Raw genomic sequence first — 71,581 nt, forward strand, 5'->3', positions numbered from 1 at the left:
CTATATGCTATAGTAATCGGATCTCAACAATATATATGCAAGTTGTAGGACTGTCTTTGAAAATAAACTGTGCCAAGTTTCGTCAAGATATCTGGTTAAACAAAAAAGTTTTCCATACAAAGACTTGATTTTGATCGGTCAGTTTATATGGCAGCTATATGCTATAGTGGTAGGATTTATAAGCTTTTTTAGGATTTTGTAGCACCGCCTCAGTTAGTAATTCCTGCGAAGTTTTGTAATGATATTTTGATAAATGAAAAAGTTATTCATACACAAACTTGAGTTGGATCGTTCAGTTTGTATGACAGCTATTTGCTATATTGAACTGATAATGCCGATTCCGATAAATGAGCAGCCTTTTTGGGAGAAAAGGATGTGTGCAAAATTTCAACTCGATATCTCAAAAACTGAGATACTAGTTCACCGACTTTCTGACCGATAGACATGGCTAAATCTACTCAGCTTGTCATGCTGATTTCTTATATATGTATACACCTTATAGGGTCTCCGATGTTGCTTCTAAGTGTTACAAACTTCATCACAAACGTAAACTTCATACCCTGAAAATTAGAGATTAAGAGAGTAGAGTCATTCGAATACTAAGTAGGCATGAAACTAAAATCTAGAAATGGTTCGGACGCTCAACTGGCAAGAAAACAATCAAACTGAGACAGACACCGCTAACGCGGTTTTAGCTGAGGTTACGGTAGCGCGAAAATCGTTCTACCATTTCGCTGTTTGACGCCAATTGGAGATTCCAAGTGTACCCAGGTCCTTCTCCACCTGGTCTCTCCAACGCAGTGGAGATCTCCCTCTTCCTCGGCATCCCCTGGCGAGTACTGTGTCGAAAACTCTCAGATCTACAGTGTTTTCATCTATCCCTAATGTCTTACTCTTCACATTTTCTTGCTCTGACATTTTCTTCTCGATCTATCAGCACCATTCTGAAGGCTCGTGCCACCACGAGACTGTGACTCTTCGAATAGTCGTACGAATTGTCTCAACTGGCAAGAAAACAATCAAATTGGTGTTATCTATAAACATCAAGCTCAGTTAAAATGCGCACTACTAACTAAAACTGTGTTTTATACTAGGCTCAAAAAAGTGTTCCGTATTCTCATATCAGTCTTTTCTTATGAAGTCTTATTTCGAATAAATCCGAAACTATATAAATCCTCGGTTTAGCTTATTCATCGCTGATCTATTGGTGTAAGTTTTCACTGAAGATATTGCTCCAAAGCGTCACATTGATCAAGAAAGGAAATCAGTTAAACACTGAGAAACTCGGAGGTTTAATCCGGTTTATTCGCATGAGTCTACGTAACTGAAATGCTTGCTGATTTACATATATCTGTCCGCTGGCTAGGTCATGTTGTCCGAATGGACGAAAACACTCCAGCTCTGAAAGTATTCGACGCAGTACCCGCCGGGGGAAGCAGAGTAAGAGGAAGACCTCCACTCCGTTGGAAGGACCAGGTGGAGAAAGACCTGGCTTCGCTTGGAATATCCAATTGGCGCCACGTAGCGAAAAGAAGAAACGACTGGCGCGCTGTTGTTAACTCGGCTATAATGCGTAAGCGGTGTCTACGCCAATTAAGAAGAAGAAGAAGATATTGCTTAAAAAATCCATTACTGAACTGTCGGGTGTTTTCTTACTTCGGGTGATTTCTTACTGCAAAGATACAAGGTTTGTCCGGAAAAGGATAGGACTGATTTTCTTCTGCCGCGGCTGTACTTCGAAGCGTGCGCGCACCAACTGAATTCGGTAGAGTGCGTTCCTAGCTAACGAATAAGCTGGTTAATTGTATTCGAGCACCTGGAGAGTCAGGACAAACATTTTCGCGCGACGTGTTTCTGTGAGTGGTGCAAGCCGAAAATGCAGCGTTCGCTAGAGCAGAGGTACACGATTAATTTCAGTGTGAAACTCGGTAAATCTGTGGCAGAGACATTTGAATAACGTAATCACAGGTGACGAGTCATGGATCTGTGAATATGATCCCGAGACAATGAGGCAATCTTCCACGCCGGCGTCTCTCGCCCAAAAAAAGGAGGAATGAGCAAATCCACAGTGAAAAAAACGCTCATTGTTTTTTTTTTTGGCATCAAAGGCATCGTCCACCATGAATTTGTTTCTCCTGCATGCCAAGTTTTGCGTGGAAGTCCTCAAGAGTCTCCAACGAAGGGTCAATCGGGTCCGACAAGACATTGCAGCCGATTGGAAGTTGTACCACGACAACGCCCCGTCTCACACCGCCTTTCTGCCAGTTACCTAACCAAGGCCGGCATTCCAACGCTTCCGCAGCCGCCCTACAGCCCAGATGTGGGCACCCCTCGGCCTTTTTTGTTTTTTTCTCTGAAAAGGCCGATGAAAGGCAAGCATTTTGAGACGTCAAAGGAGATGCAAGCAGCATGTACCTCGGCTCTCAAGGCTGCTTTGCTGTTGTTTTTAAGCACCTACTTGGCTGCCACATAGACATTTATAGAGTAAGTTGCGGGCGTTGCTAGCCAAGGTCATCTTTCGTCCCTTCTACATACATTCATGCACGTATGTACATATGTACATATGTACATACTATTTGGATATCTTTTACTTATTAGTTGATGATTGATATTTTTGCAAGCACCGGCCGCCAATGCAGTTTTAGCCAAAATTAACAAAGTGAAAAAAACGGAAAATTGCCGTAATTGAATTTTACAGAGTTGCCACATGTGTGCGCACACACAAAGTATGCACACATTCACTTTGCTGTTTCTTACGAAATTTTAATATTAAAAAATAGTAATAATACCAAAAAAATTCCAAAAAAAAATAATAATAGCAAAAAACAACAATAATAAATACCAATGAACGATCTCTCATAACTGTAATCATGCAATCTATTATTTCCGTGAGTTTGGAATTTGATCGAAAATTATTTTATGAAAAGGAAAAAATCACACGTTTATCAAACAAGTGTTTTTAAGTTTCCTTATTATATGTACATATGTATGTATGTATGTAAGAGCATTGCGCATCTGCGTGCCGATTCGTGCTGCGATCGCCATCTGCTGATTAATACTCATATCGCAAGCGTTCGTGGCGAATTAGTTTATTTGATCGCTTGTAAATTTGCGCACATTAACAGCCAATTTAGGAGAGGGACGAGGCGCAGGCCCGGCATTCAACCCACATACGTTACATATGAACCTTAGATATATGCAGACATACATGTATAGTCATGTTTATGCTCTGTAGTAATTTGTTAAATTGCCCATCAATTCATTTGGGTTCGAGTACGAGTAAACTTTTAACACGTGAAGCGATAAAAATGCAGCGATGGTGAATGTTCGAAGAAGACGTGCACGCCAAATTAGCAACAAAAAAGCGAATAAGGGAGGCCTAATCACATATTGGATTCGAGGTTCGGTTGTGTAGGTTAGTCTGATAGACTAATGAGCCGCGCTTGGACGAGTTTTGGTCCTTCGAGGTACCAGATGGGGTTCCATAACCAAGTCCGGAAGGAGTAGTTATCTCTAAGGATGCCTGCGCTTGACGCGAATTCAATAGACTCTGAGGCCGCACTATCGATACTTATTCCAGTGTCTCATATCATTGGGCCGACAAATGCTTAAAATGTAGCCTTACCAATATGGCGCAAGTGCACAAGCGTTGCTCCATTGTTTCCCTGATGCCTTCTTCTTCTTTTCTGTCGTAGACATCGCTTACGCGGTTTTAGCCGAGGTTACAGTAGCGCGACAATCGTTCTACCTTTTCACTATTTGGCGCCAATTGGCGATTCCAAGTGTAGACAGGTCCTGCTCCACCTGATCTCCCCAACGGAGTGGAGAGCTCCCTCTGCCTCTGCATCCCCCGGCGAGCATTGTGTCGAAAACTCTCAGATCTACAGTGTTTTCAGCCATCCCTAATGTCTTACTCTTCACATTTTCTTGCGCTGACATTTTCTTCTCGATCTATCAGCACCATTCTGCAGGCTCGTGCCACCACAAGACTGTGACTCTTCGAATAGTCGGACGAAATTGTCAAAGTTTTAAGGAACAAGGTGTGGTGGAAAGATTCAGACATTTTCTCCCTCAAAACTGAGGCTAAAACATTTCTGTAATGATATCTTCGGCGAACCAGGAGATAAAGCCAAAACTGCCATCGGCCGGCTCAACAAATTTGTGATGGTCTGTCATTCTTTGAGGACCTATCATAAAGACCCTTTTTTTATAGGAATATCACAACGGACGGCGCTATATACTGTCCAAGTGAGATCCCTATTAGGATCGACCATTTAACCCATCCTAACCAAAGATACTGTGTCCGTTTTGTCTGTGGTGTTGATCAGATGTCCATGCATTTTGATACATAGCGTACTGATCTACCAATAGCAATTTATTCTCAAAATAAGTGTCTAGACGACTCCGGAATCCTCGTGGACTTAGAATTCATTCCACATTACTCGGATCATTGAGCTAACTTTAATTTTCTTTTCTAGCTTTTAGCTGTAAGGGTGGTATGAACGGCAATGATCCACTGAAGAAGAGAAGCAGTGATTTTTTATGAATAAGCCAAAGCTTGCCAGGGTTTGTGGGTAACTCTGTTATCAGGCTGCTAGCCATTAAACAAGATTTTAGTTTTCTGACAATTGTTTTTAAGGAAGACGTAGTTGTCATTACGATAGCAATATATCAACTGCTCCAAAGCTTCAGATAAGAGACTATTCACTTGAACTGCAATACTAGTTATGCGGTCGAGATTAGTTAATAAAGCCCAGCGTCAGACTCGGTGTTACCAGGAGCATCGTATCATACTCGACCTTGTTAATGAACTCGGGCTGAATTGGCAATGCGACTGATAAAGGTAGATCCATTTGAAAGAATGGGCTAATAGTTCTGTGGTCAATAGTTCCAACAGTGGAATCTACATATGTTCCGACGACCCAAGGATCAAATAGGAACAGGAACGGTCTTCTGTAGCAGCTTCTGAGTACCCGGTCATATGGGAATAGAAGAGAATGAAAAAGCAGACGAGCTGGCCTACTGGGGGCAGTGGGAGACATAATTCCCCTAATCTATCTCATACCATTCAGCTTCTTCAAGAGTTGTTTGAACAATGGACTCTTGCGGAACATCTCAGGTCAACACAGGGCACCTGCCCTTAAGATCCCATCTTCACAAAACTCAAAATGTGCGTTCGGCGAAGTGCAGACCATGCGCGGAGGATGTTGAGACACTGGATCATTATCTATGCGAAAGTCTAGTCTTCAGATGGATGTGGCGGGACATGTTCCACGGCTGCTAAAGATCCAATATAAGAGACATTGGGCAGCTGTAGTGGAAAGGAATCGGGTTTTTTACCAAATCCACTAAGTTGCTGGATTCATTTCTTTACTACCCGGGGACATAATAGGTCTAAAGATGAGTTATGTGCGAAGGCCTGTGGTCTGGAGTTCACGGGCCTCCCTCTACAACGAACCATCCAAGCCCTGCGTCACTATTAAAACTTTCATAAAATGTATGTAAAGCTGAGTAGCTTGAAAGAAAAGACTTTTCCTTATCGATCGAGTGAAAAAGGCTCCGCGGCCGTTTTGGGTTTTACTACTTTATGGATAGGTTTTAGGTCAGCTTTGCGAGTGCTTGTCACTACTAGTCTTTGCGTAGTTGCCAGATCCCTCATGACCTTGATAAATAGCAACAGTTGTTGGAATTTCATTTAGTCCAGCTGGTCGGGTTAAAGATCAGACCAGCCGCTGGTTATATCAGGTGCTTGGAAGAAGATGTTATAGATAGATAGCATATACGTATACATATAATTGAGGAATGCACCGGGACCTTAGGTCTATTGTGACTCACTTAGCCCCAGCACATTGATAAAGTCCAATATGCTGCTGGGTACTAGTGAGGCGATCTGATCCCTATCCGGAAACATGGATCCAAGGGCCTTCAACCTGCGTCCACAGACTGCTGTACAGTCGATTAGCAGGTGCTCCGGGGTTTCAGGCTCCCTGTCACAAAACCGGCAGTTAGCGCAAGAGGATAGGCCCATGTTGTATAAATGTCTATTCAACTTGCAGTGGCCGGTGTTAAATGCGACCAGTAGCCTGAGTATCATTTCAACAATGTTAATGTCTTAAACGACCTTAGTGGCGCTTGGGTATAAAATACGATGTGCGCAAGCGCATGAACTCTGTCTGCATATGTGAAGACATGCATATGTGCCGTTATGTGCAAAAAAAACGAATGAACAAAATTTGTATTGTCTTTTCTTGCCTCAAGGTGAATTTGAATATTGTTGGCATATTTAGACGCTTGTCGAACTGTCATTATCACACTCGAATGGTTGAGAAATACTACATTTCTGAGGGCAAATAAAAAGGTTTCTGCAACAAAGTCTCAATTCCATTGTTTTCATAGGTACAAGCCAACCCCGCTTTTATCACAACGCGCATAAACCCATTTATAGCAGATTCGTTCAACTGCTTGCGGCGCATGCGCACATTTACGGCAGCGCTGAAAAGTGTTTTGCGCCACTCAAATTGCAACTAAATCGTAACAAAACAATTAATCATGCGCCAATCGAACTGCGGCCGTGTGGAACGACGAGGCATTTTAGCTTGGGTGTTAAAATAACCATTTTCCACACACACACACCTATGTATGCACTAGTGTAGGCGTATGTCTGCGCATAAAAGTAAGTAGTCACATATAAATCTAACTTTTAGTGCGCCGTTAACCATGTTGGCGATTACGTCATGCAGCCGTGCTGCATCTTCTTTGATTGGCGCATTTGTCACAGTGCGCAGCGGCGGCGGAGCGGGAGTAAGGTAAGCGGGCAGGCTGACAAGCGATGGGCTGATAGGCGGCGGGATGTTAGGCCGCGAGCTTACAGGCGGCGGGCGGCAACTCAGTTGGCAAAATAGAGCGCGTTTGTCAGTCAGTGTGTTACTGCAACATGATTTTCATGGCAGCGACTTTATAGCCGCATTGCCGCGCATTCGAAAGCAAATCGGCTACTTTTTCGAAAGCAGATCACCACTGTAACACACTCACACAGGCGCATAGACATGATTTGACATGAAGATATGTAAAATTACGTCTAATTCATTTTAATTGTGTTGCGCTCTTTAATTTTGTTCACAATTAAATTTGCTTAGGCGCACGAAAAATGCAATTACAGAGATGCAGGCATAAGTATTACATATGCACATACATATAAATATACAAACACTCATATACACACTTGTTTTTGCCTATTAAATTCGTGATGTAATAAATTAGGAGGCATTTTGGTTCATTATGGCGCAACAAATCGGCGACAATCACATTTCAGCCAGCAACTTTGACTCAAATATGCCACAAAATATTGCATCCTTGTAAATGCTAACTGTTATAACATGTTTCATGCATGAATTAATCCAATAAGATATCATTTAAATGGCCTTCACGACTTTCTCAGCAAGAACGAATTCAGTGTACCCAATTTTCGCGTAATTTTTCCACTAAGTCCAGTCGTATGTCATGTATAGCACGTTCAATATTGACTTCTAAAGCTCGAAGAATGCCTTGTTCATTGCTAAAAACCAATTACTTCGAATAACACCACAAGAAGTAGTCTAATGAAGTTAAATCATAACCTGTTGGAGGCCATTCAATGTCACAATTTCTTGAAATAATCGAATCTCCAAACTTTTATCGCAAAAATTCGGACGCTTGGACGTGCTGTGCGGAAAGTAGCCCCGTCTTGTTGGAGCCAGTTGTTGTCAAGATCAACTTCTTCCAATTGTTGCCATAAAAAGTTGGTTATCATCGACATATACCGCACCTAGTGACAGTAACGGTGTCACCAGCTTCATTTCGAAAAAAGTACGGACCGATGATTCCACCAGACCAAAAACCACACCAAACCGTCATTTTAGGTGAATGTAATTGTTGTTCAAAAATAATTTGTGGATTTTCTTTGCACCAGAATCGACAGTTTTGCTTATTTAGCGCACCATTAAGATGAGTGAGCCTCATTGGAAAAGATGATTTTCTTAAAAAAAATCGTTATCGTTTTCAAGTTGTTCCACGGTAAAATCAGCAAATTCGTGACGTTCACTGTCCAATGGCTTCTCAAAATGTAGTTGGAGACAGTCCCAATTCTTCAGAACGTCTTTGATCGAACGAAGATGTGCAGGGGTCACTCTCGACTCTCGCGGAAGCTCGAGCTTGTCGTCAGCAATTGCGGTATTCAGCTACACTTGTCTGAACGGCAGCAATATTGTCACTAAAAAATCACAGATCATGACATATTAAAATTGACCGAAACGATATTTAGAAATCATATTATCCCTATTTGTAAGCCCGGTACATAAGTTTTGTTACAAGTGCAAGCCACACAGTTTATATTGCCATTGACGACGCTGCTCGAACCAAAAGCATTTTCAGACTCTCAAAATTTCTGTAGTTTAATGGCAGGCCATGTTCTCCAACTCTGATTCAATTTGGACCTGCAGACGACCAATCATCTGCAGTTATGAAACCAAGAATGTTGCTTTTAAAGGGTTTCATGAGTTTCACGACTTCAGAAAAGTCTTAATTACTAAATGTTCAAGTTGATCCGAGTAATAGTTTCGAAGATACAGCCTTAAAAACATGCGCGTTCGAGGTCAGCTGGTATTCTACTCTATAAGTTTGAAATTTCTTCCAGTTTGAATCCATTTTTCACAGAAGTGACGAAGTGTAACGCCTTTTCAAGAGACTTCTCAACAAACCATTACAGTAACTGAATGGTGACCACATTCAAACCTTGAAATAACATGTTTTATATTTTTTGAAAGTTTTTTTGTAGACTTCGTCGATTTCCTTATTAAAAACTTCTGCAACAATGAACAATTTTTCATCGAAAAACAGGATACTTTCATGATTGTCGACCCTGTGCCACTGAAAAAGCCGCTGGTAGCTGTTGAGCCTGATTTGCAATAAGCGAGTTGTCAACAGATGAACTGATGGTAGGCTTTTATGTGGGGATCATTTCGAATAAATCTTGACATTGATCTGGTCAATATATCAATTTCAGTAGACATAATTTTCCGTTTTTATGGGATTTCTGTGAATGCGTTCGCTGACAATTTTTATGGCAGAATTGGTTCGAACCACCACGCCGGTCGATTGGACAGTCTTCTCCTTCTTTCGAACGGGTAAGAGCATGAAGTTCACTGTTTCGATTGTTGCTTGGCTTCTGGTGTGTGTTCTAGTGCATCCATGTTTCGCCAACGGCACGAAACAATGAATAATATCTTAAGGATTGCTTTTAAACAGTGTTCAATACGGTTTTGAAGGGGTATCTCTTGATTACATTTATTGTTTGAAGTTCAGCACGCTTCACGCTTACAGAAACCCAAACTTGAGAACCAAAGATGAGGAAGCACCAACACCCAAATGTTTTTAGAGAACGTTACCGAATAACAGTACTCACCGGTAATAATACGAGATCCATTCTGTGAAACTATTCGAGTTTAGAGAAACGTAAGAATGGAGAACATAAAACATCCCTTGGAATATTCCGATTTCAATCTTAAGTTTTATACCGTTTGGAAGGGGTCTCCGCAGCAATCGCTCAAATCACAACGATAATTTGAGAAATGTTTTGAAAAAAGGACTGCCAAATTTAAATACTTTAATTTATTCCTCTTTTCAATACACAAATGCGGCACTTATCCCGCTGCCAAATAAGAAAACTATCCAATTTTTATGCAGTATATGGCTTACTTGATATATTACAACTTATTAATCTAATTTGACAACCAATCGCTTAATAATTTCATTACGCGATTTCTCTTCCAAAAATAAAAATCAAATCAGCGACTGATATTGCTATTTTTCCATTTTGTCTTAAGTCAGTATACACCCCAGCTTCCACAGGCGTTCCCAACAAAATTACCAATTTGATTTGCCTGGAAATTTGACAGTTGCCGTCTAGGAGAATTTGCTACGCTACCAAATTTCGTTTGCCATGGTGGCGCCAACGGCCGGTGCGACTAAATATTTATTCAATCAGGTTCTTATAAATCTTATTTGTTGTTGACTTTATGGCAGCCAGGTTGTAGTGAACTCAAGACATTTTATACCAATTTTATTTAATAAAAACTGAATACATACATACATATGTTTTGAAAATATTTCAAATTCCTAGATCCGAACTATAACGTAGTTGCATAATAAACCGAATTAACAACGGTGAAAGAAATGCGTATCAACACCGCGTATACCCAGAACTTCCAAGCCGTTGGTGTGGAACTATAGTCGAGTATTATATCTGTAAACAGAAGATCAAAGGTTGACATCTACAACCGCATAAGGAAGGCCAAATAAGCTTCCGAAGCCTTCAACGCTGTCTGGAACTCTGGAACACCTAGATCATTACGCGGCGTACCAAAATAAATAAGCTTCCGAAGCCTTCAACGCTGTCTGGAACTCTGGAACACCTAGATCATTACGCGGCGTACCAAAATAAATACATTGAACTCCACTATTAAGTTTAGACTTCTATACGGTTAGGAAGCACGGATTCTCCTATGGTCGCGCACAAATAAGCATCACTATGAGCAGAAAATCTTAAAAAAAATGGATACAATCCCGAAAGCTGTCGACTGGATTTCACAAGACAGCTGACTTCTGACCTAAACTTTAGAACATTTATATATAAACATATCTCAAGCATAATCCAACCGTCAGTCAACCTTGAAAGTCAGCCTCGTGACCGTTACTGTTTGTGCTCGCAGCTTTAACTGGGTCTATTTGTAACATACTTCACATACATGCCGTTACATTTAACTAGACACATGTCTTGACACAAATCTACGGATTCTTTCCTGTTCTCATAGCTCATTCTTCACAGCTACTGCCTACAACCAACCTCTTTATCTACTCATTTATTGCACTGCAATAACATGCGCGCAGATTTGTTGTGTCTTTAATTACATGTATTTAAATTTATTAACTTAGAAAGTTAACTTAAATGTGGCAATCATAGCCGCTATGCCAAAGTAACGGCCAGCCGTTAGCAGTTGTTATGAAGGCTACAGTTTCAACGCGAGCAATGCAACGCCACAAGCGTGTATATGTTGCAGCCACGGCGGCAGGCAGCCACGTGCAATATGCGGATCTGCATTGCTGCGGGGTTAGAGCGTAGCGTTTTGCCTTAATGCTGTTTGTTTTAGTCAAAATTTAATTTTCATGCTATTTCCAGCGATTTTGCTGCCTCAGGTTTGGCGTTTGTCTGAATTTTTATACCCTGAACAGGGGTACGTTTGCCAGGACGTTGGTAACAGCCAAATGGAATCGTTCTAGGAGGATGGAGTCATGTGTAAAAGTTCACACAAGTGAGAAAGTTCTCTGATCGCCATTCAGTTGAGAGTATCCAGAAGTGATTCTTTTACATATGGTTAAGCAGCTCACACTTCCGGTCTTTGACCAAGTATCCTCTGTGTAGCCAAAGAACATCCGTTTGAAGGCGTGCCATCCCTACTCAGAGTTGTGCGCTGGGTTTAGGACCACGAAAAAAACGACTCCAATGAAAGCTATTCAACTGCCTCGTACGAGAGCCCCTTTTAATGACGGCTATAATCGCGTAAATAGTTTCTACGCCAGTAATGAATATAGAATTATAGCCGAGCTAACAACAGCGCGCCAATCGTTTTCTTCTTTCCGCTATTTGGCGCCAATTCGAGATACCAAGTACAGCCAGGTCCTTCCCCACCTGATCTCTCTAATAAAGTGGAAGTCTTCCTCTTTCTCTGCTCCCACCGGCAGGTACTGAATTAAAGGCGTGGGCCTGACTCTTCTCTTCTGTCAGGACAACATGATTTATACTTGGCGCAGCCGCTGTCTCTTTATTGCTCTTGTCTCGTACAGCTCATCGTTCCATCGACTGCGGGCTGCGCCGTTACCAATGCGTAAAAGACCATAAATATTTCGCAAAACCTTTCTCTTCAACACTTCTAAGGCCGGCTCATCAGATGATGTCATTGATCATGCCTCCTCACCATATAGCAGGACGGAAATGATGAAGCACTTGGAGAGTTTGGTCTTTGTTCGTTGAGAAAGGACTTTATTTTTCAATTGTCTACTCAGTCCAAAGTAGCACCTGTTGGCAAAGCGATTCTGCATTGGTTTTCAAAGTTGAAATATGGTATTGGTTGTTCGTCTGTCTGTATTAACTGGAACTAGTCTCTCAGTTTTTGAGATATTAGTCTAAAATTTTGCGCACGTCCTTTTATCATCAAGAAGCTGTTCATTTGTCGTAACTGCCGCTACCGGACCACTATAGCATGTAGCTGTCATACAAACTGAACGATCGGTATCAAGTGCTTGTATGGAATTTTTTATGATTTTTCGAGATATCTTCACCAAATTTGGCAATGACTATTTTCCATGCCATCGTTATAATCTCTAGACATTTTTTTTCAGATCGGTTCACTATATCATAAAGCTATCATACAAACTGAACGATCAAAATTAAGCTCTTGTAAAGAAACTTTTTTATTCGTGAAGGGTATTCTAGTTTCGGTTCAGCTAAAGCTGAAGTTTTTTTCTTGTATTTTGTTTTTAGCTTCTAGCGAGATCTCGAGCATTTTCCGTTTCTGCACGCGTCATGATTTATTTTGCATTTACTTTGAGGCGGCACGTTCTCGACTAGGATGTACACATACATACAGACATATTATATTTTTGTGGCAAGTACTGCATAACGGCATTATACAATTGTATGTAACTAAATGCATATTTTTGACTACCCAACTGTCTGTCCGTCCATTTGCTGCATGAAGAATTGCCCAACGTCATGTGGCAATAGTTTGAAATAATTAAGTTATACGACTGCCAGCCGTTACACTGGCTCCTAGCTGCTCTTCTACCGCTTTGCCGTTGACTATTTTAAGTTGTGCTGACTTTGCGCCGGCGTCGCGTTGCTTGCGGATTCATCACTTTGCGCGTCACGCGTTTTATCATGGTCGCAACAGTCACTCACTAAACAAATATTGTAACAACAAAAACAAACTGGAGTGATGATTTATTATTTGAAATGAACTTATGTTTACGCGGTTAAGGTTCCATACCGTTAGGTGTTCTTGCTGCAGTAACCATACAAAAGAAACAGAACTTCAACATTGAGAGGGAGAGAGAGAGAGAGAGAGTTTAAGGCCGACTCCGGAGAAAGCCATTATATTGAACTATTTTTTTTAGGGCAAGATAAGACTTCGTTCTAAAAAACTTCTTAGAAGGCTGGGTAATTCTTGAGCCAGTATTGCTCGAGCACGTGTCAAAGTTGGCCACAGGCATAGAGAATTACTTCGTAGCTTTTCTTCGATTTCTGCGAATTGCTGCTGAATCGCAGTACAATTACAAATGGTTACAGCGTTAAATTGAGTAATCGAACCAGTTCGAGTATAATCAGAATCTCTGGAAAATCTTCGAAAACCTACTTCACCGCAAAAAATATATTTCATATATATGTACATATGTACAAATGTATATCCATGTACTTATTTAACCAACGCACCCTGTATGTCATGGTCTCTTGTACTCAACGCAAACCTTATTTGCATAAATTTCTTTCTTCCACCTGTTGCTTGCCGCTTCTAGCTGTCAAAACAACTAAACATCAACTTCTTAATAAACAAAATCAACGGCAGAAGCGGAGTTAACGTGGAAAAGGACCGATTATTTAGGCGCATGCGCCTCAGAGTGCCCAGCTAAACGGTAAATTTTTAAAGTAGCATTATTGCTCTAAGCAAACAGCGGAGAGTCCGTAAGTTACACGCTGGGCACTCTCGCAACTTCACGCTCTCTCTCTACCCTAGCGCGTCGAAGGGCCAAAGTTCGCCTACAATCATAATCATTTGCGATAATTTGCAAAGAAATTTCATTTGCGACAGTCCGCAGCGCTCTCAAATGCTTCGCAAACGCTGAGGAACGCGGTTGAGAAACGCTAAATAAAACGTAAAAGTATTAAGTAATAGTTTGTTTGTGAAATTAAACGCCGGTTCATAAATTTTTTAATAAATACAATGAGTAAATCACTTTTGCGTTTTCGTGGTTGGTGTCTTGTGGGTCTGCTGTTGTCCGTCTACGCCACATATGTGGAGCTGAGAGCGGAAAAGGATGCTGACTACGTGGCGATGTGCGATTTGAGTCCCAAAATCAGTTGCACCGCAGTCTTTACATCAAGGTAAGTTAGAGTAGTTAATATTTTCTCCTTTTTAATATCGAAATTTACTTTACTCATCAGCTACGGCAAAGGATTTGGTCTCACACAACACTTTACCAGCTGGAATCCACCGAATGGTGTGCTCGGCATTGGCTTCTATATATTGCTGCTGTTAATGGGTAAGCTTACAATTGGAGGCACAAATCATGTAGCAAAATTCGTTCCATAAAATTATATTAAACATTTCTTTTCTGCTCTGCCACGCAGCGCCGCCACGACACCGACCTCTCGCCTGGCTGCAGCTAATACTTTGTTTGGCTTCCAATTTACTCTCTGTTTACTTGGCGTATTTGTTGTATTTCGTGCTGGAAGATTTATGTGTGGTTTGTGTGTCGATTTATGTCGTCAACTTCTTCTGCTTGTGGGAGTCGTGGCAAAGCTACAAGCTACTTTGGCGAAGCGACGCGAAAGTGTTTTCGAAAGCGCAAAATGGCTTTGATAAAAATAAATAAAATAATATTGAATTGCATTAGATTACAATATTTAAATATTGCTGTTCATTAATTTAGATTGCTTACGCTGACAGTTATGTTAGAAAATATATAGTTTTTAATAACTCATCTATAAATTTCACTTAAAAGAAAGGGTTTCCAGTTAAAGTGCTCTGTTTTTGTCTAAAAAAATATATTGAATACATTAAATTACATCAACGATTTTGTTGTTGGAGTGGAAGAAACAATACCCAAAATATTTTTAATGAATGCTGTCGAGTTGATAACTGACAAACATTTAAGCTTACAGTTCCACTCTCATTACATTGACCAGAATGTCTAAAAAATTGTCTAGGCAAGCTTGGACAGGCATGCTCATGTGGAACCTCAGGTTTTGGAACACTAGCAACACAGAGCATACCACAAAAGGGCTGGGTATAAAAAAACAAGAGATTAGATGCTGTATAGTCGAACCTCAGGGGAAAATATGCAGTACTAGTAGCACCAGACCTTTATCTCTTAAAATGTACATACATTTATATTGTAAGCCAACTAACAGAATTGTGAAAACTTTCGTCGATAATGAGAGTGGTTGATTTATATTTAGGAATATTTTTGGTATCAAAAAGGAACAATTTTGAATTATCCAAGTTTTAAACGCGATGATCGGCCCCAAACAATAACCTAATATACATATCTAAGATATGTGATCGATGCTTGACAGACCCTCTTCTCTCCTTTAACGAGCGTATCTTGCAGTTAACTGACAATGGAAGGACTTAAGAGTCTGAAGTTGATTTCGAAAGACTTTCTGATTTTAAAAGAATTTTCATGTCGTAATTACGAACTTATCATAACCTTTCTTACATTAGTCGAAAAATGGTTTCGACCACAGCTCTTCCTTGGTTCGTAGGTAAATAGTTTTCCCTACAGCGATCCCTCACCAGAAGCCCTCAAAAGCTCTTTTTCTTGTTTACTAGCATAGACAATATAACAGCACGCCAGTCGTTTGTTCTTTTTGCCATTTGGCGCCTATTCGAGATACCAAGTGCCGCCAGGTATTTCTCCACCTCATCTTTCCAACGGCGTGAAGCTCTTCCACTTCCTGTGCTTTTACCGGCCGATACTGAATCGAATACATTCAGAGCTTGAGTGTTCTCTTCCATCTAGACAACATGACTTAACCAGTGTAGCCACTGTCTTACTGAACTATGTCCATGGCGTCGTGTATATCCTATAGCCAAAGTTCCATCGACTGCGGTATTAGACGTCACCAATGCCAAAGGACCATAAATCTTCCGCAGAACCTTTTTCTCGAACATTGCTAAAGCCGACTGATCAGATGTTGTCATTGTCTATGCCTCCGCACCATATAGCAGGGATGAAGAATTTGTAGAGTTCTTCGTCTCTTCAATTGCCTACTCAGTCCAAAGTAGCACTTGTTGACAGAGTCAAAAGTGTCTGCGTTTGGGCTCTTGAAAAGTTCGAGACCCGACGTTTTCGAGCCAAATTTTGTTTAGCAATGAGGTCCATTTCTGGCTCAATGGGTATGTAAGCAAGCAAAATTGCCGCATTTGGGACGAAATGCAACCTGAAGAGAGTCAAGAGCTGCCATTCCATCCAGAAAAAAATAACTGTTTGGTGTGGTTTGTGGGCCGGTGGAATCATCGGTATATATTTCTTCCAAGGTTATGCTGATGAAAACGCAACCGTTTGTGAGAGCAAAATATCACGCATGTCATTCGCCAGTTACCAGTCGAAATCTTCGAACGAATCAACGAAAATTGGTCTAAACGGATCGATCATCTGAGACGTAGCCGCTGCCAAGGTTTGAAAAAGCTAATCTTCAAAACTTAAATGCCAAAAAATGTTCTTTTGAATGGTAATAAATATTATCGAAATTTGAAAGTTCTGAAATTTGAAGTTTCTGCTTTTTTTCTTTAAAAAAGTCGGGAATCTCGAAATGGATCACCTTATATTTGATTCGGCGAGCAATTGCATTAGTAACGCGAACATGAGAATTTATTACGAAATGCGTTTGGTATTTATTGTATTTACTCAATTATCAAATGGTCCATCTTTTCTGGCCCGTCACATCCGTTAACCCACTGACCGCCATTACTTGTCAAATCGCAAAATAATAGAAAGTAACGGCACTAAGCCTAACACCTTCGGCGCAACATGCGATATCTTGCAATTGCCATAAAAACTGATATCTTCCGCGCTCTAATATATACATATATATATATGTATATATATAAAGGTATATATTTATGTATGTCGGTTGAGACTTCGATATATTTGCTCGCGCGTACAAACAATAAACTCCGTTTAAGTGAAACATATTAACTTCCATTGTGCACATGACGTTAATCCCTGGTGCTAGCGGTGGGTCAAAATGGCAAAGCCACCGACGAGCGAGTCGATACGCTGCCACCTACCACAATGTGCGGCGAACAGCCGAACGCAAGCGCTCTCCTTACATGCCCACACTTGACTATACACATACACACACTTGCATGGTAAGAGTGTTGACAAATTAACGAAATCGCTAGCGACCCTTTGGCCCCGCGCAAACAATCACTAAAACGCCATTAAAACAAAAAAATAAGTAAATAAATTAAATTACTCGAAGAAAAACCATAATACGCGCATACACACACACAGTCAAATTTATATCCGTTTAAGTGCGGTGACGAGTGCAACTCGTACATACACCGCTACGAGCGTACCTATGGTACGGCGAACTGAATTTCGAATCCGCAATCACGCATTCCGGGTACTTACACGCTGGTACCTGGGCACCTATGTACACCCCACTCGGCGGCGTACACGTACACAGCTGTAAATTGCATGAAAAATATTATGCAATTAATTTTATAGCACGTTTCGGTTTTTTTTCTTCGCCTGCGCTAAGCATTTGCGCAGACGCGCGGCCGCGGCTGCAGCAGCATGACGGCGGAGGAGGATCTGACGCTGTGTTCGCCTGGTACTCGAGTTGGTCGTCGTGCGTGCAACAATTTTCATTGTTTATTTTGCGTTTGTCGTTGTTGTTTTTGTCGTTGTTTTTGTTGTTGTGGTTGATGTCGTCAACGCCAAGCACGTGTGTGGTTCTACTATTGCTGTCATTTTTGTTGTTGTAACTATGTTTTCCAGTTCACTTACCATTCTTGTGCGTTGATATTTTAATCACGCTTCAGCCGAATTGTAAATCTTTTTCGTTATTTGCCGTTCTACGGTAAAGTTAGCCGGCACTTTGCGGGGCGGCAGCGAACGGTTGCACTAAAAATTAATTGTTTTTATAGTTGTGGAAATTTTGCATGCCCAAGCAGATAAATTTAGCGCTCGAATCGCGGAACTCTTGGACTTATGGCGGAAAACTTAAACTGTGTTGGTCTTATAGCCGAGATATAGACAAGATAGTACCAAGAAAACTAAACAGTAAACTAACAGAGTAAGAAGTTCGACATAATGGCTTCGAATAAGTTCAAGTCAAAACAAAGTAGGTATATAGAGCGCTGCACTCATAGGCTCTGTTAGCGCTGGTTGCGCCATTTTCAAGCAGTTCCGTCGGACCTTAGAATCTTGCCATCTCGTTTCATCATTGAGCCCAAACCATTTGGTGCTCTCAATGACACCACTTATTTCCAGATTTGGTGCCTAATGGGTTCCAAGTACTTGGTGTCGGGCTTCTGTTAGAGCTGGACATTCACAGAGACAATGACAGTTTCCGTCTTCTCTTCTATGGTATTAATTCGCCTCGGATTCATCTAAAGATGAACCCAGCTTTGCTAACTCATTTGATGCCTGATGGCTTCCAAGTATTTTCTGTCGGGTTCATGTTAGAGCTGGACATTCACAGAGAAAGTGAAAGACAGTTTCCGTATTATCTTCTAGCTTGCAGCTGCGCCAAATATTGTTATAAGGCAGACCTACATATTTTAAACGCATGCTCTCCAAAAGACCGGTGCCGCGTTATAGGTCTGGTGCCTGTAGGTCTGTATATACTATTTTCGAACTTATGACTTAAGTCCTTGTTTCTATTCTTGTCATACCTTGAACCTCTTTTGATCGTTCCCAGCGCGCATGGTATTAACTTCGTCTTGGATTCGTCTAAAGAGAAAACCAGCTTTGCTAACTCGTCTACCCTTTTGTTGCCGAAAATGTTTCTATGACCGGAAACCCTAATTGTGGTCTGCCTGTGAGCTCAAACCCTTCCTGCAATTGCTTACTACACTGGAATTAATCCTTGTCATTGACAAGGTAGGCAATGCCGCCTGGCTATATATACTATATATGGTTAGTTTCTGTATCTTCCCGCAGTTATTCACTAGGACCCTCTTAACCTGGTACTTCCGCTTCGAAGATGCTGGCTTAGACGGAAAGAGAAAAAAATGTCAAGATCAGTGGAGTATACCCTTGGAGTATACTCCACAGTCTATTTCGAACCTTCGGAAAGTGATGAAGATGCCAAGATCAGTGGAGTCTACCCTTGCCCCTACTGCGCAGTCCATTTTGTACCCTCGAAAAGAGAAGGAGATGTCAAGATCAGTGAAGTATACCCTTGCCTCTACTTCGCAGTCCATTTTGGACCCTCGGAAAGAGAAGGGAATGTCAAGATCAGTGGAGTATACACTTGCCCCCACTTCGTAGTCCATTTTGGACCCTCGGAAACAGAACGCGATATCAAGATATGTAGACCCAGGATCCTCGGTATAGAGGCACTAAATAATGTAAGGTTTCAATATTCCTTGGGCGCCAGTATAATACTAAAATATTCTTTTCAAGAAACAAGGGATATTTTCTACGATACGTGGCAAGACGATCGCTATAACGACCACGAATATGTTCAAGTGAAAACAATGTTAGATCCATATTTCATAAGCGTCAATATAATACTATTATAATCGTTCTTGCTTAATGTTTTCAACAAGCGAGGGCTTCATGGATTTGTGGACTCCTTTTCAAATGCGCTACTATAATGGTACTGCCTTACATCTCTGGGTTCCCAGAGACGTATGCGAAATTGTGTCTACTCGGCAACATGAATGAACACAGTAATGACCAAGCAACCACGATTACTTCCTGTTCATAAATATTTCAGTAACTTTTTAAAGTATTCCTCAAAAGTCTTCAAGAATACTACTTTAAATTCCGCTAATCACCAAAATCACCATGGAGAATCACTCAGTTAGTAATTGACTTTCACTCTGGGCTGCCTAGAGGTAAATCTCTTGCCGAAAAGACGTCAAACTTACTTAAAGAATTATTTCAAAAGATCTGCTGAGTCGATGAGACCCACCTCTACTGTTGTTATTATATACATACATTCTGCCATCCACTAGGTCTTATAATATCACAGATAAGTCTGAGACGATTTTCCTTAACACTGTCTATATGTGTTGAAGGGTTTTCTGAGTTACTTTTCTGCGGTAAAAATTCACTCACGGGCTTGCCTTTCTAAAAGAAATCACTTACATATAGAATTGACGAAATTGGGAAAGAGTTGATACTAATTTTCATTTGAAAGCACGGAAGTCATGTAAATATGACAAGCAACTATGCCTTGCCATAGCGGTCGGTATTCACTTACTGAATGTCAGTTATAGAATGGACGCCGAACCAAGCGCACCCATGCCGTCATTTAATGGAGCAGGATGGCTTAGCAAAATCAATATCTTGAAATCCAACTACGACCCGACGCTAATATATTTAAGTGAAGCGGTCAGAACGCGTCTCTTGTGCAGTTGTCCCGCGTTGGCAAGACTACGCTGTATGCATCGGGGTTTCCCACGGTATGATGTACTGAAGGAGGTATTGATAGTAAGGCCACAAAATCTGTTAAAATTCGCGTCAAGCGCAGGCATCCCAAAGGATGACTACTTCTCTTAGACTTAGCCAAGACTAAACTGGTCTATGCGTGGCTTATTGCCTTACCAGTTTAACCTAACTTTCTCTTGATTGCCGCGCCTTGGGAGATCAAGGCTAAGACATCTTTGATCTCACAGCTACTGAAGTAGATTTGCTTTGTATGCAAGCCGCTTTGTCGGGACATGAGAACCAGTCCTCTGGTATTCCAAAATACGGTCCTGTAGACCAAGTATATTCTCTGTATTGGGAATTAGCTTTAGAACTAAGACTGTCCAGTTCAAAAGTATCGATAAATTCTATCTAGTTTTACTAAAGGAACCCTCAATTTATATACATACATATGTTAATAACACAAGGTCGATTGCTAGTCACTCATTTTTCCGACAATTTCCTGTGAACCTTAGCATTGCACGATTTTTGCTGCCTCCGCCTGAGAATAATGCGATTAGCGTTTGCATTTATGCCAACTTATGACTGGCTAACTTGGAAGTTGACAAAAGTATGGAATACACACACACACAAGCACAAGCACGTGCCGTTCGTACTTCTAACATGCATACGTGAAACCGTCGTCAACGGAGCGAAGCGTACAAGAAGTCACCGCACATTGTTCACACATCACAATCACCTACAAGCAGATAATGATGCGGCCGATGATGATCACAAGTTGGACCGCTTGCAGTTTGGCAACACGAGCAGCAGTCCATATGGGCGCTAACAATTGCCGTTGGCATTGGTGTAGGACGTCGCAGCAGAAGCTGTCTGTTGTCAAGAAGAAGAAGAGCCAGAAGAAAAAGCGCTTAGAAGCGCGCACGCGCTATCAATCCATTCACTAGACGCGCATGCGCTTTGTTTTTGGCACCCACATGAGCCAAATAGCATCAATTTATAGATTTCTCAAGAGTTTTGTTGCTCTTCGCCTGCGTTAGTTACTGGCTGAAGCACAGTTACTTACTGTATTAATATTTTATAAAGTAAAAATATATTTTTTCGCGACGCGGCGGCGCAGTTTTGTCGCCTTTGCGCCACATTTTGCACTTATTATGCCACTAGGGGGCGAACAGCGTGCGCTGGTCGCTTACTTTTGATTTCGTTTACTCATCCAAACAAACGATTGGCGCTTGCGCCGCTTTGTAGAGAATCTTAGCGGCTGGCTGTCTTGCGAAGCGAGTGACACGAACGCGAGCCCACAGCAGCTGCTGCAGGAGAACGAAATGAAGATGAACGGCGGTGTCTGCGATTGCCGATCGCGACTAGTACTTGCAACGTTTGTAGGTGAATGACGAGTGGCAGCAACGTCAACGGCTATACACAACTAAAGCAGTCTTAGAGGCAGCCTTTGCAGCATCTCACATCAATTGAAAACAAAAACAATCAGTGCAACCAAATCATAACTTGGCAGCGCTGTGGAAATCCTCTCGCTTTTCGAATGGCTGGCTCTTCTGCTTTATTATATTTATTTATATGTATATATGAATGTCGGTATATGCATATTTTTGGGGTTTCACTGCGGCCGCCTTCAAAAAGAAGTCTTTGCTTTTTGGCATATAAATATGGCAACATTTGGTGCTTGGAAATCAGTCAGAATTTGGGTTTTAATCATTCGATTTGTATTGCGATAGTCAAGTCGGTCGAGTGTTGGCAAAACAAAGCGTCTTGTAGCAAAGCGCAGTAAACGGCAGCGTGTAACAGTGCAACAGGGACACAGCGGCACAGACAGGACTATTGGTCCTGACCTAAGTAGAACTGGTGTGCGAAATTTTTCGACGCTAATTTAAGTATTTCACTGATACTCAGCACGGTTAAGGCATACCAAAAAGAAAACTAAACATAGTACGCCACAATGTCGAGAATTTGGTGTTTCGTGAGTTTATTGTTGGTGCTGTCAGCGGTGCTGGCGCGGCCCGAGCCGCCTGTGAACTCTTACTTGCCACCCTCAGCCAATGGTAATGGTAATGGCAGTGGACGTCCTTCATCGCAATATGGTGTGCCGGGACTGGGTGGTAACGGTAATGGTAATGGCGGTGGACGTCCCTCGAGCACATATGGCGCACCCGGTTTAGGCGGTAATGGTAACGGTAACGGTGGTGGACGTCCTTCGAGCTCGTATGGCGCACCCGGTTTAGGTGGTAATGGTAACGGTAACGGTGGTGGACGTCCTTCGAGCTCGTATGGCGCACCTGGTTTAGGTGGTAATGGCAACGGTAATGGTAACGGCGGTGGACGTCCTTCCAGCACTTATGGCGCACCCGGTTTAGGTGGTAATGGCAACGGTAATGGTAATGGCGGTGGACGTCCCTCGAGCACATATGGCGCACCCGGTTTAGGTGGTGGTAATGGTAACGGAAACGGTAATGGTAACGGACGTCCGTCCAGCACATACGGTGCACCAGGTTTGGGAGGTAATGGTAATGGCAACGGCAACGGCAACGGACGTCCCTCAAGCACCTATGGCGCGCCAGGTCTTAATGGCAACGGTTTGGGTGGTGGACAAAAACCCTCAGATAGTTATGGCCCGCCAGCTTCTGGCAATGGCAATGGTTATTCGAATGGCGGTAATGGTAATGGTAATGGAGGTGGACGCCCCAGCCAAGAATACTTGCCACCTGGCCGCAATGGCAACGGAAATGGCAACGGCAATGGCGGCAGAGGTAATGGAAACGGTGGCGGCGCAAATGGCTACGATTACTCTCAGGGCGGCAGTGATAGCGGCGAGAGCGGCGTAAGTAAAAAGTGCTTTTACTCAACTTTATGATACTTTATAAAGGTTTTAAGAAACAAATAGAACACACAAGGTTGTTGGTACATGAAAACCACTCGGCGTTTAACACAGTTTACAGTTTCTTACGGAGAGAAATTGAGTTACATTGAGTTACACGATGGTTTCTGGTATACCATACACTACAATACAAGTCTCAAATTAATAGACGTTGTTACACTCGCCTTAAATATCACATTACCACATTTTGCCTACAGTTTTGCTCGACAATTCACGCTGCGTGTCCTTTAACGCTTACACATATTCTTACTTGTTTCCTTCCAATGCTACCAAATAACTTTTAGGCAACTCTATTTTGCGCTTATTTCTCACACAAACCTCTTGCTTGCCTTATAAATTGTTCAGTTATTTCTCAAAACTTGCCTGCTTACCGTTATTATTCTTTAGGAACCGGCACAATACGAATTTAGTTACGAAGTAGAAGATGCTCCGAGTGGTTTGTCCTTCGGACATTCAGAGATGCGCGATGGTGACTATACAACGGGACAATACAATGTGTTGTTGCCTGATGGAAGGAAGCAAGTAAGGATATTTTATTATTGACAATATTTTAGAAGCGTGAGGCAGGCTTAAAAGAATCATTAAAGTTAGAAATGCTCTTTAAAAAACAAAGCCTTTTATGGCGTCAAGTTGTTTGAGGCTAAAAAATGAGTCGAAAATCGGTAGCTGCTATATAGTCAAGTCGAAAATCTCTAGCTGCTATAGAGTTGAGCTTTTGGGAGACTATATGCTGAAAGCTTACTCTTAGGTACTCACCTTTGTATATAAAGAATAGCAGTTGTTAGGGGTTTAGTCATAAATTTATTTCATTTTAAAATTGCAACAACTAATTTATGTCGTTTATGTGCCTCTAAACTCTTCCTTTCTTTTTTTTTCCCTCGTTCTTTCTTTCTCTCTCTCTCCCTATCTCTCTCTATTTTATTTTCGCCTTCAACGTTTACTCTTTTCCTTAAATACACTTGCGGCCACATAGATCGTTGACTACGAAGCCGATCAGGGTGGTTACCGTCCACAGATCCGTTACGAAGGCGAAGCTAACACTGGTGCCGGTGGTCTCGGTGGACTCGGTGGCGGTGCTGGTGGCGCTAATGGTTATGATTATGAACAGAATGGTAATGGACTCGGCGGCGGCAATGGTTATTCGAATGGACAAGATTTAGGCAGCAATGGTTACTCCAGTGGACGTCCCAATGGCAATGGTAACGGAAATGGTAACGGTAATGGTAATGGCAACGGCTATAGCGGTCGCAACGGTAAAGGACGCAATGGCAATGGTGGCGGACAAGGACTCGGTCGCAATGGCTACTCTGACGGACGTCCGAGTGGACAAGACTTAGGCGATAATGGTTATGCAAGTGGACGTCCCAACGGCAATGGTAATGGCGGTAATGGTAATGGTTACTCGAACGGTAATGGTAATGGTTACTCGAACGGTAATGGCAATGGCGGTGGTCAATACAATGGCAATGGCAATGGTTACTCCGGTGGCAGACCGGGCGGTCAAGACAATCTCGACGGACAGGGTTACTCCAGTGGACGTCCGAATGGTTTTGGTCCTGGTGGTCAAAATGGCGACAATGATGGCAATGGTTATCGATATTAATTAGCTGAGATTGGACAAGGATTACGTGACGACCCATAGCGGACAACAAGCCCACGAATAAACGGCGGGCGTGGAAAATTGAAACGCTCCTCATCATGCACATATTACATACTTATAAACACATTATCCATACTCGTATTCAATCATCATAACACTAGACTATTATATACGTAATGTATTTGCATATTATCTAGTTAGCATTTAGTGCGTGTATATGAAATGCATGTGGCATATAAATAAGAACAATTAGTAAACTTAAAGTCTTAATGTGAAACTGCTAACCCTTTAGTCCCAAACTTTACAATCTTTGCATAAAGCTTCATGTTCTTCATCTCCATTTGAAAGTAGTCGTTCAACCTGACTGTATTTAACTTACTACTCATAACTCATTTCATAAAAGTCTATGCTAAGTTGTACTCCTTACCTTCTAAATACTCATGTTTTTGTTTATAAATAATATATACTTATATACATATATGTACATATACAAGCAAACACATGTAAATCTTAGGTTAATATTATAGCAATGAAACGGACAAGCAAATGTTACAATAAAACACAAAAATATTTGACGATTTTTATAAAAAAATATTGTGATTTTTATTTTTATTTCACGTTTTCATTTTTTAAAAAGCTCATTTAAGCTCTCCGGCAAGCTCGCTTGTCACTATGTCGCCAAAGTTTGTCCAAACATAGTTGTGCAAACGGGGATCGCCACGCGGATCGTCTGGTTTGTTGGAAGCAGGTACAGCAGTCTCGTTAAAATGCTCCAGTTGGTCCAAAAGGGTTCTCAGTATATTTGGATATCTGGAATTTTTTTAATGAGAAAGAAATTTATATGCATTTTCTAAAAGAAAACATAAAAATGTAACGGAAAATTTTAGTTTATGATAGTCATTCAAAATATTTTTAACAAATAATCGCTCCATGTTTTACTTCGAATCAATTAACAAATATAAAGGGTGATCCGTTTCATGGTTACCAATATTTTTAAAGAAAAAAACACATCACCTTTTTGCTTAGTGGGGAAAGTTTACTATCATTCGAAAAAACGTTCTTTGGCATTTATTTTTTGAAGATTAACTCTTTCAAATGTTGACCGCGGCTACGTCTCGGCTGGTCCATCTCTTGAGTGCAATTCTCGATGACTCGTTCGAGCATTTAGACTGGTAACTGCCGAATGACATGCGTGATGTTTTGCTCCAAGACTTTACATACCCCCAAAGAAAAAAGTCTAACGGTGTGATATTACAATATCTTGGTGGCTAATCGACCGGCCTAAAACGTGAAATTATCTGCTCACCAAAGTGTCCTCTCAATAAATCAATTGATTGATGCGATGTGTGTGAAGTGGCGCCGTCGACCAAAAATCGTCGAGATCACGAGCTTCAATTTCAGGCATCAAATAGTCGGTTATCATAGTGCGATAATGGTCGCCATTGACGGTTACGTCCTCACCGGCATAATTTTTGAAGAAAGATGCGCCGATGGTTCCACCGACTCTCAAACCACACCAAACCGTTGTTTTTTCTGGATGAACTTGCAGCTCTTGAATATCTTCAGGTTGCACATTTTCCAAATGCGGCAATTTCGCTTGTTTACATACCCATTAAGCCGGAAATGTATCCCATCGCTGAAAAAAAATTAGCTCAAAACCTCGTATCTTTTTGGAAAATTTTAACAGCCCATAGAGCGAAACGAAGGTCGATCGTCTTCAGTTTTTGCATAAGCTTTTCATTTTAAGATTTCGACGCTTTCAGTTTAAAGTTGCGCCGCATCGACTCTGCATGGCCTTCGCATACACTCTCAACTACGGCTGCTATATTTTCTTTACTGCGTGCTGAACGTGGTCTATTCGGTCGAATATTATCTAATAATGATACTAGTTTTCTGCATGTACCGTCGTTATTTATGCTCACCCGGTCAACAACTGTTCAGGAGTCTTTTCAAGATCGTGTGAGTAAAAACCATGCAAGTCTTCCTACACGGCTCTTCCATCAGGGCTACATGTACTTAAGGTATTCCACTTCGCTTTGATCTGCCTGTCAGCTCTATCGGAAATTTTAGTTTTTAGTATACTGATTTTCGGTACCCGCTGCATCTACTGACTCCCTGCTTCTAACGACATTCTCCAACGTAATGCAATCTGAGATTATTGTCTTGATTTCATGACAGTCAAAACATCCGCCTGGAAGATACTGCAGTATTCCGGAAGCGTGAAGGGTCGCCTAGGACCCAGCTTCGAGCTAAAAATTCCGACTCCCACTCTATTAGACATATTTGAACCGTCTGTATAGCTCTTGTAAGTTCTGCTAGAGAGTCGCATGCACCCTCTTTTATGGTGACCTGGAACATTGTCTCCCAAATACAGCGTAAGGATATATGGTGTGATTTGTCCAACTGCCCACTGTATATTGAGCTATGCCCGAAGATCCTTGTAGAGGATTTTGTAAAGCTATGCTATGTAAAGCTGTGCATCCACTGCAATGTCGATTGGTGGTAGATTAAGCGAGTCGCTGTATCCGCCCCCAGTATCTTCTTACATATGTATAGGGTTCCACTGACCTTTTTCACTCTCTCCTCCACATTGCGCCTCCACAACAGTTTGATATTCAAAATGACTTCAAATGAACTTGGTATTGTTAACTCAACGCCGTTGGACTTCGAGGGTATCCATGTTGGGTTTTTGATCCTCCTTGTAAAGAGTACCATATCCGTTTTATTGGAATTTAGCTTCAGGTTGGGCAGAGTCGCCTATTGGCATATGGTACTTAGAGTATTTTTCCATCACGTTACTGATTGTGTCTAGAAACCTTCCCGTGAATAGTATAGATATGACGACTAGGCCCTCAGTTTGGGTGTTTCTCTTTCAAATTTATTCAGAAGGTCATTAGCTGCAAGTGACTAAAGAAGTGGTGACAGTACACCTCCTGAGGAGCTCTTGCTTGCAGTAATTCGAGCAAACTGGCTTCGTTTCATTCTACGTTTATCCTACTGCAGCTCAATAGGGCCAGTTCTATTAATTGTTAAAACATAACAATTTTCTCTTTGTTATAAAATCTGCCAAACTAATGTTATATTAAAGCTTTTTGTATGAAGATCTGGCATCAAATTGTTCAATAGATAAGCAGACATCCCTATATGAACTGAAAAAATTTTCGAAACGTACTATATGTAAATATAATGGCTTCAACATTCCACAATTTCCCTACAATACAGACGCCTTAACACATTTGAAAATACTCGAAAAACCTTGGACTAAATCTCAACCTCAATGCAGTTCTTGCAAACTTACTTTTCAGCTTGATTATAGTATTCGCAGGGATCATCTCTCACATTATATAAGCATGGTTTCTTCTCCTTATAAGCGCATATGTTTGGCGGTGTCTCCATCACACACTTAACTGTTGCAGCCGTGCGCATTCGTATCACCTCCGCCACACTGGGTGTCATATTTAAGCTGGCCAAAGCATGACCGACCGGACAACGTTGTAACATCTTCAAATTGTATGCACTAGCATTACGTTCACCCGCCGGACCATACCAACCATTCCACATTAAGGGATAATTAGTGCCAAGCACTAACTTCCAATCGCCCATAGTGAGCGCTGCACTGCCCCAGATATCATCGATATTGTGTAGGATGGTGCGACGCGGCGAGGGCTCATCACGCGCAAGCGCATTCCAAATGCTAATGCCATCCAGTGTTGCAGTGCCGTTGCTTTGAGAAAGTATTAAAAAATAAAGGTCTTACGTATGTAAGCTGTCACGCAAATTTGTGTGCTTGCTACTTACTGCAGTTGCTCAGTTTGCCCACCAGTCGCCGCGCTCAGCAATGTCGGCAACCAATCTACGATGTGCATGCGCTGTTCGGCTACACGTGGACGTTTCTGCAGACGTGGCGACCACAGCAACGCTGCGCCACGCACACCGCCCTCCCACACTGAGTTCTTGACGCCGCGAAGTGGCCAATTGGAGGCGTGATTAAGATTGAATCCCTCTGGTGGACCACCATTATCTGTGCTGAAGACAATTATGGAGTCTTCCAGCATTTTATGTTTTTGCAGTTCCTGTACGATCAATCCGACCGAGTTATCCAACTGTGTTAGCATGGCTGTACGGAATGAAAATGGAAATGGGTTAATTAAAGATTATTGTAACGCAGAGATCGTTAAATTTGGCGGTACATTAGCCGGACAATAGTAAACGAAATCTTCCAACAACATTCGTGGATCTCGTGGATCTAATGACGGATGTATTGCATTCATATCCTACTCTCTAAAAAAAAAAATATGCAATATCTAGTTAAATGGCCGGTAGTTAACATCTTTTTCCAGTACGCGCGACTTTTACGGAGTTAAGGACCTCTCGATCCGGTAGTTAACGTCGTTTTCCAATAAGCGCGAGTTTTACGGGTTTAAGAACCTCGAGATCTATTTGTTTTCATCGCTCTAACTCTTTTCCCGAAATCTCGTTGAACTAACGAAATCACCACTTAAACTATATATGGTACTCCAGTATTGATATATTCTTATAATCAAGGTCTTCAGACCCGAGTTATATCGATTTTTGAAGAGTTTAATTATTTTCATTTGACCTGTGGCTTACCCGCAAATCGTCGCCTTCCCATCTCTTCGATATGATCGAGCTTTGCAACTGCTTCATCCGGCGCTGGCAGTGGATTATATGGATTGGCTGAATGCACCGCCGCGTGAGCGACGTAAAGAAAGAGCGGTTGGGCGGTTGCATTATGCGCAGCAATCACACGTACCGCCTCTTCCGTAACTATGTCGGTGGTGTATTTTCCATGAAAATCGTAACCGATATCCATACCTAGAAATGTCGATATAGAATTTAAAAAAAAGTCTAATACAGTGCATATCAGAGTCTTTTAGTTTAACTCCTGTGAGATCTTTGTATTATTAATCTTAAAAGTTCAACGTCATACACTTTTAATAACGTAGTCTTATCCAAAGACTTCAGATCCAGTCAGTTAAATTTTGAAAAATATATTTACGTCTTATAAGTCTTTTCACAATTACCTTTCCGCATATCCAAGCCCCACATGCCATGCTCCACTGCTGTATGATCGAAATAATCATGATGTCCCGTCCAGAAGCCTACGTGTGACTTGAAGCCGCGCTGTAAAGGCGTATACACACTTTTGTAATGACCCAAGTGCCACTTGCCGGCAATGTGTGAGGAGTAACTGGAATATACATTTTTAAAAAAACAAACGGTATGAATATAAGAAAGTCATGAAAAATTTCATAACTCTCAAGGTCGAGTTAGATAGTTGACCTTACCCCAGTTCGTTGAGGTACTGCGGTAAAATTTTCTCAGTCAATGGCAGACCTCGCGGTTCCGCACCATACAGCACCGTATGCTGCATACCTAAAGATAGTGAAAGAAACACCAAAATTTTAATTTAATTTCCTGAATTCTGTAATGTGGAGTATAGTTGTACATAATATATACAAACAGTTGAAAAGAGGGTAGCTTTAAGATTGCTTATTAGCTTTGCGACCTCAGGAAGGACTTTATTTATTGAAAAAAATGTGTAGAAATTTCGACTGGATATATCAGCAAAGATATACAGATAGTCATCAAACCATCGCCTTCATCAGTCGCTGTATATAATCGAAACAAAGTCGGTTTCAAAGCTCAAATACAAAACAGTTGGTCTAACCAAGCTACCTATTAATTTCTAAAAACGTAGAATTTATTTTAATTTTCATCTCACCGGTATGTATTGGATATTTTCCCGTCATCAACGCCGATCTGGATGGTGTACATATTGGATTTACATAATAATTATTCAATATGAGTCCAGAAAATGCTAATGCATCGATATTTGGTGTGGGAATTTGTGCTGAACCATGAAAGCCAACATCGTTGAAGCCCTAAAATTTAATTAGAAGAAATATAATATATTCGTTAAGCCTCATCCTGGCAGAGTAATACATAATTATGTTCATAAATGTATGATCCTACAAGTTTTAATCACTATTTGAACCTATAAACCAAGATACGGCCTATTAAGGAAAAACTGGTTGTTGGAAAACTTTAGCGTTTTGCAAGTCTAGGCCTACAGCTTAAAATTATACACTCCTTCCGGGAACTAACTGTGTCTTGAAAGTAAGATAGGAACTGTAAAGTACTGGCATCGCAAGAGGCAGTCAAAATAATGAGCTACGGAGGTTGAGGCTAATGAGGCTGAATAATAGCCTTGACAGACGGCAGCGTTAATCCGGATTAACTGCGCACTTAATCAGATCCAAATTTGTAGGTGACAGACGGCAGACGGATGCCAACGAAAATCTCACAAACTCCCTAAAATTTTGAGAGTTATTTTTGGATTCAGCAACGGAGTTAGCTGTGGTAACTCCTGAATTAATCCCGAAAAATGCAATTAATCTGGTTTAACGCTACCGTCTGTCAATGCTATAAGGCTTCTTTCATTATATTGCGTTCTACTCTTCGATATTTGGATCGCTCGACTCTTAGAGAGGCTCATAAGCGCTGCCAGACAATATTTTCCTATTACGGAGATTCATAAACTCTACTAGTCCCTTATTTTCCTAGGTCGGAGATTCATACTCTCTACTATACAATTATTCTCCTAGTACGAAGAGTTCCAATTGGTTGTTGCGCTATTATATGGGTATACTACCGAAATTTTCTGAATAATAGTGGCATGGATTGAACTCAGCACTTCCGCCTTGTTTGTTGCACTCGCATTATGCTCTTATTTCTTCAACCGCTTAGACTAATTATCTGGATTCGTCGATGTATGAAGGACTACATAAATTATTAAAATGCCAAAGTGCTGGATCAACTTTCTAAATTCGATCCTACGATCGAATCTAAGCCAGAAAAATCTAACCAGATTAGATATTCCGACAGTCGGGTCAACGTAACCAGAACAAACCCAGATTTTTATCTGTCCAAGAACTGTCAAATCGGAAACATTCCTCTAAATTACTTCGGCAATCTTTTCTGCCGCTGCAGCTACAACAACAATCTGCTTTGCAACCAATATCACTTATTAAATTGTGAACTCTCTATATCCCTTTGAAACGTTTTTCATACTTAAGGTTATAGTCAAATTATTTATGTAATTTTAAAGAAATTTAAAAATATCAACTGTACTTACCAAATCATCTGCTAAAATAAATATAATATGCGGTCGCTTCTCCTCAAGATTCTCCGCGCTGTTTTGTGTCTTGCAGGCGGGTAAACTTAGTAAAAATATTCCATAGAGTATTTGTGTAAATCTCATTTTGTTTTGATGCTGAAAATAGTTATAGAAAATTATTACGATGAGAATCGAGTCTTTGACAAATAAAGACTCATATGAATTTGGTTTGAATACAATATAGTAACATAGTACTTCGAAAATTCTAAACTTTTGACTGTTCAGATTTTTTTCATTCGAAATTACAGTTAATAACAGTGGCCTTGTGAGGCCTTTTCTCCATATTTCAAGAGACTTGAAAGCATTTATCAGTATCATGTTTTGATCAAACAGTGATACGATCTTTATATTTCCACTAAGCCTAACGGAAATTCAATACTGCGATTTTATGATCTGATCAGAGATTCAAAACTTTAGTTTCGAGTTACATCAATAAGTGTTAAGACACAGGTTGTTGAATAAAACATAACTCTGAGTATTATCGCTTATAAGATCAGCACATCAGTAGAAAAGCTAACGTCGATAACCTAAGGTAAGAGCAAGAGAGGTAGAGGTAAGGAGATGGAAGCGGAGATTAAACAGAAGCAGAATCTACAATGGTCTGCTCTTCCGCCGTTTGCTGCTTGGATCCCCTCTGTCGTCTCAAAATGCTTGCCTTTCATCGACCTTTTCAGACAAGGAAACAAAAAGAAGTCAGCCTGTCACCTGTGATTACGATTATATTCAGAAATAGAGGGTCACTTTCACACATGTTCAAATTTTCTTGGCACACTTCCACTCGCCGCAATTTCTGGTCGTCCGTGAGCACTTTTGGGACTATCTTTGCGCACATCTTGCGCATATTCAAGTGCTCCGTCACAGTGTCATGAACCACAGATTTTGATAAATTTAACATTTGACCAATTAAAGGAACACTTAGTCGACGGTCTGAGTTAAAAACTTTGCGCACACGAGTCATAATGTCAAACAAGGACAAACCAAAGTCGCAGATCTCCCAGCACGATCTTCATCAGCCACCTCTTCTCCGGTCCTCCAAAAAGACCTGGTGCCACAGAAACACACCTTCTTGCTAAAGCAACATCTGGGCAAGCCTGCTTGATCATATCAAACGTCTCTGTTGCAGATTTTCCGAATTGCACACAGAATTTAATCGCGTACCTCTGCTCTAAACGAACGCTGCATTTTCGGCTTTCATCACTCACATAAAAAATGTTTGTCCTGACTTTTCAAGTGCTTGGAGACAACTGACCAGCCGCTCGTTCGTTAGCTAGGAACGCCTTTTACCGAATCCAATCGGTACGCGTAGGCTCCGAAGTACCATCGGTCGCAAGAAAATCAGTCCTATTACTTTCCGGACAAACTCTGTAGGTATTTATGTACGTGAACTAGTCCCTGATTTTTCACGATATTTTTCTCTAAGAATATACTCATTTGTCGAAGCCGCCAATATAGTATTGATATAGCATATTGCTTTCATAAAAACTGAACGATCGGAATCAAGTATATCAATGGAAGCCTTTTCATTTGGCAAAAGATATATTCACGAAATTCAGCTTGAGTTATTGCCTAAGGCAATTTTTTTGCTAACCGTCTCAATTTCTTGACCTTCACTTGCCGGATGCAGCTGCCAAAGCTTTGACAATGACTCGTTCGTCACTTGTTTGTAACTACACTTACATATCCAAGTAATATCCAATATCGAAGTGATCTTCATTTCTGAGGTCATTCATATACTTACTTACATACATCTGTATCGGTATATATGCGGAAATGTAAGTATTTATCTAGTAACAATTAGTCAAAGTGCACTTGACTGTTGAAATTTAAGAATATAATTGTTTATAAGTAGAAGTGCATACTTATGTAAATTGTACTTCAAGGCAAATGTATCGGGTAGCTATTTATAACTACTTACACAAATATCCGTACATACTATATAGTATATACTATATATGTAGAATCTGAAATGTTATTTTAAAATTCACAAGATATATTCTTCAACATCAAAGACCTAGCGTAAACTGTGATTTATATTGAGAATAAACCCCTTTGTGGGCAGATATTTAGTCAGAAGACGTGTGAAGTTCCCTTAGGTTAGGTTAGCCTCAAAGATGTATCAGTAAAATAAATACACAGCAGATATTGTACGTGCTTATGTTCTACGATTAAGCCGTGAATCATTGGTATTCTAGAAGTATTTAGTATTCCTTATGAAGAGACTAAAATTGAGGATTTTTTCAAACATTTCTATGCAATTACATATATGTACACGTAGACACAAAAGCGCAATATGTAGATAGAATGGGTGCTCTAACCAGAGAACTTAAAATTATAAAAGTTCTCTGCTCTAACTAATGTGTCGTATATAATCATACAAGTTCAAACGGTAGCGATCTGGTTGAAAGACACCAGTAAAGTTTTCTGTCAACGAACACTATGAAATAATCAAGAAAAGATTTACCCGTTGGGAAATACTGCAGAGTCTTTAGTCTTTTAATGGACAAGAATCGTATCTTGGCTTGGAAACCAAGCTTATTGAGCTCTGTCAAGCGGTAGCGATCTGGTTGAAGGATACCAGTGAAGTTTTCTGTCACCGAACACTATGAAATAATCAAGTAAAGATTAATCCGTTGGGAAATACTGCAGAGTTCTTGGTCTTTTAATGGACAAGAATCGTATCTTGGCTTGGAAACCAAGCTTACTGAGCTCTGTCAAGTTCGGTTTCCAATCCAATCAAAGTTTAGGACGCATGCATTAAGCCTAAACGTATTCTCATAACATATTTGGTTGGAAAAGACAAGGGTTTTTCACTATACCTTAAGCGCACTTGGAAAATTTTTGGATGCGAAACAGCAAAGCGAATTATGGATGAGTAATTTCATGGCATTTAAAGTGGAAATATTTCATTGGTATGAAGAGATCACCACAAAAACAAATATTCCAAAGTTCTCTTTAAAATATTTTAATTTGAATGGATACAGACCCTTTGTACCTCGTATGTCGAAAGAGGAAAAGATAGACTGAGAAATATAAGACTATTAAGTATTTGAAAAACCTTTATCCATATTATGAAAGGCCACACATTGTTAACGCCTGAATGAGACTATTGCTTCACAACTTTGTAAATAAAATAAAGACTATATCTACAATATACAGTTCATACATACATATGTTTAAACAATCAATAAACAAAATTGTAAGATACTATACTAAATAGAACGAAAGCATTGTACTTGACAGTTAGCAATGACAGTGAAAAATACTGATTAACTTCGCAATATTGAACGAGTCTGTATATTGATTGTAATTAGACGTCAATACTGCGAGATACAACAAAATTTGGTTTAAAAAAAAGACTAGTTAACCGATTTTTTCTAGTTTACTACTGATAGGTAGTAATGTTAGATTAGTAGTCAAAATCTGCTTTTGATAATTTTCCTCATTTTATTCTTAGCCCTTAATTAGTGGCACGAGTATACGGGCCTCCCAAAGGTCAAGAGTAAGTAATATAAATAAGTGATACTAGAACTCTTTTCATTAATGGTGTTCTCACATTTGCTCGCCTGTGTCTGCTGTCATCAAAGAAACAGTCGTCGAATTCGCGACTTTGCTTCCATGTCACTGTTGACAGTCATAACTTCGAAGTCGTAGATATTTAAAGTAAAATCCTCTCTCGACGAAAAAAAACCAAACTCTACAAGTCACTCATCATCTCCGTCCGGCTATATGATGCAGAGGGATAGACGATGACAACATCTGATAAGTCGACGTTATGAGTTTTCGAGAGAAAGGTTCTGGTGAAAATTTATGGTGCCTTACGCATTGGCAACGGCGAACAACGCAGTCGATGAAACGATGAGCTGTACGAGATATACGACGCCATTGACATATTTCAGCGAATTAAGAGACAGTGGCTACGCTGGCTAGGTCATGTCATCCGAATGGATGAAAACACTCCAGCTTTGAGGGTACTGCGTCGAACCCGCAGGGGGAAGCAGCGGGAGAGAAAGACCTCCACTCCGTTTATATTTCATAATGAACCGGCTTACTTCGGAATGACATTTGCAAATCGTCGAAATTTATTACCAAAATAATGATTCGGTTTGAACGCTGCGTCCGGTAAATCTAGCAAGCATGGATCGGTTTCGTAACACGTTTACTCTACTGAATACTGCGTGTTCTCAGCGGGATCGTACAGTGCGCACCAAGACGCTATTGCTGCTGTGGTGCAGAGTATAGAAGACCGGAATGAGTCCGGCTGTCATTGCGGATAGCAATACGGGCTCTGTCCAACCACTTAATGGAGGATTTTGCGAAAGGATCTTGGGTCCATGGGTCAATCCATGCATGACTAGGAGCCAACCGACCATCAAGCACTTCACACGTTCGGTGAATGGGTCCACCATATCTCTTAAAAATGAAGAAATTAAAAATCTCTTAAATATGGAACGCTTGTTTAATGACTTTTCGTGCCTGCTCTGGAGAATGTGGATGTTAACGACCTTTGGTTGCAAAAAGACGTCACTACATGCCGTCACAGTCAACGAAACCGTGAATATATTGAAGGAAACTTTTGCTGAGCACATTATGTCGAGTCGTATGCCTGACGCGTGGCTAGCAAGATCGATTTAACTCCGCTGTACTATTTTTTATGCGGTAATGTGAAGTCGCTTGTCTACGCAGATACAGACAGCACGATTGACGCATTATCCTCCAAGATTATTCGGCGCGTTATTACAGTGGTTGGAAGTTGGGTCTCTCGCCTGGAATTTTTTCGAACGGTCGCGACGCTTGCTTGCCTGAAATAGTTTTTTAAAGTATAATGTCAAACCCTTTTCTATATAATAAAGCTAAAATCTGGGCCAAAACATAAAATTTTATTAGCTAATAGTGTTTGGACCTTGATTCGAAACTGTAAAAAAATACAATGGAAGCCATACTGATCAGATTAAGTCTAAAATTTAGCAAAGTTTGGGAAAATCATCCTCGGGATTATCCACTTTGTACCAATTTACCATAACAGTAGGGTCTACACAACCGGAACCTGTGATACAAATCGGTTCATTAATACAAAAATTCACCACAAATGGTCCATCTATCAGCTATGTTATTGTTAGACATGGTAATGCTTCACAGGATGAAGTCTTTGAGAAAATTTTATTAGGCTGAAATATGGCGGTTGTATCTTTAGGAGCTTGTCGAGTTTTCGAAGCATTGACTTCCTCGATAAACAACTGAATGGTTTGTATTCGGTAGATTACACATTTATGGCTAAATTTCAGAAACCTGGAACTAGACCGACAGTGTTAGCGCACTCAACCGTCACACGAAAACGGCAAATTACCAAAGGTATGAATTTCCAAAGATAAGTATGAGAAGCCGTGAATCGATTCGTTTATACAAAACTTTGATTTTTGACTCTTTATCCCTCAAATTACAAATCTGTTCGCATCCTATCGTTTTTAGTTTCCACTTTTCGCTCTAAACCTGCACTTTTTGGCATTTTTTCCGTGCGCTAACTGAGCCAAGCGGCAACTTACAAATTTATTTTGCAGTCGATTTCCTTGAGTAAGCATTTATTTTGTTGTTTTTATTATTGGCTTAATAAATTAACACTTCTTTCCTTGATAAGGTAGTCGGTAATTCTCAAAACAAAAATAGTTTTTTTTCTTTTTTTTACCGTTTAATACAGTATTTTTTGTTTATTTGCTTTCGTTTAATGCATTTCTATGTTATTGTTGTAATTGTTGTTTATTTCACTGAAAATTTTTTCACGTTTCGCACACACTAACTTTCGACCGAAGCATGTGAAGGTATATGCTCTTATCAGGCGCGTACGCGCTCCATCATAAAAGGTCTCTCGCAAATTCGCTTTGGACAGTGGCTCTACCTTTTAAGTACGACAAATCGTTAAATTAATTTATTTCGTTAGTCTTTTCTGCAATTTTGTTGCTGTACACTTATTGACAATTGTCTTTCGGAGCCACTTACTGCCGTTGGCGCGCACCGCTAAATTCAAACTGAATTGAAGGCGGACCAGCGGCTAGCGTAATCCAGCGCTGGCGAGCATAATGTGCTAAACGGTGCGCTGCGGCCGCATGTGACAGGTGTGGGCCGGAATTCTCTGCTATGTTAATTCGAGTTGACTTTAGTTGCCTTTTAAGGAGATGTTATGTAAAGGCAGCTGGACTTACGTATAGTAATTAAGTGACCTCAGTGAAAGAAGGCGATTTTATCTTAGCGCATAACTTTTTTAATCATTTAGAATTATGAATAAATAAAACAATTACTTAGGCGGCCTTATAAAATTGTATCTAAAAACACCGAGTGATAGTATCTTGATAATTTTCTCGCAGGTTCAATAGAAGACTGATATTGCCACGCTTTCTCTTGAATTAACGAGTCCCACGACAGTCGGGTCTAAGTAACCGGAACGGACCTGGACTGTTAACCGGCCAATGACTGCCAACTCGTCACCATTCCTCCACTTTACCTTTCAATTGCCTGATCAGTTGTTATTGGTCTTAACGCTGGTTCTAAGGTAGATAAGTTAGATACCTACGACTTCGAAGTTATGACTTTCAACAGTCGCATGGAAGCCTAGTCACAAATGCAACTACTGTTTGTTTCATGACAGGAGATATTTCGTCTTGCCCTCGTTGACTACGAGACCCATTTACTTTGCTTCCTCATCCAGTGTGCAGAAAGCAGAGCTAAGGTCACAAATGTTGAGGCTTGCACGAAAGGGAGAACTGTCTGAACTCTCGTTTGCCATCGAACGGCTCAGAGAGCTCCTTTCCGATCCTGACGGAGACTTGGTTATTGCTCAATGTCAGTTTACACAGCCGTTTTAGTTTTGCAGGGAAGGCAAATTCAGATAAAGGCAGCTCCTTTTCGTGCTGTCGAAAGCAGTTTTGAAGTCGACGAAGAGGTGGTGTGTGTCGATTCTCTTTTCACGGGTCTTTTCCAGAGTTATGGCGCATGTTGAATATCTTGTCAGTTATTGATTTTCTAGGTCTACAGCCACACTGATAAGGTCCAATCAGTTTGTAGACGGTGGGTTTTAATCCTTCACACAGTACCCTCGATAGAACCATATGCATATGCGATGTTGAGGATACTTATCTCATAGTAGTTGGCGCAAATTGTGTGTGTCTACCTTTTTGTAGATTGAGCACACTTAAATTCCAATCGTCGGGCATACTATCGTCGGACCATTTTTCGATAGTATTGTTTGTTTGTCGCTGGGATTTCTGGGTACTTATAAATACCCTAAGGAAATCATTTAGTACTGTAAAAATATGAAGAAACTAATTCATCCCTTTCTGTATAGTCGTGTCGGCATGGCAGTTGGAAGCCCATCGAGTGAGGTCTCTGCTTAGGGATGTTATAGGTTTGAGAAGTGGGAATGTACCAAAAATCTCAGAGATACCTCAGTTAAGCCTTAAACCATAATAATCAAATCACGAAATGTTAAACTTTTGGTTATGGAACCCTTGTACTCCGTTATGCGCCTCTAACAACAAACCGGTCTAACATTTCACGTTAGCCTTCCAATTAATAGCTGTTACGAACGATTAGCTGAGAAATTTGCATGATAAAATGCCGGCATCGCCTACGTTCAATGGCTTAGGGAACCCACAAGCGTATACATACATATGTTCATATACATATGTATATATGCATACAAGTAAATAATTCAAAATGTAAACAAAAGCAAGCGAGAGAATAATTGTTTATGTTTACAATTTAAACGAACGCGGCGGGTGCGGTGGGCGTGGCTATGCAAATTTACGTGTCGGAAAGTAAAAGTAAACAAAAGTGACAGCATCTCGGCATCTCAAGGCACTTACGAAAATATGCGCTTACAGGTATATATGCATGTACATATGTACACACATATGTATATAATACAGTACTTATGTATAGTACTTTCATACGATTAAAATAAATATAAATTAATAGCATGCGGCTTCATCCGAGAGATCATGTTGGAAAATTTGCGCGTACGAATGCGAGGAAAATGGTATCACTGAACTCGTTTGAACTCGAAAGCTTTGGCGACACACCGAAATATGAAATTATGGCATTTAAACTCAGCGTATGGGTTTTAATAGGTGATATAATTGGAAACTGTTTTTTCTGGCCTAAATTATAAAGGGTTCACTTTTAACAGTAACAATGTTTGAAAGCGAAGATAGGTAGATTAGATAAGGTTAAGTAATCAGGTTTATAATAGGTTTTGAATAAAATTCGAAGTTTTGAAAAAATTCGAAGTTTTGAAAAAAATTCGAAATTTTGAAAAAATTCGAAGTTTTGAAAAACATTCGAAGTTTTGAAAAAAACTCGAAATTTTTAAAAAATTCGAAGTTTTGAAAAAATTCGAAGTTTTGAAAAAAATTCGAAATTTTGAAAAAATTCGAAGTTTTGAAAAAAATTCGAAATTTTGAAAAATTCGAAGTTTCGAAAAAAATTCGAAATTTTGAAAAAATTCAAGTTTTGAAAAAAGTTCCAAGTTTTGAAAGACATTCGAAGTTTTGAAATAAATTCGAAGTTTTGAAAAATTCGAAGTTTTGAAAAATCTGAAGTTTTGAAAAAATTCGAAGTTTTGAAAAAAATTCGAAGTTTTGAAAAATTCGAAGTTTTGAAAAAAATTCGAAATTTTGAAAAATTCGAAGTTTTGAAAAAAATTCGAAGTTTTGAAAAATTCGAAGTCTTTGAAAAATTGAAATTTTGAAAAATTCGAAGTTTTGAAAAAAATTCGAAATTTTGAAAAAATTCGAAGTTTTAAAAAAAATTCGAAATTTTGAAAAAATTCGAAGTTTTGAAAAACATTCGAAGTTTTGAAATAAATTCGAGATTTTAGAAAGAATTTAGAAGTTTTGAAAAAAACGCTCTTTAAAAAAAATTCAAGGTTTTGAAAAAAAAGCAAGGTTTTGAAACAAAAAAAAATCGAGGTTTTGAAAAAAAATTGAGGTGTTGAAAAAAAATCGAGATTTTGAAAAAACTTATTAAAAAATCGAAGTTTTGAAAAGAAACTAAAGTTTTTGAAAAGAAAAAAATGCTCTTTAAAAAATATTCGAGGTTTTGAAAAAAAAATTGTACAAAGTTCGAACTTAAAGAATGTTGCTTTTCAAAATACTTTGCAATATTTTAGTGCAAAAACCAAAAAAAAAACACAATTTTCATAAACATAATTACAATTTTATTATAATCATTTTGCTCCTGTAAATAATAGTTGATGAATTGGATTTAGCTTTTATACCAAAATAAATTAAGTTGCTTCTTTAAGTTAAGTATAACAGTAAAATAATTATTAATTCAAGCATAAATAAGTAAAATTATTGTGGTTTCACAGCATGAAACTTAGATAACGTTTCTAGCGTCCAAATTGCGCGTCCATATCGATAAAAGTAGCACTCTTCGCTTATATACAACGAACGGTACCACCACAAAACACGTGCAGATTGAACATAATGAGTATACACGTACATACGTATGTTTGAACCTGACGTTTTGGCCGTTGCGCTTTACACACTAAAGTAAAGTTAAATACAAGACTTATTAAGCAGTTTACAAAATCTCTAGATCACAATGTCGTATTTCGGGGAATTTTTTCTGCAACGAAAAACGGGCATATAATTAATACAAATAATTATATACAAAAAAATGATTTCATACCCTTAGCTTCATTTCTATTCGATCAATTTCGCCACCCATGAGGTCAACAATATTCTCGCCGTGCTTCAACAGAAACTCCTCCAGTTCTTCAACTTTTTGGAATGATTGTACCGTCTAAAAGGAGTTACATAAAAGAAATTGAGGTTAGAAAAATGTTTAACAACAATTTTTAGTTAATAGTGACACAAGAAAAAACGTTAAAGTCGGTTGCATCCTTGCCATAATACCCTTCACAAACAAATGCCATACAAAAACTCAATTTTGAACGGTCAGTTTGTATGGCAGCTATATGCTATAGTTGTCCGATCTGAACTATTTTATCAGAGTTTTTACCATGGTCTTGGAAAATAACCCATGCCAAATTTCGTGACGATAACTCATCAAATAAAAAACTTTTCCGTACACAGACTGGACTTTGATCGATCAGTTTGTATGACAGCTATATTCTATAGTGGTCCAATCTGAACAATTTTCTCGGAGATTATACCCCAGTTTTGGACAATAATCGATGCCAAATTTTTTGAAAATATTTTGTCACATAAAAAAGTTTTCTATAAAAGGGCTGGATTTCGGCCGATCATTTTGTATGGCAACTATATGCTATAGTGGTCCGATCTAAACAATTTTTTTGAGGATTATAACTTTGTCTTGGATAAAACTCTCTGTCAAATTTCGTGAATATATCTCATCAAACAAAAAAGTTTTCCATACAAGGAGTAGCTTTTCAGTGATCAGTTTGCATGGCAGCTATATGCTATAGTGACCCGATATTGACGATTCCGACAAATGAGCAGCTTTTTGGAGAGAAAAGCACTGTGGAAATTTTCTTATCGATATCTCTTTAACTAATGGACTTCTTCTCCTTCTTCTTTACTGGCGTAGACACCATCTACGCGGTTATAGCCGAGTTAACAACAGCACGCCAGTCGTTTCTTCTTTTCGCAATGTGGCGCAAATTTGAGATTCCTTTTTTAATGCGTTGCCATGGTCGTCATTATTTTATTGGGGACGTTTTTTACGTTGCTGGTCCCAAAACCAGCGCACAACCTTGGGGAGGAATGATTCGCATTCTCACTTAAGCTCGCCTTCAAACGTATGTTCTTAGGCTACCCAGAGGATACTTGGTCTAAGACCGGAAGTCGTGCACTGCTTGAGCCATATGTAAAAGAATCATTTCTGGCCACTCCCAAGTAAATGGCAATCAGAGAACTTTCCTCACTTGCGTGAACTTTTATGTTTCTACAACAACAACGATGAGCATTACTTACTCTCAAGAGATCGTTCAATTCCTGTTTATCCAAATATGAGCGCGTTAACTCACGACCATCAAAATCCATTTCGGCCTAAAACAAATTTTAACATGTTTGAAATTTTAGCACGCATTTACAACATTTAAAGTACAAGCTTCACTCACCTTGTAACGCACTAGAGAATTGCCCATATCAATGCCTTTGACATCGTGTATGGCGCGTATCATCACATCGCTCTCCAACTCAGCGTTTATCTTATTCAATAAATCCTCTGATATTGATCTTGAAACGACAATAAAGCGCCGTTATAATTATGCATGCAAACACATTTTTCTACAACAACACTTACTTGCCTACCAGCGCCGTGGCATTTGTGTAGATAATAAAGGAGGCTACAGCGCCCAAAATGCCGCCCACCAGCAACGAGCCAACAGCATCGAACACCGGCAGGCCGGTAATTGAAGTGAGACCCATGCAAGTGGCTGCTACAGCCACGCTGGTCACAGCGGCAGCGTCCTCAGTGAGCACAACATTAACGCAGGGATCTTTGCCACTCAACACTGCATACAAATTGTTAATTAAATGTAATTATATAATTTATGTAGCTTGAGAACGCACCGTAATCCTTGAACGACACACCGCTACACTTAGCAGCGCGTTGCAATTCGTTTAACGCCACGATGAGTGTGGCACCCTCAGACACCAGCGAACCGCCGAGTATGAAGAACGCCCAGAAGAAATTCTCTACTGGTTCTGGATGCATCAGACCCGTTATGCCGTGATACACCGATAAGCCAGCGCCCACACAAAATATGCCAACACCCGAAATGAGCGAAGAAACATACTTCATATTACTATAACCATAAGGATGGTCCGAATCGGCCATTTGTGTCGACTTGTGTATGCCATAAGCTAAAATGAGTTGGTTTATGGTGTCGGCTAGCGAGTGTATGCTCTCGGCAAACATGCTGTGAGAGCCCGAGTACACCCAACCGCAGGCTTTGAAGAGGAAATTGAGACCGTTACTGCAGAGGAATATATCAAGAATTATGACAATCTGTGAACATTGGACGCATCACTTACATGCCAATCGCAATCAGCACTACCTTTCCCGATTTACCCGTCAAACCGGGCTCAGAGTCAACCACCACTGTGCGCGCGCCAATTTCCCGTCGATAGTCGCGCAAGCGGCGCTTCACTGTGAAGAGATCTGTAAACCAAAACAAAAAAACAATAAATTCGGTTGCATCGAACTTGATTTGGATTGGTCAGTTTATAGGACTGTCAATGTAATTACTTTGCTGATGTTTCTTGCGTTCTACTTCGCGCTTCAGCTGCTCCTTAAGCAAACTCTCACGTGAGCCCCACACACCGATCGCCTTCGCTTCGACATCTTTACGCCAATACACCGTTATAGGTGGCTCCTGTTCGTATGGCGAACGACGTTTTATCTTAGATAGACTTTCCAAGTCTGACGCTTTCAGCAAAAAATCGCTCATAGCACGTGCGGGAGTTATGAAATTGCGCTCCAAAGAGGAACGATTGAAATCCACCAAAACGCGCTTCTTTAAATTGTACCAAAATATGTTTATGTTATATGGATAATTTAAAAAGTTTATACAGTCTTCTTACCGGCTTCTGCACAACAACCTCGGGTACTGGCGGAGCTGCTTGCTTTGTTTGTTGCACAACCGTTGTTGTGACTGTCGCTGTGCCAATATCCGTTGTTGTGGTCGTAACGACTTTTGGTTTTGGTTGTGTTGCTTTTGCTATGGCCGCCTTGGCTTTGGCCGTTGCAGCTGCCATTGTCGCTGCAGTCGCCGCTGCATCGATGGTGGGTGATGCCTGCAATTGCGCAGCGGCTGCTTGCGCGGTCTCTTTTAGCACATCATTAACTGGTAATTTCGCTGGCGGGATTATTGCGTCTGGCACAACAGGTGGTTTTGTTTTCTCGAAAACTATATCATTTATTTTCGAGCCTTCTATGGTGGCAGTGATGGAGAGTATGCCTTTTTTGGTTTTAACCTCCATCGTTTTAGTTTCGCTGGCTTGTACAGCATCGGCCGCCACAGACGCGCTGTTAGTTGTGGCAGATTTCATAATTTGCTTAGGTTCTGTAGCGGATTTTTTGGTAGTTTTAACTTTTGAGGTCGCCTCATTGCCAATACTGGCAGACGAACTGGATGCACTGGTAACAGCAGCAGCTTCAACCTAAATAAAATGTATATAAAAGAATATTTGTTACAAAAATTTTGTTTAGACGGAACTATGTTACCTTCTTCGAGGAGGAAGCGCAACGCAAGTGTTGCTCATTGGCGAATTTATTTGAAATTCTGCTGTATGTAAAGCTAAATGCATTATTACACGACAAGTGTTGATTAAGCTGCAATTAAAATGTATTAAATAATTTACAACTTCAAATTTCAAACTTACCTTTTCAATGGACACAATATTTCTCAAGGCATGCAAGCTTCGTCGCCCCAAGAAATGCTGCCGCACGCGCAGCACACGCACAATTTCAGCTGTACGCGGCAGCATGTTGTATTGGCCGTTACAACAGTGAGCTGTGGTTGTTTGGCGTCCTGTATATACTTAATTAGTTGCGTGCAGAACTAAAAGTACTTTAAATGAACTGTTTACGATTTATATTCTTAGTAATGATGCGCGCAATTAGATATTTACACTGATTCGCTGTCGAAAATATAAAAAAAATTGAATCACTGCAATGATATAAAGCAGACAATCACAAAATTATTTTTCTAAAAACTTTTGGTGCACTTACAAACCTCTTATTATGCTAATAAATTAAATGTGATGTGTTTGTACTAATTAGTTAATTTATTTGCTTTCGAAGTATTTGTGTAAAACATTCCTTTGCGTTTATTATTCCTTTTTTGTTGCCTACAACAGTCGTATATTTCAGGTGAACTACGTCATCAGCCAAACAGCGTAAAGAAGTTTGCACAATTTGCCACCAATGAAATATTATATTGTATAAGCGGATATTTAAATTTTCATCACTTTATTGTATGTCCTTTATATAAACAACATGCATTAATCTTGTATACAATTTTATAAAATTTTATATTAACTTTAGTTGCCGAAGCTGCTTCTTTAAATTTCTATTGTGTCAGTTGAATTTGACAACATACCGCATCATTGTTTTTATACGCTTTTTGTTTTTGTCTAGCCAATGCACACACCATCTGATAACATTCAAACATTCACAATAGAATGTTATTTTCCAATTTGAGTAAAATAAAACACAATAATCATATGTGTAAAGCATACACCTAATCATTTACAAATACTAATTATTATTAACATTATAATTATCAGTCATAATAAAAATAATTTACTTTCATAACGTTTTCCAATTAAATGAAAAAAATAAAATTACAGTTTTTCTTACCTTATATTACCCTATAGCTTTTACGAGTTTTCTTTCTTCTGCTTTTCTAACAGCTGTTTCTCTATTATTTGTTTTGCTTTTATTATTCCATATATCAACCGGTCTTTGACAGCAGCGTGCTCGTCATTGTTTTATAATCACTTTTTATAAAGTTTATTATTTTCTAGTATAAACTAACAAAACTCAACCATAACATCATGTTGCGTAGCCTAACACGACTTACATCGCCAACATTATTCAACACACTACGGATTCGTGGTTTTGCAGCTGCGGAATCTGGTAAAGAAGTATTAGTGGAACGCTTGGATGGCGAACGCAAGGGTATTACAGTAATTAGTCTCAACAGACCGCAGGCGAAAAACTCTTTCAGTCGTAGTTTGGTGGAAGAATTCGAGAGCGTAATAGAGGAACTGGAACAAGACAACGGTTCTAGATGTGTGATTTTACGCAGCTCATCGCCTGGCATATTTTGTGCTGGTGCTGATCTCAAAGAACGTAAAACCATGTCGCCAGATGAAACAAGCGCATTTGTCACAAGTTTGCGTGAATTGCTAATGGCACTGGAACAGTTGCCGATGCCATCAATTGCTGCACTCGATGGCCATGCACTCGGCGGTGGATTGGAAATGGCTTTGGCTTGTGACATGCGTACAGCGGCAGACAATACGAAAATGGGTTTGGTAGAAACACGTTTAGCAATTATACCCGGTGCAGGTGGTACCCAACGTTTGCCACGTATACTTTCACCCGCGTTGGCCAAAGAACTCATTTTCACATCACGTATACTCAATGGTAAGGAAGCCAAAGATTTTGGTATTGTCAATCATGTAGTGCCACAAAATGAAAGCGGAGATGCTGCTTATCAGAAAGCTTTGGAAATTGCCGAGGAAATATTGCCAAATGGTCCGGTGGGTGTGCGAATGGCAAAATTGGCAATTGATAAGGGCATACAAGTTGATCTAAACACTGGCTATTCTATTGAGGAAATTTGCTATTCTCAGGTTATACCAACTAAAGATCGCTTGGAGGGTTTGCAGGCATTCGCGGAGAAACGTAAACCAGTCTATAAGGGAGAGTAAAGTAGATTTAATAGTAAATTAATAATTGCAAAACAAACACATAAAATTATTATTTTTGATTGCGCGCTTTATATTTGTCTAACAAATAAAAAAAAAATAGTTTATAACTCAAAACGCTTTCATTTTGAATGTTTACATTTCTATTTTCTTTACATTTCTATTAGCTTCTTTGCTGGAGTCCTGTTGGTATATTTATGTGAAGAATGTTGTGTAGATTGCTAAATGTGCTAAGTTCGTTTTTATAGAAAATGCATTTATTTTTATCATCCTTTTTAAACTTGTGTTATTTTCCCAAAAAATTGTTAACTATAAATATTATAATAAACGGTTGAACTGAATATTAATAGAACTGAATATTAATATTTTTTTAATAAAAATAAAACACATATAAATGATCAGCATGAAGAGCAGATATTACTACAACTGACTTCCAGACGTAGACCACCTGCACCATTCGTTTTATAAACAGCTGGGAGCTGAATTTCGAGGTTCTCGGACTTTAGACATAGACTGGCCTTAGTGGCCTTTTAAAATTAATATGTGTGTGGGAGTGTCTCCGCTAATGTTTCCTCTCCTTGAGCTCTGCTCCTGGACTCTATAAGAGTTGTTGCTCTCGTATGTACTTATTCTTCTCCACATCTTAAATCTTAAGTAGGTCTAAAAAATATATGTATATGTATATTAATAATACAAAAACTAAAAATATTTTTATCGCTATACAGTACGTACTTAAAGTGTGCGACACGCGCAAGTCTCTGCAAACAAATTGATAAAGGCACATCACTTAATGGGAAGTGACGTCGTCAAACAATGCACGAGTACGAATATCTATGAATATCCGCATATAAAATCTCTACACATCGTATGACTTAATTTACACATGACGAAATGTTTGCCTAAGTAATATAACCATTTAGTTTTGTTTTTAACCAGCAAACCTGATCTAACTGGTTGGTTGAAAATTTCAAATCAATTCCAGGAAATAAAAATGTTTATATTTATTATTTATGTTTATTTATTCTATTTTATTTCAGTTGCTATAGAGAGCGACATATCGATCACTATTTTTTGGTGGATGGAACCATGTTTAGAAGTTCACGCAAATTAGGAAAGTACCATTCAGTTGAGAGTGGCCATGAACGATTCTCAATCTGACTCAAGTATCTCACGACTTCCGGTCTTAGACCAAGTATCTCTTGGGTAGCCAAAAACACCCGCGTCAAGACCAACAAGAGGTGAAGACGAAACATCCCTCCCCAGGGTTGTGCGCTGGGTTTGGGACCCACAACTTAAAAAGCACCCCCAATGTTAAAAGTCTCAGGCGTATCTAGTTGCCCAAGTGGGATTATTCGTGACCACACGAGAAATCAGCCTTTTTACCTCCTGAGCGTAACCTAATCTTCATTAGGCCCAAATCGTGTTAAATATAATGATGAGCTTGTAGAAAATGTAACACATGTTCGTCTTTGAGTAAGAAACAAATGAATTTAATGTTATCGAACTGCAGACTCTTGTCTAACTCTTCGAGGAAAACTGTGATCTTTCCTCTTGTTTTATTAAACTGGCAAATAATGTTTTAAGAAACTAAATAAAATGCCCTCGAAAGTATACTCAGGAAGCTTCCAAGTCAGTAAGTCATTCTCTCACTTATCCAGGTCTACTTTATGTAATTTTATAATGCCTTTTAAGTACTTGTATACTTCCAAAACTGAGATAAACAACTGCTGACTAAGCACGGATGAGATGTTCTAACGGTCGACTGTCACGCCATACATAGAACTACTCGTTTGTTGTTGCTGTTGTAGCGGCAGAAATCTGTCGAGTTGGTAGTCCTTGACCGGATAAAAATTCTGGTCCGTTCCGCTTACGTAGACTCGACTGTTGAGCGAACGAAAGATCTACTGGTCGTTAGTAATGCCAGATGGAGGTTCAGTTTAGTCTGAGCTGAAGTATTCGTCATATTGGACATTAGCCATTTTTTCGAGCTTTAAGAGTGACTTGATATCTAATTGTAAAACTTCATTTAGGCCCTTGTACTGTGAAGCTTCTAGATATCTAAAACGAGTTCTAGATAATTCAGCACAGCAGCTAATGAAGTCTTCCACTGTGCACATGCGAGCCATGTGATGCCAGTAGGCTGTGGCATGCCATTAGCCCATCCTGCAGACCTTTCAAGACCGTGTGAGTAAAAAGCAAGTGTGTTTTTGTTCGGTGCGCTTGCACATGAACTTGGCGAACCTGCATGTACTTAAGACATTCCATTTCGCACTGACCGTCTGTTAGCCCTTTTGGAAACTTCATTTTATATCGTTTTTAGTGACTGCCGTAATTCCTGTACTGGTTCGGTAGGCGCACGTTTTGTACTTTTGGCAAACTCATCAGCTATTTTGTTTCCCAGAATTTTTTTTGGTGGCCTGGAATCCAGTATATGTATATGCCGCTTTCCGGTATCCCCTACATCTTCTGCCTACCTGCTTCTAAGGACATTCTCTGAAGCAATGCGATGTGAGTCATTATATTTATTCCAGCAGCTTCAAGAGTCGCCTGAGATCCAGTAAAAGATTCTGGGTCCCACTCCACTAGTCATTTTTGATCCATCTGCACAGGTGTTGTAAGTTCGGCTGGCGAGTTGCATGCTCTTGCGCATACACCATCTTTTAGTGTGACTTGAAACCTTCTCTCCTAAATAAAATTTGAGGATATGAGCTCTACTTTGCCCACCAACCACCATCTCAATAATGCCCGAAGGTCCTTGTGGCGAATTCACCTTTCACCACTGCAATGTCGATTGTCTAGTATATATGTATGTAGTTCATATAGATGTCCAAACCCACTATACTAGTAGGGCTAACGCGAACAATTGAGAACGGGAATAAACATTCAATCTCAACTCTGCTTTCTATGCTTTATATCTGTAAATTGCGGGGTGAATTGACACATGCATGACCTCGCCTATTACACTTATAAGACAGGCTTAGGTCAAGCGGAATTTATTGCTTAAAAATATATAGAAAAGCCTAGTTCGTTCACAGCATATTAATTCGTCGCAATTGCCTTAACATTCGCAATAGCAATCAAATGTGTTTATATGAAATACACAGTCGCCTGAAAACGAGTGTTCTTTTTCTTTTCGTACTCCGAAAATTGGTTGAAAGAATCTTCTAAGACTGGCTCTTCAAGTATGAGCTCTTAATTGTACCAAGTAGGGCCTCCGCTTAACGATTTCTATTTTTTATTAGCAGGTAGAAAATGTACCCGCACAAAGTAATCCCCCTTGGTCAAAATATACTTGTACCAACGTTCTTTCCAATCCTCCAAACAGTTGTAAAAGTCAAAAAAGTCATTAATGGTTTTAGCGATTCAGTTTTAATGTCTTCAATTGACTCAAAATGATTTACCCGTAGCGGTCGTTTGAGTTTCTTGAATAACCAGAAGTCACACGAAACTAAATCAAATGAGTACGGTGGTTGCGGTACGATATTGGTCGAAAATTTGGCGAAAAACTCACGAAGAATCAATGCAGTATGCGACGGTGCATTATAGTGGGAAAAACATGAGAGTTGTCGGCCCATAAATCCGGCCTCTACGGCCATAACACTCAAAAAGTATTCCTTGTTCACAGTTTGGCTTGTCGGAAGGAATTCGTAGTACACCACACCTCGATCATCAAAGAAAACTGTCAACATAACCTTGATTTTTGACCTGCTTTGAAGTGGTTTTTCGGCTTCGGCTCACCTTTGCCAAGATATTGAACCGATCGATCTTTTTCCGGGTCGTAAGTAAAGATCCAAGACTCATCGCATGATCTTTCAAAATGGGTTTCACTAATCCTTCCGTTATTCCAATGATGCCAGTAAGATCTCTGACTGTTAATCGTCGAAACTCAAGTACCAATTCCTTTATGTTATCAACGTGTTGATCATCAGTTGATGTTGATAGCCGTCCTGGCCGTGGTTCGTCATCAACGCGTTCTCGACCCTCTTTGAATAATTTATACCAATCAAAAACGTTTGCTTACGACAAACAATTCTCCGAAGGCTTTTTCTAACATTCTGGACGTTTCGGCACCAGAAATTTGATTCCGCACACAAAATTTAATGGAACTTCTTTCTTGAACAATTTCACTTATCGTAAAGATCAACGAAGGCGCTCTATGTATTTCAGAAAGAAAAGCGTTTACTAAACTCTAATGATTATTTTGATGTGACATTTGGCACAGATGTGATTGAGAGTCGTACCACGGCAAAAAATTTTTTTGGACGAATGGGTTTTCGCACAAAACTTAAGTGAAAAAGTCTTACTATTTTTTGCCCATCTATCTGATAACAAGAAAAAACTTGTGACTATGTACTTGGGAGCCTTTCTTAGCGATGTCAAACAACCAAATTTTTCAGACTAAAAAGCGGAAAAAAACATTTGCGGTTTTTGACCCACCCTAATATACAATAATATACAAAAATACTAATTAGTTCTGACCAAAAAAGAAAAACGCCGAGAACGTTGTGCTTTTGCGCTTGCGCTAGCTGTCTTCCGATACAGAAATAGCATATTTACATTGACTAATCGGAAATTAAAATAAATTGCCGGCTAAACAGAGCACGTAAGCGCTTTTGAGCGTGTAATAAAATCGGCAAACAAACCAACAAAAACAAAAGCAAGAAAAGCAGTGAGAATTGAACAATTTGTTTAAGCGGGCAATGCGGAAATCATATTCATATTGCTTAATTATAAACGCGGCAATATATTTGCAATGGCTGTCAAACTCGTGGCGCGATTAGCCGGCATACGAGGTAAGGTTGTTGTTATTGCTATGAGTGTTGTTTTTTGTTGCTATTTGCATACGATAAAACTTTATCGCGGCTAATTTGCATGCGCGCGCATTTCATTGATCGTTCGCGTTCGCGTTTGCCTTCGCGCTTGACACCTGAGCCGGCGGCGCGTCACATTTGTGCGAATTTCAGCTGAATTTCGGTGATTTTTTTTGTGGACTGGACGCTGTCTGCATTGGAAATGAAAAATTTGGCGTGCTAACGCTTTGAAATTTAGCATCTGAAGTATGTTTATAACGTAGTAAAGTCGATTTTTCGGTGGTTTACACTTACGTAGATGGATTTATATGAATTTCTGATCTCATTGTGATAATGTTTATCAGCAGTTACCTTTGATTTATGATGCGCATGCCGTCTACATTTTAAATGAGCTGGCGGTGATGAGGCTTGTTGGAAATTGAACACTAAACCGAGATCTTCAACCGAAATGCTCGGAGCGAAAGTTCAACTCTCCTTTCTTTGGTCGCACCTAGCTACAAAGAAAACTGAAGATCCACTGAATTCTTGAAGTCCAGCAGTAAACGAGTTTTGTTCACATGGCATTGGCGAGCTTTCCTTTTAAAACAAATTACTGAAAAATTCCTGGATTTTGCTAGGCCTCTTAGAGGATATGTGGATATATGGATGGAATCGTTAGATCCTTACGCAATCTAGAAGCAGATATTCTAGAGTTCTCACTTTTGTAAAGAGCAAGTAGTTCCTCCATGATATTGATATCATCGGCCTCAACACCCGCGCCGTTAGTTCTGCTTTCTCCAGACTGGACAAGGAAGCACAGAAAATGGATCTGGCAGTGAACGAGGGCAAAACAAAATATCTCCTGTCATCAAACAAACAGTCGTCGCACTGGCGACTTGGCTCTCACGCCACTGTTGACAGTCATAACTTTGAAGCTGTAGATAATTTCGTCTATCTTGGAACCAGCGTAAACACCACCAACAATGTCAGCGTGGAAATCCAACGCAGGATTGCTCTTGCCAATAGGTGCTACTTCGGACTGAGTAGGCAATTGAAAAGTAAAGTCCTCTCTTGACGAACAAAAGCTAAACTCTATAAGTCGCTCATAATTCCCATCCTGCTATGTATATGGTGCAGAGGCTTGGGCGATGACAGCAACCGATGAGTCGACGTTACGAGTTTTCGAGAGAAAAGTTCTGCGAAAGATTTACGGTCCTTTGCGCATTGGCCACGGCGAATATCGCATTCGATGGAACGATGAGCTGTACGAGATATACGACGACATTGACATAGTTCAGCGAATTAAAAGACAGCGGCTACGCTGGCTAGGTCATGTTGTCCGGAAGGATGAAAACACTCCAGCTCTGAAAGTATTCGACGCAATATCCGCTTGGGGGAGCAGAGGAAGAGGAAGACCACCACTCCGTTGGAAGGACCAAGTGGAGAAGGACCTGGCTTCGCTTGGAATATCCAATTGGCGCCACGTAGCGAAAAGAAGAAACGACTGGCGCGCTGTTGTTAACTCGGCTATAATCGTGTAAGCGGTGTCTACGCCAATTAAGAAGAAGAAGATGAAGTAGTTCAGTGGACCTCCAAGTTTGTAGGATCGTCCATATATGTATGTATACAAGTCGGGAGCATATTACCACAATGACGCCTGGCAGGATCCAGGAACTTTTCAGTCGTAATTTCACCTGAATTTAATTCTATTATTTTCTTTTTTCGCGTAATGCTTACATAATGCTTATGTTGATGGGAGACAATTGTTAAAGTTGTCTTAAGGAAGACGAGTTGACTGTAGACTGAGTTTCAAATATATTGAATGTGATACCTTTGGTGAAGCTGACTAATTTGTTGCAAACAATGTTAGGTGCCTCCACGTTTGTGATAGGCTCATAACAGATTGGCTATATATGAGGGTCTATAGGACTTAGGAATTTTTAGCATTACAAATGATTGGTATTTCAACTGTTGAAGCGCGATTCTGATTTAATATTGTATATACAGCGACTACCAAAAGGGATGACGTGATTTTGACAGCTCGTGGCGACCATTATCGTTCCTACGACAGTCGTGTCTACGTATTTGGAACGGACCCAGATTTTTTATCCGGTCAACGACTGTCAACTCGACAGAATTTTGCAGCTCCAACAACAACAAACGACTGGATTGGCATTCGTCAAGGCCAATCCATTTCAATCGGTTCAACATCGCTCTGTACAGCTGAGTTTCTCGCCGATGGCAGCGTGTGCGAATTTCGAGGTTAGATTTGGTTCTGTATCCATATAAGATTGTGTTGGCATAAGAATTGAAACCGAAAAAAAACATTTGTAGTGTACATTGGGCGCTTGAAATGATGAAAACCAACGATAATTTTCAAAGAAAACTCATCTTCTCAGATGAGGCTCATTTTTGGCTTAATGGCTTCGTCAGCAAATAAAATTGTCGCTATTGGTGTGAGTCAAATTCTAGCGTGGTTTAGGGAACGCAATTGTATTCCCAAAATTTTACCGCTTTATGTGGATTGTGGTAATGCGGAAACATGGAACCTTATTTCTTTCGAAATGAGTCAGGGAATGCCATTCCCATTAATTGCGAGTCTTATAACCGATAAACACATTGCGTGCAAAGTTTGACGGCTCGCTAATTTCGAGAAAAGGACAAGTGAAAAGTCTGCGTTCTTCTTCTTTACTGGCTTAGACCGTTTCATTTATTCGCTATTTGGCGCCACTTCGAGATACCAAGTGCAGCCAGGTCCTTCTCCACCTGATAACTCCAACGGTGTGGAGTTCTTCCTCTGCTGCCATCAACGGGTCCTGGATCCAACACCTTCAAAGCTGGAGTGTTTTCTTCCATGTGGATAACCTGACCTAGCCAGTGCAGCCGCTGTCTCCTGATTCACTGAACTGAACTTTGTTAATGTTGCCGTACATCTCGTAAGGCTAATATTTCTATCGATTGCGGTACACGCCGTTGTCAATGCATAAAGAACCATAAATCTTCCGCAAAACTTTTCTCTCAAGCCACCCTAAGGCCGACTCATCATAAGATGTCATTGTCTATGTCTCCGCACATATAGCATAGCGGGAATGATGACGTCCTTGTAGAGTTTGGTCTATATTCGTCGAGAGATGACTTTACTTTTCAATTGCTTACTCAGCTCAAAAAAGCACATGTTGGCAAGAGTGATTCAGACTCTCTAGTTTATTACCTCTGGGGATATGTTTAAATCAAAGGTTTTGACCAAATTGGAGTGTTTTATTTTATTTTAACATCAGATTCTATGATTGACCCATTATTTGTAAATGCACCTGGAAAAAAATTTACTGTGTAGAATTCCTGTTAGAATCGACCTCTATACCTAACTTAATCTAACCTAAGCCAAAATAATTTTTTTAACCTGAACAGGGTATATTAAGTTTGTCACGAAGTTTGGAACACCCAGAAGGAAGCGTCGGAGACCCTATAAAGTATATATATAAATGATCAGTATGTCGAGCTGAGTCGTTTTAGCGATGTCCGTCTGTCTGTCCGTCTGTCCGTCTATCTGTCTGTATATATACGAACTAGTCCCTCAGTTTTTAAGATATCGTTTTGAAATTTTGCAAACGTCATTTTCTCTTCAAGAAGCTGCTCATTTGTCGGAACGGCCGATATCGGACCACTATAACATAAAGCTGCCATACAAACTGAACACATAGTTACTAACAGAAATGCACCTGTGAAGGGTATTTAGCTTCGGTGCAACCGAAGTTAACGTTTTTTCTTGTTTTATAATGAATTCTTAAAATTATAAGTTTGTATCTAATCTTATAATTTAACTAGTTCTATAATAAATTTATAAATGCATTAAATTTGCCATTTTCGCCAACCGGATATTTTGCGCATTCTAGGAATGCATAAGTAGTTTAAATACAGAAGTGACGCCAACTATATAATATATTCAACAAGCTATGTATATATGTACATACTTATGTATGTATAAACCAGACGAACGATTTAATCAACCAACCGCATTGTTTTCCGGTTTATATCTGGAAGTATGTATGTGCGTGCACTTTTGTATTTGGGCCTAGAAGATGTTAAAAAGACCACTACAAACATTTAAAACAAACTCCACTAAAATGGAATCGGCTTAATTACGCAACGAAAATGTTGATAAAGCTCGTTCGTTGAACTTAAACGCAGCTATTGTTATTATTATTGTTTTTGTTTTAATTTACCTATATTCATTTTACTTACATATACTCGTACTGTAGCGTGTCACTATTAATACTCTCGATACTTGCTCGACTTTGCAGAAGTTTTTGATGCTTCACCAGTGTATCTAGTTCCAATTTTCGAATCAAATATTCAATATCAAGTTGAAATTTATTATTTTAATGACCGTCATAAATCAGTATTTTTCGTATTGGTGGTCATATAACTAATTAATAAAAATAATAATAATACAACTGGCATTAATGCTTTTATTATGTACATTTATGCTCAAAGTAATTTAAATACAATTTTTATATTAAAGAACCGAATTAATCGAAAATATTCGCCTAAACATTTTTCAAAGAGACACGTTTTATGAAACACGACGCCGCAGTTAATGGCTCAGTAAGATAGCACAAATATCTCAATGTCTCTAAAGGCTTATGCCAGTCTATTTTCAAAAATATATTTGTATATATTATTTTGTTTAGACTTAAAGTACCAAAAAGCGTTGTTGAATTGGTAGAATAGTGTAAAAAATCTTTATTGTTTTTATAGGATAATCTACTCACTGAAGTGGTCTCTCAATAAATCCGTTGATTGATGCGCTGTGTGGGAGAGTGACACTGTTTTGTTGAAACCAAATGGCGACGAGATCACGATCATTGATCCGAACCATTGTTCTGAACGAAATGGCAGTTTTTGAACCTCTTCAGTTTGCCCTTCGACTCAAAAGCGGAATTTTTTTTTGTTAACATACCCATTGAGCCAGAAATGGGTCTCATCGCTGAACAAAATTTCACTCAAAAACGTCGGATCTTCTTGGAACTTTTCAAGAGTCCATAGAGCGAACCGATGTTGCTTGGGAAGGTCGAGAGGCTTCAGCTATCGACGTAAAATGCGCCAAGTCGTTCCATACGTCAGTCCGAGTTGCTGGGTATGGCGCCGAATCGACTTTCTACGTCCTTCGAGTACACTCTCAGCTACGGCTGCCATTTTGTACATAGTTTCAATCTATTTTCCTTTACTTCCATAATAAATTGTCAAAGTTAGGCCTTCTTGAACGCCCCGCTAGACTGATTTATCCTCTTAAAAGTTGTTGGAAAAAGCTTCACGACAAAACGTAGTCCATTGTGATAACACTACTCAACAAATTTGAAGGCAAATTTTTTCGACTCATGTATTAAGAGGTCTCTGGGGTATTTAATGTGACCCGATAACGAATTTGAATTCAAAAATTTTCTATCTCGTACATCTATTTTCTCATTTTATTAAATGGTGGTGGTTTGAATCCACACCCCTTGGCTACAATACAAAAAATTCGTCGTGTAAGAAAATTCTTGTTATCATTTTCGGTTTTAGCAACACAAAAGTAGCAAGCAAGGTGTAATCTACGTGATTATGAGCATTTAGCTTCATTTTTCGGCTTCCTCGTCCTTTTCAAATATATTTTCATGTATTATTTTCTACAATTTTTTCCATATCTGTGCGATTTTCGGCAGAGTACGTACGATATATAGTATATACATATATGCCTAGGGCTTATCCTTGATAGGAAGGCCAAATATTGAGGAAAGATAAAGGAAGGCATCGGTTGCTTATATTTCTGTAGGGGAGCTATAAAAGTAGTGTTTTGGCTCGAGAATACCGTAGTCAAGCCAATGTAGAGTTTATGGTGTATTCGTCTGGTGAAGAGTGCTCGAAAAGGCTATACTTGCTAAAAAGCTTGACAGTGTTCAAAAAGATCGGCACTTATCGGTATCGCCGGCACACTACGGCGACTTCATCAACAATAGCGCTTAATGCCATTTTAAGCATAGCACCCGTGTACACTGCCGGTAAGTGTAATGCTGCGAAGTGTGCTCTTAAGCTCAGTGAGGCAAGGTACATATATAAAGGAGTCCGAACAAGGAAACTCCGGGATTCTCTTCTATTTATCGAAGCGTAGCAGAGGCCATTCAATGCGGCTTTTTCTCTTCTAAAATACCGACGAAAGAGATGTGTATGGAGATGATCGAAGCTAAGAGGGAATATCGGAGAAGGAGCTTCTGTAGTGAAATTTCCGTTTTTCTTAAATTCAGGATACCGGATCAATGTAATGTTTTACAGGCGGAAGTGGCTGCTATTAAGGTGGCGGTAGAAATACTGCTAAGAAGTGCTGCGTCTTTCAGGGATTTGAGCATTCATTTTGACAATAGAGCGGCAATATTTGCGTAGAACTCGCCAATAAAGCTAGTGAAGGAGTGTCTGTCCTCACTAGAAATAGCATCAAACTTCTTTTTCATCAGACTCGTTTAGGTGTCTGGTCAGAGTGGAATCGCTTGCAATTGCAAAGCGGATGAGCTAGCCATAGGCGGCACCCTTGCCTCGCTCACATCGAAACGGGACCGAATTGGATCTCTATTGGCATCTTGCGTTCTAACACTAAACCAATGGGCCTCGGCTGCGCTGATTGGCTTCCAGTTCCTGTGCGACTGCGAGGTCCTGCTAGCCTAGAGTAGAATGCAAGAGATCTACTAAACTACTTGCCCTTGGTAAAGTTCACCTTGCCGCAATTATAGGTGTTCTTTCTGGACACTATCCAATAGGCATTCATGTGGTAAGGCTTAAAGTCCTGTCGGACGCTAGTTGTACGGAAGAGGTTGAGGTGGAAACATCCAGACACTTACTCTTCCATTGGAATAAGTAGTCTCAACAAATTTGTGAAAGGCTCAAAGTGTTTTGTCGATTTTATGATCCAGTATATAGGAGTATATAGGCACCAGAACGTACTGGCGTTCTAAACTGTCCACGTGAGATCCTTCTTGGGATCGACCTTTTAACACAACATAACCTAACGCACGGTATCCGTAATATAACTTGTGAGCACAAAGAGAGTTTTAGAAATGTGCCAACTTACTAACCTATATATAGATATATTAAAAGAAAAGAAGAAATCATAACAGAAAAACAATGTCTATACAACGACATTTCTATTGATCAAAAATAATATAAACCTCTGTGTAAACGCGAACTAGTTTCTAACTTTTTGAGATATCGCTGTGGAATTTTGTTTACTTCCTCGGTTCATGCTCGGTGCAAACGAACTTAACGTAACGTACCTCAATATATAATCAAGTTAATGTTGTTACGTCACTCACAAATCAAACATTGTGCATTTTACTATCGACTTCAAAGAATGTACAATAACTGATATATCAAATATATTTGCTCACCTTACTTTTATGGAGGTACATACAGACATGTTCTCGTAGTATAATTTCTCCATTAGCCTCCAGACATGCAGTTAAATTCATAAACAAATTGCAATGATTTGCTATAAATAAAAAGCAAAGTATAGGCATATATGTACATATGTATGAGTATATACATATATATATATATTTATATGTTTAAGTATATTTAGCATGTATGTGTTGAGATTGGGTTTAATAACCGGTAAATAAGAATTGTTGTATCATATCATTTAAGCGACCTATTTTCGGCGATTTTTGTGCAAAATAAATATCAATAAAACGCGAATGATACGAAATTAACATTCACAGAAATTGTATTGTTGTTGTTTTCTTACGTGAAAAGGACGCCTTGAATTACGTAATTTTATTTACCAGCGTTAATGTGTAAATACAAGTATTTAATATCAAAAGAAATGCGAGAAAATGTAATGCAATGCACGAATTTAAACTGAAAAAAAAGCTTTTTTTATTTCTTTCGTACTTTTAGTTATCAGACATTCGGAGTTTAAGTTAAAAGATAAATATTCAAAATTACTGTTAATGACATGGATTTCGTAGTCATAAATATGGTTTTGTGTTGACGTGTAAAATATTTTTATACTCTCGCAACAATGTTGCTAAGGGGAGTATTATAGTTTTGTTCACATAACGGTTGTTTGTAAGTCCTAAAACTAAAAGAGTCAGATATAGGGTTATATATACCAAAGTGATCAGGGTGACGAGTAGAGTCGAATTCCGGATGTCTGTCTGTCCGTCCGTCGGTCTGTCCGTCCGTGCAAGCTGTAACTTGAGTAAAAATTGAAATATCATGATGAAACTTGGTACACGTAGGTTAAGTTCGAAGATAGGCAAAATCGGCCTACTGCCACGCCCACAAAATGGCGAAAACCGAAAACCTATAAAGTGTCATAACTAAGCCATAAATAAAGATATTAAAGTGAAATTTAGCACAAAGGATCGCATTAGGGAGGGGCATATTTGGACGCAATTTTTTTGGAAAAGTGGGAGTGGCCCCGCCCCCCACTAAGTTTTTTGTACATATCTCGGTAACTACTATAGCTTTGTCAACCAAACTCTACAGAGTCGTTTTCTTCAGGCATTTCCATATACAGTTCAAAAATGGAAGAAATCGGATAATAACCACGCCCACCTCCCATACAAAGGTTACGTTGAAAATCACTAAAAGTGCGTTAACCGACTAACAAAAAACGTCAGAAACACTACGTTTTACGGAAGAAATGGCAGAAGGAAGCTGCACCCAGGCTTTTTTTAAAAATTGAAAATGGGCGTGGCGTCGCCCAAAAACCATATCTCAGGAACTACTCCACCGATTTCAATGAAATTCGGTATATAATATTTTCTTAACACCCTGATGACATGTACGAAATATGGGTGAAATCGGTTCACAACCACGCCTTCTTTCCAATATAACGCTATTTTTGAATTCCATCTGATGCCTTTTCTGTATAATACGAGTATATACATACATTAGGAACCAATGATGATAGCGGAATAAAACTTTACACAAATACGGTATTTGAAAAATATGTAAATGACGGATAATGAAATCTCGATTATCACTTTATGATGCGAGAGTATAAAATGTTCGGTGACACCCGAACTTAGCCCTTCCTTACTTGTTTATACATACATACATATCTATCGGGACGAGTCGAACACGAAAGCGTTTCGTTCCCAAAATGTCCACCAAAATCATTCAAACGGACTCGCGAGAGATGTCGTCTCTGTTGACATCTCTTTTATAGTACATTCACTTTACGCCTTTTAAGCACCATACGTTTTAAATATTTTTATCGGTTGAAGAGACCGCTGGTTATTTGACTGGATGATAGCAAACAGAGCCGTTGTGGTTAGCTTACCTACATACATATAGTTCGATTTCTGGGAGATTATTGCAGAGGAAACCGGTGACAAAATTTGCATTCTGAACGCGTAAATTGTGTAAACATCATGAACCATCGATTTATATATTCAGACGAGGACTCTTCTTGTCGCCCAAAACGGCTTTCGTAGGATGGGGGACGACGAGCAAGAACAAACAGATTATGTCGCTCGTTCTCGGGGGAAGGATTTGTGTTCTTCGCCGTAACAGGTTGCTGCTAGACAATTCGGCATTCCTTTCAAAAGATGCAACAGCGCTCAATTTCAAGTACATATACTTATGTCATTTCATGTTCTGGTTTGAAACTAAATAAGACTCCTTTCGGTAAAGTTTATCAGAACTTAACTGACAATTGATTACTAATCAGATATCCAGTTTTCAACATATTGCGGAAAATGTTCCGGGTAACCGCTTAACCAGATATTAAGAAATCCAAATCTTGCTCTGCCAATGCTTCCTCTTCCAGCACCAGTTGATATACCTAATACGGCCTTTTCATAAGGAGATGCAAAGGTATCCAAATTGTTGTATATTTTAGCTGAGAGATTTTTTCAAAGTCACGGTTTTGTGATGATTAATAAATTACATAAGATTATGCTATAACAAAAAACAAAACAAAAAAAAAAACAAGAAAATGTTATCTTTAGTAGCACAGAAGATATCAAAATATAATTCCTTTTACTAACAAAAAATTTTTTGAACTTGATTTTGAGCGGTTGTCGTTGTTGTAACGGTTATCTATTCTCCGTTAGTGTAGAAAGCTTCCGGTAGGTAGGCCCAAGAACGTGTCGCTTCGAAAGGAGCGGGATGTCAGATATGTAGAGTTAGCTGGGCATGCAAAGAGATGGTTAGAGCCATATGTTGATTCTTTGCATGCTGGACATATGTATATTTGATATATCAGGACCGATTCTGGTTAAGTAGGAGTTTAACTTGCTGCAGTATCCAGAACGAAGCTGCGCAAGAGTCACTCTCGATTCTCGCGGCAACTTGAGCACGTTGTCTGTAATATATGCTGTTTGACTCCAAGTACGCCATTCACTGGGGGGAAATCGGAGAAGGTATTTATGGCTCCACTCTGAATGGCGGTCAGTCCATGTCTGAAGTTAGTTGCGTCCGAAGTCTGGTCGGCGTATTGTCTTATGTCATCCACGTAGTTGAGGAAAGACCTTTTGATGTTCCTAGGAGGAGATCCAGCTTCAAGCAGATGACTGTATGGATGATTTTTGCGAAAACACCGCTGCAAAAATTGCTTGGAGAGGAGTTCATTATGCTCCTTATCAGTGAGGCCTGCATACTGTGCAGATGTTCGATAGGGGACGTCAAAAGGCATCCCGTTATAGTTCGGAGTGTAGTGTTGAGACATGTCTGAAGGTTCCTCGTCTGAGTGTCACTGCATCCTCAAGTAGCGTTATGTGATTGATTAAGACAAAAGCTTTTGACAAGTCCAACGCTACGAGGATCGTCTACTTGCAGGGTGGTGTTTGGTTTTGGTTTTTTAGCCATGAAATATCTGGGCGTTTAGACGCTATGTGCTGCGTTGGTGCTATGCACTTTTCGGAAGCCATGCTGGTGGTTTTTCATTTTGTATGATACCTAAATGTTATAGTAGCTGGATCTGAACAATTTTGTTCGGAAAATCGGAGATGAGCATGCCAAATTCCTTAAAGATATCACGTCAAATAAAAAAAATTCCAATATAAAGACATGATTTTGATCGTTCGCTTTGGTGCAGCTGTTTGGGGAGAATAGGACATGGGAAAAATTTCAGGTCGATATCTTAAAACATGAGGGACCACTGCTGTCAGCTAACTAATGAGGATCATACTTATTTAGCCCTTTAATTAACCATTAATTTTGACGGTTAACTGTTAATTTTGATTGTTAATTGCTAATTTGGATGTTAACTGTTAATTTTGACCGTTAATTGTTAATCTTTACTTTCATTACGTTGGCGCCAGATAAGTTATTGCAAAGCTTTCATTGTCATCACTTGTAAAATTTCGTTTGAAAATTATTTTAGGAACACATGTTGTCTGGTTTAACTGCTTCCGCTTGTTTTTTTAATTTTAATACTGAGAATTAACACATTTCCGGTATATTTGTGCGAATACTAATTTAAAAGCAAATATTTATAAATATTGATTAATTACTTCCAAAAAACTGACAACGGAAGATGTTAAAATTGAAATAACGTGTTTTTTGCAGCCTGAGACTCAAAAATTTTGTAACTGAATTACTTGCTAAAAGGTCAAGTAAACAGCGAAAAATACAATAAAAGCAATAACAGTTTGAACCTGTTTTGGCTTACAGTTTGGCAAATGTTGAATGAATTTGGCAACCTCGACACACCCCCAACTCGAAATGCTGAAGTTGCACGGACAAATGTATGTGTATGTATTTATATGTATTTATTTATGTATTTGAAGTTATTTACAACAATAACAACAGCTTGTTTGACACTGAAATGCCAACAGAGAACCATAACAAATTGTCAAAGCAAATCATGCGATTTCGCCGTGTAAAAATAATAAAAAACAAGTAAGGAAGGGCTAAGTTCGGGTGTCACCGAACATTTTATACTCTCGCATGATAAAGTGATAATCGAGATTTCATTATCCGTCATTTACATATTTTTCAAATACCGTATTTGTGTAAAGTTTTATTCCGCTATCATCATTGGTTCGTAATGTATACGATTTCACCCATATTTCGTACATGTCATCAGGGTGTTAAGAAAATATTATGTACCGAATTTCATTGAAATCTGCTTAGTAGTTCCTGAGATATGGTTTTTGGTCCATAAGTGGGCAACGCCACGCCCATTTTAAATTTAAAAAAAAAGCCTAGGTGCAGCTTCCTTCTGCCATTTCTTCCGTAAAATTTAGTGTTTCTGCCGTTTTTTGTTAGTCGGTTATCGCACTTTTAGTGATTTTCAACATAACCTTTGTATGGGAGGTGGGCGTGGTTATTATCCGATTTCTTTCATTTTTAAACTGTTTATGGAAATGCCTGAAGGAAACGACCCTATAGAGTTCGGTTGACATAGCTATAGTAGTTTCCGGGATATGTACAAAAAACTTAGTAGGGGGCGGGGCCACGCCCACTTTTCCAAAAAAATTGCGTCCAAATATGCCCCGCCCTTTGTTGTTTTAAGTTTCCGTGAATGTCTCAGCGAGAATGCCGTAGGAGCAAACTCAAAACTACCAAGAATCTCTGGGGCATCAATTAGGTTGTTAGCAACTTTAAAGTAAAAGACTAGGTCAGCAACTTGACGACGTGTAGCTAGGCTGTTGATTTTATAGCGTGAACGAATATCATCAGTGGAGAGTACCTGCGACCTCAAGGTTGTATGAAAGGATAGAGAGTTACAGAATTTATTTTGGACCTTCTCCAATCTGTTGATTGAGACATCAGTGTGAGGAGACCAGACTACAGTGCCGTACTCAAGTATGGGTAGAACCAGTTGGCGATATAGAAATATCAATGTGTAGGGATTGCGAAACTCTTTGCCTCTTCTCGTGATTAATCCAAGAACCTTGAATGCTTGGAGTGTGATCTTGTCTATATGCTTCGAGTAAGTGAGTTTGTTGTCTATGATGATGCCCAGGTCTTTGATGTCGGGAACTTCTTGCAGGTTGTGACCGTTTAGATTATGGTGGCAATATTGCTGTGAGAGCGCGAGTACGAGACTACCGCGCCTTTATTTGCGTTAAGGTCAAGGTCAACAAGAGAGTTTGTCAATGTCATCTTGAAGCAGCTGGACATCAGTCTCATTTTTGATGGTTCTGTAGATCTTTAGGTCATCCGCGTAGAGCAGGTATTCTGACAGGAGATTTTTGCCAATATCATTGACAAAGATGTTGAAAAGCAGAGGTCCCAAGTGGGATCCCTGTGTCACTCCAGATGTAACTTTATATTCCTCAGACAAGTATCCATCAACTCTAACTTGCAGGGATCTGTTTACCAGGTAGGAATATAACCAATCCAAGTCGACTCCGTAGACTTTAAGCTTAGAAACAAGAATTCTGTGATTTACACGATCAAAGGCTTTGCTAAAGTCAGTATATATGGAGTGAACCTTGAGACCATCATTCAAAGTGTTGAGTAGGAAATTAGTGTATGAGAAAAGATTGGACGTGGTTGATCTGCCACCTGTGAATCCGTGCTGTCTTGTCGTGATGATATCTTTAAAGGCAGCAGTAAGTTGAGTGAGGACCAGCTTTTCAAATAGTTTTGCCAACGCTGATTGAATGCATATAGGCCTGTAGTTGGAAACATCAGTTCTCTGGCCAAGTTTCATCACTTACAAACAACCGTTATGTGAACAAAACTATAATACTCTCCTTAGCAACTTTGTTGCGAGAGTAAATATGCAGTCTGGCATATAATTCATAAAAACCGTAAAGTGTGGAGGACAGCGCAAAAGTTTTGTTGTTGGTTTTAATGCTACATGCATGTTGTGTGAAAATTTGTGAAAAAATCACACCAACAACTAAACAACTTTCCACTCTATTCTCTTATAAAGCGCGTGAAGTTTGTCTGTAATGCCGTTTTCCGCTATTACAATAAACAGTTATGAGTCACTTTGAGTTAGAAAATGCATAACACGCTCAGCTCATTTTATGTTACTCTTTTTGTAGCAATACAGTTCATTAAAAATCACGTGTAGTGTTTTTGTTGTTGTTGTAAAGTTATATTTGCTATGTTAGCGGCATATTTGAGACAGTTATTTTTTATATTTGGAGCACCATAAATCTTTAGTTAATTAATAAATACTGGATATTAGACAAGTACACTGATTTGCGCTGAATTCTATATTGGACAACTCGCCACAAACTGACTTCCGCTCGCGGCTATAAACGTTAGTTCACACGCTGTGCCGAAGCGTGTGTCGGTGTGGCCTTTGAACTGACAATGCTTCGTGGATTGATGGCTATTTGACAGCTTGTAGCGCCTACAATGGGTTGGAAAGGTAAGTGCTATGAATTATTGTGTTTCAATGCCTTCGAGCTTTTATCATCCAAAAGCTAAATAAGCCACTAATTTGACAATACACATCATTATTTTATTTATTTTTATATTTTTGGTAAACATTTTGTTGGCTTTGATGCGCATTTAAAAGTCAATAATGCGGACAATTAATGAGAGAACGGAAAAAAGTCAATGAAATTAGTGGGAATTAATGTAATAGCAATGAAAAAGTGCAAAAGCAAAATGTAAAAGTGAGTGAAATTGTTATTGTGTCGAATTGCAATGGAATTTATACAAAGCTTTTGTGAAAAATTAAAAACAACAACATTAGTATACTATACTCGAGAGCGTATTTCGTCAGCTAGAAATAAATGAAAGAAAAACGAGAAAAAACGTTAACTAATACCCTACACAGGCACATTTTATAGCATAACAAGGTATAAAACGATCTTTCTTCTGATTAAGATTGGACAGTATGGTTTGCAGTTATAAGCTATAGTCGACCGATCTGCACAATATTTTCGCTAATTGTAGCAATGCTTCGGCTAACAATTCGTGCCAAATTTCATGAAGATACCTTGACAAATAAAAGAGTTTTCCATGCAGCCTCTTGATTCTGATCGTTCATTTTATATGACAGCTATATGTTATAGTGACTCGATCTGAACAATTTTTTTGGAGATTACACCATTGCCTTGCACAATAAACCATGTCGAATTTGGAAAGATATCTTGTCAATTGAAAAAGTTTCCCATACAAGCACTTGATTCGGATTGTTCTGTTTGTATGGCAACTATATGCTATAGTAGTCCGATATAAGCCATTCCGACACGTAAGCAATTCCTTGCTGAGAAAAGGACGTGTACAAAACTTTAAAGCGATATCTCAAAAATTGAGGGACTACTTGTAGTTCGCGTATATACAAACAGATATACGAACATGGCTACATCGACTCAGCACGTCATAATGATCATTTATATAGGGTTTTTCAATAGAGAGCTACAAACATAGACCGATAGGGACAGCAAATGACACCATTTAATCACGGAAAGATATACGATTCAACAATGAGTTGAAATTATTAAAATTTACCACTGAAATTCGGAGTCAAAGGCCTCAACTTTGAGAGCGCTACGTCCAATTTATGGTCGTCATAGTCGTCCTGAGAGAGCAAGAATTGAGCATCTATTGGAAAAATTTGAATGCACAGGCACAATACAAAATGTTCCCGTGACAGTGAGACAAAGTAGTGTCAAAAATATTGCTGCCACTAGCACATCAATTGAGGAAGATCCAAATCATTCTCTCACTCGTCCTTCTCAAGCGTTAGGCATCTCTGTGACGTCGTTGTGGCGAATTCTCCGAAAATATCTTGGCCTACATCTTTACAAGATCAAATTGACGCAAGAACTGAAGCCGCTTGACCACCAGAATCGCCGTACGCTCGTGAATTGGGCTGAGCAACAACTTGAAAATTATCCGGATTTTCATGGAAAAATCATCTTCAGCGAATGGCTTCTTCAATAAGCAAAATATGCGTTATTGGTCAGGCAGCAATCCACACGAACTCCATAAGTCACCACTGCATCCCGAAAAAATTACGGTTAGATGCGGTTTATGGGCTGGCGGCGTCATTGGCCCGTACTTTCTCCGTGATAATTAAGATCGGAATGGAAATGGCTACTGCTTTTTGATAACCGAATATTTTTGTACCGAATTGGATGATATGGCCTTGGATAATATGTGGTTCCAACAGGACGGCGTACAAGCCACTTAGAGAATGTCACAGTCGATGTTATCACGCGAAATTGGCCGGTCAATTGACTGCCTCGGTCGTGCGATTTGACGCCGTTAGACTATTTCCTGTGAGGCTAAGTCAAGCCTATGGTCTCTGCTAACATGCCAGCGATTGATGAGCTACGTACGATGTGAACTCCAGCAGTATCGGCCTATTTATGCTTGAAACCCGTGAGTTCAGCGTCTGGACTTTTGCAAACGTGACTAGCAAGACTATCGAAATTCCAATGCTTTGAAAGATTTAGCGTAGAAACTAACACAGTACGACTCACAAAGCCTTTGCGTAAGAAAGACATGAACGATCACATCTATACAAGAGTCTCGATAAGATTTGTGAATTCCGCTTTAAGAAGCTCATAGGAACTTTAACAGAAATTTCTGGTAGCACTCTTAGGTAATTATACTCGTACATTGGATTGCACGGTATTCGATTTACATAATGAAGATTTAGCTCATTTTTACTGAAATTAAAACATATTTTCTTTAATATCTACAATATTTATATTGGGGTATTCTATAACAATTATCCAAGGTTGAACCGGAAATGTCAAGTGAAAACGGTCGTGTATGTTTCGAGATGAGCCGACGTAAACGGTTAAGAAGGTTGTGATATGTGTTTGATGGATTTGGCAGGAAATCATCTTCTATACGCGCTCTAAATTGGAACCCGTACTACCGACAAATGGACCGTTTGGAAGAAACAATCTTCCTGAAGTGGAGAGCCTTGGGCAATAGAAGAAGAATTGTATTCATTCAGCATAACGCCAGACCACACACATCATTAGTGCCTTTAGACTTATCGAAGACCGGATCTGACAACAAGTGATTACCAACTCTTTCTGTCTATAACGAATGATTTTTCTGGTGAAAAATCGACCTCAAGAGAACTTGAAAAAATCTACTGTCCTAGTCTTTTACAAATAGAGTGGAGGGTTTCTGTGATAATGGCATTACTTATATTGTTGTAAATTACCCTCCAATTGACTTGAAGCTATCAAACGAAATTTTGTATATTTAACCAAAATCGGATCATGCTAACTTCTTCTGCTTTATTGACGAGTTTACAACAGGTCTTTCGAATTCATGATCCATGATCAGATCTTGTCATCGTTCATGCCACTCTCTGAGTGACTTGTAGAGTTTGCTTTTTGCTCGTATAGAGAGAACTTTACTTCTCAATGCTAACTATGCTAAATGAAATATTCAATTTATTCCAAAAAAAAACATGTTTATTGCGATTAGATCTTATATTTTGCCCTTGTGAGCGAAAAAAATTAGATTTCTCTTAAGTTATACGAGTACTGCTTATGTACAGCTGGGAGCAAATCTGCTACAACTGCACGACTGCATCTATTTTCTTAAGCTTAAGTAAAAAACATTACTTCTATGAGAATAAAATAAATATGTATATAAGTAAAATATATTTATTTACATTAACTCGTCTCAATAACGCCCACTAATTAGCGTAATCTTAACATTTTCCGGTAACAACTAATTGCATGTAGGGTATAATTATTGTGAATGGGAAAATTAAATTTAATTGCGGCTTTAATTTACTTAAAATATATCACTTTTTGCATAGATATTCAGTCGGTGAATCTACAGTTAATTGCCGGTCTCATTATTTGCCGCATTAAGGCAACACAGCAATAAGTGATAGGTGTGGACATTCACTCCCAACGTGACGCTAGCACAGAGAGGTCGTCGGCAAGTGCTTTCCACCTGTCGAACATTTCGATGAGTAGTTTAATGCAAGTACATGTGTATGTGTGTATACTTATTTAGTATGTCTGGCCGTAATGTGTAATTCGTAAGTCGTAATTTCATGCCTCACCGCCCAGCAAACTTGACTGCATAGTTCTTTTCAGTGATATTTTCTGTTCAATAAAATTGAAGCACAAAAAGTAAATTAACTTACTAAGTGCAAAGTGGAAATTGTAAATTAATTGTTAATTCCAACAAGGTATATGATTAGAAATTTGCGCTGTGAACTCCTGATTTTATATAATTTTTACATATGTACAATGTATTATCGTGGCCGGTTTGAAAAGTACTCACCGCACGATGGCGCTACTAACGCTAGAAAAATGTGGGGCCCATTTGGCTAGATGAAAAGTATACTTCCACTATGACAACGCACCGACTCACATCTCCATCGTTGCCATAGCCAAATTGCTGAAATGAGGCTACGACTTGTCAACCCAATTACCGTTTCTTTCCAAATGTGGACTCGTGCGATATCCTTTGATTTTCAAACTTGAAAAAGTCACTCACCTTCAGATATAAGAGTAAAATGAGTAAGTTGTGTCCTATGGGCTATTTTTAAGGCCTATAGACCACATCGTTTTCAATCGGATGAAAAAAGTTGAAACATTATAGGGTGTAACAAGAGACTATGTTGAGTAAAAAATCGTAACTTTTCCAAAATTTTCGTTTCACATTTTCTTTACGTAATATTCAAGTGCCAATAAGACAAAGAAACACTAGAAGTAGTGAAAATATTATTGCCGTTAAGGCAAGTGCTGCTGAAAACCAAAATTTGTCGACTGCAAGACATGCTCAAGAATTGAGACTGTCTCATACCACAACCTGCGGATTTGAGAAAGGATTTGGATTTGCATCCGTATAAAACAGCATCTCACTCAAGAACAGAAGCCATTGGACCAACGTAAACGTCGTGAATTTGCTGATTTTGCCCTGGAACAGCTAGAAAACGATAACGGTTTTTTTAAAAAAATCATCTTCTCAGTATTTGCTCACTTTTATCTGAGTGGTAGGGTAAATAAATAAAACTGACGATTCTGTTGCTAAGAAAATCCACAAATTATTCATGAACAACCATAACGCTCGCCGAAATTTACAGTTTAGTTGTGGTTTTTTGTCTGTTGAGATCATCGGTCCGTACTTCTTTAGAAATGCAGCTGGTGACACCGTTACTGGCAATGGAGAGCGGTATAGTTCTTGGACAACCAACTTATTCTGTACACAATTGGAAGTAGTTGATTTTGACAACATATGGTTCCAATAAGACCGGGCTACGTGCCATACAGCCTGTGCAACAACCAAATTATTGCGAGAAAAGTTTGAGGATTCCATTAATTCAAGAAATCGTAACATTGAATGGCCTCCAAGAAGTTGTGATTTAACACC

General features: G+C 39.5%; 5 protein-coding genes across 12 annotated transcripts; 3 read left to right on the forward strand and 2 right to left on the reverse strand.

Annotated features, from left to right (window-relative positions):
• Positions 1–13,863: 13,863 nt before the first annotated feature.
• LOC120771857 (vitamin K epoxide reductase complex subunit 1) lies at positions 13,864–14,790 on the forward strand. Its single transcript, XM_040100107.1, has 3 exons — positions 13,864–14,191; positions 14,252–14,349; positions 14,438–14,790. The coding sequence occupies exons 1-3, from the start codon at positions 14,031–14,033 to the stop codon at positions 14,680–14,682; spliced, it is 504 nt and encodes a 167-aa protein (XP_039956041.1). The 5' UTR covers positions 13,864–14,030; the 3' UTR covers positions 14,683–14,790.
• A 7,585-nt stretch (positions 14,791–22,375) lies between these two features.
• LOC120772681 (pro-resilin) lies at positions 22,376–24,914 on the forward strand. The gene is made up of 3 exons (XM_040101419.1): positions 22,376–23,254; positions 23,699–23,833; positions 24,285–24,914. The coding sequence occupies exons 1-3, from the start codon at positions 22,376–22,378 to the stop codon at positions 24,912–24,914; spliced, it is 1,644 nt and encodes a 547-aa protein (XP_039957353.1).
• Positions 24,915–25,503: 589 nt separating this feature from the next.
• LOC120772327 (arylsulfatase B) lies at positions 25,504–38,109 on the reverse strand. 4 transcript variants are annotated; one of them, XM_040100861.1, is made up of 9 exons: positions 38,003–38,109; positions 32,071–32,208; positions 30,658–30,817; positions 30,221–30,308; positions 29,957–30,123; positions 29,523–29,747; positions 28,710–29,028; positions 28,210–28,635; positions 25,504–25,721 (listed from the first exon to the last, which is right to left on the reverse strand). In XM_040100861.1, the coding sequence occupies exons 2-9, from the start codon at positions 32,194–32,196 to the stop codon at positions 25,550–25,552; spliced, it is 1,683 nt and encodes a 560-aa protein (XP_039956795.1). In that variant the 5' UTR covers positions 32,197–32,208; positions 38,003–38,109; the 3' UTR covers positions 25,504–25,549. The 4 variants fall into 4 exon arrangements, with proteins under 4 accessions (XP_039956795.1, XP_039956796.1, XP_039956794.1 ...); XM_040100862.1 differs by lacking the exon at positions 38,003–38,109 and adding an exon at positions 37,793–37,825; XM_040100860.1 differs by lacking the exon at positions 38,003–38,109 and adding an exon at positions 37,653–37,782.
• Positions 38,110–41,294: 3,185 nt separating this feature from the next.
• Positions 41,295–46,178, reverse strand: LOC120771768 (zinc transporter 9). 5 transcript variants are annotated; one of them, XM_040099958.1, is made up of 13 exons: positions 45,830–46,178; positions 45,726–45,763; positions 45,477–45,655; positions 45,319–45,426; positions 44,676–45,254; positions 44,341–44,608; positions 44,127–44,253; positions 43,662–44,068; positions 43,393–43,603; positions 43,208–43,325; positions 43,062–43,136; positions 41,794–41,907; positions 41,295–41,730 (listed from the first exon to the last, which is right to left on the reverse strand). In XM_040099958.1, the coding sequence occupies exons 3-13, from the start codon at positions 45,579–45,581 to the stop codon at positions 41,686–41,688; spliced, it is 2,157 nt and encodes a 718-aa protein (XP_039955892.1). In that variant the 5' UTR covers positions 45,582–45,655; positions 45,726–45,763; positions 45,830–46,178; the 3' UTR covers positions 41,295–41,685. The 5 variants fall into 5 exon arrangements, with proteins under 5 accessions (XP_039955892.1, XP_039955891.1, XP_039955888.1 ...); XM_040099957.1 differs by having other exon boundaries at positions 45,477–45,664; XM_040099954.1 differs by having other exon boundaries at positions 45,477–45,734.
• A 381-nt stretch (positions 46,179–46,559) lies between these two features.
• LOC120772694 (methylglutaconyl-CoA hydratase, mitochondrial) lies at positions 46,560–47,819 on the forward strand. Its single transcript, XM_040101434.1, has one exon. The coding sequence runs from the start codon at positions 46,653–46,655 to the stop codon at positions 47,532–47,534; it is 882 nt and encodes a 293-aa protein (XP_039957368.1). The 5' UTR covers positions 46,560–46,652; the 3' UTR covers positions 47,535–47,819.
• The last annotated feature ends 23,762 nt before the right edge of the window (positions 47,820–71,581 follow it).

This window comes from Bactrocera tryoni, chromosome 3 (genome assembly GCF_016617805.1).
Source record: "Bactrocera tryoni isolate S06 chromosome 3, CSIRO_BtryS06_freeze2, whole genome shotgun sequence".
In the NCBI taxonomy this organism is placed as follows: Eukaryota; Metazoa; Arthropoda; class Insecta; order Diptera; family Tephritidae; genus Bactrocera; species Bactrocera tryoni.

Bases quoted from the DNA above. Each gene is read 5' to 3' on its own strand.
- LOC120771857 (XM_040100107.1), top strand. From the start codon at position 14,031: ATGAGTAAATCACTTTTGCGTTTTCGTGGTTGGTGTCTTGTGGGTCTG. The intron at 14,192-14,251 runs GTAAGTTAGAGT...TTTACTCATCAG, and splicing joins ACCGCAGTCTTTACATCAAG to CTACGGCAAAGGATTTGGTC. The intron at 14,350-14,437 runs GTAAGCTTACAA...TCTGCCACGCAG, and splicing joins TATATTGCTGCTGTTAATGG to CGCCGCCACGACACCGACCT.
- LOC120772681 (XM_040101419.1), top strand. From the start codon at position 22,376: ATGTCGAGAATTTGGTGTTTCGTGAGTTTATTGTTGGTGCTGTCAGCG. The intron at 23,255-23,698 runs GTAAGTAAAAAG...ATTATTCTTTAG, and splicing joins GTGATAGCGGCGAGAGCGGC to GAACCGGCACAATACGAATT. The intron at 23,834-24,284 runs GTAAGGATATTT...GCGGCCACATAG, and splicing joins TGCCTGATGGAAGGAAGCAA to ATCGTTGACTACGAAGCCGA.
- LOC120772694 (XM_040101434.1), top strand. From the start codon at position 46,653: ATGTTGCGTAGCCTAACACGACTTACATCGCCAACATTATTCAACACA.
- LOC120771768 (XM_040099954.1), bottom strand. From the start codon at position 45,581: ATGCTGCCGCGTACAGCTGAAATTGTGCGTGTGCTGCGCGTGCGGCAG. The intron at 43,604-43,661 runs GTGCGTTCTCAA...ATTTGTATGCAG, and splicing joins TGTGTCGTTCAAGGATTACG to TGTTGAGTGGCAAAGATCCC. The intron at 43,137-43,207 runs GTGAGTGAAGCT...AATTTGTTTTAG, and splicing joins ATTCTCTAGTGCGTTACAAG to GCCGAAATGGATTTTGATGG.
- LOC120772327 (XM_040100860.1), bottom strand. From the start codon at position 37,688: ATGCTTACTCAAGGAAATCGACTGCAAAATAAATTT. The intron at 30,124-30,220 runs GTAAGGTCAACT...TGTATATTCCAG, and splicing joins CAGTACCTCAACGAACTGGG to TTACTCCTCACACATTGCCG. The intron at 29,748-29,956 runs GTAATTGTGAAA...CGACATTTCTAG, and splicing joins GGGCTTGGATATGCGGAAAG to GTATGGATATCGGTTACGAT.